General features: G+C 32.4%; 8 protein-coding genes across 18 annotated transcripts in view; 4 read left to right on the forward strand and 4 right to left on the reverse strand.

Annotated features, from left to right (window-relative positions):
- LOC18599592 (alcohol dehydrogenase-like 5) overlaps window positions 1-523 on the reverse strand; it is a 2297-nt gene extending 1774 nt beyond the window's left edge. Inside the window, exons 1-3 of the mRNA XM_007029624.2 lie at window positions 408-523; window positions 126-268; window positions 1-9 (exon numbers count right to left, since the gene is read on the reverse strand). The exon at window positions 1-9 is cut by the window's left edge and continues 29 nt beyond it. Coding sequence (XP_007029686.2) covers window positions 1-9; window positions 126-268; window positions 408-444 — 189 coding nt within the window. The 5' untranslated portion in view covers window positions 445-523. The remainder of the gene's footprint in view (window positions 10-125; window positions 269-407) is intronic.
- On the reverse strand, window positions 9077-14452 carry LOC18599591 (serine/threonine-protein kinase rio2). 2 transcript variants are annotated; one of them, XM_007029620.2, is made up of 14 exons: window positions 14201-14452; window positions 13979-14084; window positions 13785-13831; window positions 13635-13705; window positions 13142-13255; window positions 12878-13053; window positions 12702-12790; window positions 12159-12276; window positions 11873-11946; window positions 11725-11772; window positions 11032-11200; window positions 10677-10778; window positions 10154-10261; window positions 9077-9518 (listed from the first exon to the last, which is right to left on the reverse strand). In XM_007029620.2, exons 2-14 carry the CDS (start codon window positions 14060-14062, stop codon window positions 9330-9332), a joined length of 1389 nt encoding a protein of 462 aa, XP_007029682.2. In that variant the 5' UTR covers window positions 14063-14084; window positions 14201-14452; the 3' UTR covers window positions 9077-9329. The 2 variants fall into 2 exon arrangements, with proteins under 2 accessions (XP_007029682.2, XP_007029683.2); XM_007029621.2 differs by having other exon boundaries at window positions 13979-14095.
- On the forward strand, window positions 21602-26941 carry LOC18599589 (dnAJ-like protein slr0093). Of its 2 annotated transcripts, none has more exons than XM_018122307.1 (7): window positions 21602-21865; window positions 23517-23594; window positions 23748-23823; window positions 24036-24109; window positions 24230-24300; window positions 26386-26429; window positions 26518-26941. In XM_018122307.1, exons 1-6 carry the CDS (start codon window positions 21836-21838, stop codon window positions 26426-26428), a joined length of 372 nt encoding a protein of 123 aa, XP_017977796.1. In that variant the 5' UTR covers window positions 21602-21835; the 3' UTR covers window position 26429; window positions 26518-26941. The 2 variants fall into 2 exon arrangements, with proteins under 2 accessions (XP_017977796.1, XP_007029679.1); XM_007029617.2 differs by having other exon boundaries at window positions 26535-26941.
- LOC18599588 (putative gamma-glutamylcyclotransferase At3g02910) lies at window positions 30494-31455 on the reverse strand. The gene has a single exon (XM_007029616.2). It carries the CDS (start codon window positions 31241-31243, stop codon window positions 30686-30688), a length of 558 nt encoding a protein of 185 aa, XP_007029678.2. The 5' UTR covers window positions 31244-31455; the 3' UTR covers window positions 30494-30685.
- LOC18599587 lies at window positions 36298-38545 on the forward strand. The gene is made up of 4 exons (XM_007029614.2): window positions 36298-36536; window positions 36718-36927; window positions 37301-37516; window positions 37656-38545. Exons 1-4 carry the CDS (start codon window positions 36474-36476, stop codon window positions 37881-37883), a joined length of 717 nt encoding a protein of 238 aa, XP_007029676.1. The 5' UTR covers window positions 36298-36473; the 3' UTR covers window positions 37884-38545.
- Window positions 49066-56357, reverse strand: LOC18599586 (uncharacterized sugar kinase slr0537). Its single transcript, XM_018122271.1, has 5 exons — window positions 55717-56357; window positions 54405-54667; window positions 52038-52155; window positions 50594-50802; window positions 49066-49706 (listed from the first exon to the last, which is right to left on the reverse strand). The coding sequence occupies exons 1-5, from the start codon at window positions 56122-56124 to the stop codon at window positions 49253-49255; spliced, it is 1452 nt and encodes a 483-aa protein (XP_017977760.1). The 5' UTR covers window positions 56125-56357; the 3' UTR covers window positions 49066-49252.
- On the forward strand, window positions 58081-64361 carry LOC18599585 (V-type proton ATPase subunit H). Of its 2 annotated transcripts, none has more exons than XM_018122142.1 (12): window positions 58081-58206; window positions 58600-58672; window positions 59367-59492; window positions 59714-59816; window positions 59893-59965; window positions 60767-60832; window positions 60970-61087; window positions 61337-61498; window positions 61609-61734; window positions 62134-62259; window positions 62948-63127; window positions 63837-64361. In XM_018122142.1, exons 2-12 carry the CDS (start codon window positions 58643-58645, stop codon window positions 64083-64085), a joined length of 1359 nt encoding a protein of 452 aa, XP_017977631.1. In that variant the 5' UTR covers window positions 58081-58206; window positions 58600-58642; the 3' UTR covers window positions 64086-64361. The 2 variants fall into 2 exon arrangements, with proteins under 2 accessions (XP_017977631.1, XP_017977632.1); XM_018122143.1 differs by lacking the exon at window positions 58081-58206 and adding an exon at window positions 58294-58378.
- On the forward strand, window positions 64787-70745 carry LOC18599584 (putative disease resistance protein RGA1). 8 transcript variants are annotated; one of them, XM_007029604.2, is made up of 10 exons: window positions 64788-67637; window positions 67809-67851; window positions 68285-68397; window positions 68565-68738; window positions 68808-68974; window positions 69048-69113; window positions 69196-69381; window positions 69456-69504; window positions 69733-69920; window positions 70106-70745. In XM_007029604.2, exons 1-3 carry the CDS (start codon window positions 65088-65090, stop codon window positions 68335-68337), a joined length of 2646 nt encoding a protein of 881 aa, XP_007029666.2. In that variant the 5' UTR covers window positions 64788-65087; the 3' UTR covers window positions 68338-68397; window positions 68565-68738; window positions 68808-68974; window positions 69048-69113; window positions 69196-69381; window positions 69456-69504; window positions 69733-69920; window positions 70106-70745. The 8 variants fall into 8 exon arrangements, with proteins under 8 accessions (XP_007029670.2, XP_007029666.2, XP_017977832.1 ...); XM_018122343.1 differs by having other exon boundaries at window positions 68808-68890; window positions 69013-69113; XM_018122344.1 differs by having other exon boundaries at window positions 68808-68890.

The following is a 70841-nucleotide window of genomic DNA, read 5'->3' on the forward strand; positions in this document are numbered from 1 at the left end:
AAAAGAAGGCTGAAAGGATGGACAAAATACTTAAGAACAATTAGTATCTGACTAACCTAAAGTTAAAAAACTGTGAGGAATCAGTGATAGATTGAATAACAATGATGAAGAGAAAGAGTACTGACAATTGGGAATCCATTGGCGAACAATATATCAGTGTGACAAACACTGGCATATAGCATTTTAACCCGAACTTCGGATGATTTTGGTGGTTCAACTTGTATCTCTTCCACCTTCAACGGCTCATCCTTTCCCCAACTTACTATGGCTGCCACACGTTATTTCAAAGCAAAAGCATCGGAATTGAGATTGAGAGACATATCAATGAAACTGATTAAATTCCCAGACATATCAATGTATGTATGTGCGTGCTTCTGCTCTGTAGAACCAATTAAGAGAGAGTTTACCTTTGCAGGTTAGGACTTGGGAGTTGGCGTTGGGCATCGTTGGAGACCAAGACTTTGGAGGGATCAAAGCAGCTTAAGAGTTGACCTTTTGTTTGAAGAGAGATACAACGAACCATGGCTGTTAGCTATGATATTTATAACAAGTGTGGTCAGATATTATGACATAGTGCAGCGCTAGCTGTCTAACTTATCTGCAAAATAATTGCCATTGCATACGTCAACATGAAAGATATTCAAACAAATTGGTTGCCAAAATCGAATCTTTTCTATTCTTCAGAAAAGGCTAAATATTTGTTCTCAATGTGACATAGCAGGAACTTTTTAGAATTTCCCATTACTTACTATTTAGTGTGCAGTATTAGACGTGGTTACTCTCATGGTAGATTTACTTTTTTTATATATTTTAATTTTTAAATATTTAAAAATTTATTAGTTGAAGTATGATATCTTATTTAAAAATTAAAATTCGAATTCTTCTTCTCTCAATTAAAAAAAAAATTCAACTCTTTGCATTTTTTTTTAAGCTACGTATCTAAAACTAGAATCATATATATGTGTTATAAAATATAATTTTAAAAAATAATTATAAAAAAAAGTATTTAGAGAAAGTAGGAAAATCTTATTCGAGAATGTGTATTTACAAATGAATTGAAAGATCTATTGATTTGAATGGATTAACTATTAATCTTAATTTAATTTAATCTACATGTAAATCTTTTTTTTTTGAAAATTAAAATCATTTCATTGACTGAATAGGATAAACCCTTTACAAAAGGAGACAAAGTATTCTGATTTAGTCAATCTTAATATTCTGTTATCAACCTACTTTACAAAAAAATAGCTAGACGCATGAAAAAATCATTGAACAACATTCACATAAGCTGATTCATTCTCAGCAATACATCCCAATAGCTCCATACCTGAATTTCTTTTGAAAGTTTATCAATTACGTCCAAGGTTTCTTTTGGAGTTTTTGTTTTCTCTTTCTAATCATCTTGTATATTTACTCTTTAGGTTAGTAAACACATCTAGCAACTAGTTTGCTATGTTTTGTACATGAATTATCTTTTGAACTTCAAGTTCACATTGATTTGTGCAACGATCAAAACTAGATAATAGTAATGCATTTCAAAAAAAATTTTTTTCCAACTGCTTATTTTCTCTTCCTAATGTTGAAAAAACTGTTTCATCAAAATGATAATCGGCAAATCTTACTGTGAATAAATCTCTTGATAATGGTTTTAGATATTTAATTATAAATGGAGGTTCATATATAACATATATTCCTAACCTCCTTTGATGACCAATCTTTGTGCATTATGGTGGAGTAATTAAGACATATATCGCACATCCAAATATTCTTAGATGAGAAATATTTGATTCATGATCATAAACCAATTGTATAGGGGAAAGTTTATGATAACTCATTGGCATGATGCGTAAATGTGTTACTACATCTAAAATGACATGCCCTTAAGCAGAAATGGAGAGTTTAGTTTTCATAAACAATGACCTTACAATTAGTTGAAAGTGTTTAATAAACAATTTTGCTAGACCGTTTTGTGTATAAATATGAGTAATAGGCTGTTTAATGGTTATTTCAACTAATATACAATATTCATTAAAAGCTTAAGATTGTAAATTCACCAACATTGTAAAAGGTGAATAATCTTTATTGCATAATTGGAAAAAAGTGCTTGCAAACGAATTATTGCAAATGCCAGATTGCAAGTTGATAATAAACATACATGTTATCATCTAGTTGATGCATCTATTAAAACTGTAAAATATCTAAATGGTGTACAAGGTGGATATACGAATCCATATATATCACTTTGAATATGATTTAAAAAATGTAAGAGATTTAGTCTCAACTTTAGCTAGTGATTACCTTATAATTAATTTGCCTTTAAAGTGAGTAGCACATGAGAATTCATTGGATTGAAAAATCTTTTAATCTTTCAATGGATGAGTACATGTATTTTTAATAATTTTTTACATAATTATTGATTTGGGATGGCCTAACCGGTCATGTCAAACATTAAAATCATTTATAAACTTATGGTTTACTATACTATGAGTTTCAATCATTCTAATTTTTGTGCAGTACATTCCATAAGATAAAACGAGTAATTTTTCCAATACACATTTTTTTTACTTAATAATAGATATAATATAAAGGTATTTAGTATCTTTGTTATTCGTTATCTTAGTATGATATCCATTCAGACAAAAAACTTGATAATTTTTTTTAAAACTTAGTAGAAAATAATGCATCCTCTATTATGAACTTTGTTCCTCTAAGTAGTAAAAGATTGACTCTTCTATAACTTTTAATTAATCTTGTACTACTAGATATTGTATTGACATAAGTTTTTTCCATTATCAAGTGGGAAAAATATTTCTTATCTTTAAATATAATGTACATTGTAGCAATGTCCGGTAGGCATATATTTACATAATTGATCTTGGATCCAACAAAATGAATATCAATATTTTTCTTTAATACATAATAAGAAACTTATAAATTAACATAAAAGAACATTAAATATATAATTTATTAATTAAAAGGTATAATAAAAACATATCATTTAAATATAATAAGAATATATAAAAATATCTTCATGATAAAGTTATACTAAAACATACTCACAAACTATTAAAAAATTTCTATCTTAAATATTTCTATTACGAATCAAATGATCAATTCCTCTTTTAAGATGGAGAAAAAAATCTGTAACATCTTGATGTGTTATATCAACTTGATCATGGTCAAAATCATTTTGAACAAAATTTACTTCAATATTTTTTTTCTCTTTTAGCTTTCAATGATGTTTGATAAAGTTCCATATTTTTTTCTTTTAGCATTCAATGATGTTTGATAAAGTTCAACAAGAAGTTTTGATGTACTACAAATATGTGACCTATGGCCTTTCATATTCATGCCACATTGATGACAAAACATTTTCTATATTCCTTTTATTTTGTATACTTGTTTTTTTTTTTTATATCTCTTCACTATTCATCCACTTCTAGTGGATTAAAAGTATTCATTCATTTTTAGTGGATTAAAAGTATTCATCATTTTCTGGTGGGTTAAAAGTATTCATTCACTTCTGTGTGGATTAAAAGTATACATCTACTTCTTGTGGGTAAAGTTATACATTCACTTCTAGTAGGTAAAGTTATTATTGTAATTAGAATAGTGATTAATGTAGATTATTATGACGACATTTTTCATAACCATGACTATAATTGTTAAATGATGCACATTTACTTTAAAAAATAGACAAATTCATAATTTTTCATTTTTAGCTTGTTATTTTGCTCAATAATGAAAATACTACATGATAGCAAAATTCACATTAAGGTTGATATTTAAGAATGAAAACATCAAAGAGATATCAAGTCATTTAACTGATTTGCTAAAATCAGAAATCAAAGACTAACTATTGAAATCCTTTTGAAGCTTGGAGAAGATGAAAACAAAATAATACCAACATTTACCTAATTGGCTAAATTAGAAATCAAAGAATAACCATTGAAATCATTTGAACCTTGAAGAATAATCATCGAAATCTTTTGAACCTCGAAGATGATGAAAATAAAATAATATCAAAACATCATGCTGATAATGTATTATCAAATATAACTTGAAAGAACAACTATAAGATAAAGTATTTAAAGGGAGGAAGAAGATCTTATTCAAGTGTGTATTTATAAATGAAATTGAAATATCCCATACTTTGATATGGTGATAAATAAAGTTGATCGGATGCAAATTGAGGTCAATTAAAATGTTTAAAAGTGATAAAAGACGAAAGGAGTAGTTTAGGATAAAATATTTCGTAAGTGAGAAAATAATAATAAAATAATAATAATTTTATCAGAGGAGAATTTGTGAGATAAAAGGCGATTTGAAAGTCAAGTGAGGCATGATAAGGTATTTTGGGTATCAAGGAGACAAGATAAAATTTTTAGAATAAAATAATATTTTATTAATAAAATAATATTAAAATATTAATATTTAGGCTGATGTCGAAATCAGTCATGAAGAAGGATCATATGGTTGATCCAAGTGGGGGAGAAGATGACAAGCCCGACTCTATAAAAATAATTGTCATGACATACATGTGATGGATAGCATGTTTGCATGCTAAGAGAGTCTCGAAAAATTTACAAAAGTCGATATTGTACCTAGACGTACAACAAAGTTAATTTAAGCCTCGAACTAGATCAAATAGAGAATTCACGATGAAATTAAGAATTTTAAAGTCCCAGAATGGTTTAATATGGTGATTCGGAGTTCGAGGATCAATTTGGAGTCAAACCAAAATTTTCGCTATCTATGGGGTCATTTACCACTTGGGGACAAAATGAGAATTTTAGAAAAGATTTTTTTGGCCTCATTTGACTTATTAGAGTATAATTTGACTTATTGGAGTAAGATTTGAGGTTTAGAAGTGAAAAATTTTAATTTCGGTATAATTTGGAGTAAAAGGGTAAAATGGTAATTTTGCCACTCGAAGTCGAAAATTTAATTTTTGAAAGGATTTGATGAATTTCCAAATATCCTCCTGTGCAAAGTCATCAATTTGTTCAACTTCAAGTCTTCAACCTTGCTGGTTGTACATAAGAGCCCCGATTTGCATTTTTCTGTAGTGTTGATTTGCTTTTTTCTGTAAGTGTGTTGATGAATGGAATTTGAGTTATTTCACCAAAAAAGAAAAAAATATATGTACAATTCGAGTCATTTGGTCTATATGCCCTGACCATTTCCGGAGATTGGGACTCCATAGAAGCCATATTTTCCGTTTACAGGTGGCTAGGAAGCTTACAAGCAAAGAGCTTGGATTCTGAGGTTGTTTGCTGCATCTCTTGAAAGTTCTTTGAATCTCATCTGTTAAATCCAAGCAAAGAATTTTTACTAAAAAAAAATCCAAGCAAAGAACTTTTATTAAAAAAAATCCAAGTAAAAAAATTCTCATCTTTTAATACGTTTTCACAGTCTGTGAATCTTGATTTACTTATCTTCGATCTATCCACATTTCCCCCATGGACCGTATGAAGTGACAAGAAAATAAAATATCATCACTCTTTTCCTCCACGGCTGTAACACCAAAAACAAAGGTTATCACCATTTGTATTGTAAGACATACACCATGCGTTCTGATTCTTAGAAAGCATTTAGTAGAAATGCCATTAAGAATGAATAGCCATAAAAAACCTTGGATTTTCAGTGGTATATATGGGACATATTTCAAATAAAATATTCCTTAGCTAAATAAAAGTCAATTATCCGAAAAGAAACAAATATTTACTATAATATTTTTTAATAAAAGTTCTTTTTTTTTGTCTACTATAAATAAATTTTATAGGCCCAAGTTACCAAAATGCTGAAGAAAAGGAATCAACCACCAATCAAACTTGCCCATTTTCTAACCCATCAGACAACACACAGATGCTGGGTTGAAATTAAGGTGAAAAAATGGCTTTGCAAAAGATAAACAGTTAGACACAGTCAAGAACTCAAAATACAATGAAAATAAGCAACAAAAAAAATCTAAGAATTTAGGTAGAGTCATCTCCATCCTTCAAAAATCTCATTACTCACAAAAGAGGAAGAATCATCTCCATCCTTCAAAAATCTCATTACTCACAAAAGAGGAAGAAATATCATGACAATGACATGACATGATAAGAACAACTAACCATTTTATTCAATGAATTACATCAATCAGTTAAGTAACCTAGNTAAAACATCTTTATGATAAAATTATACTAAAAATACCAACAACTTATTTAAGAAATTTCATTCTTTTATATTTTAATCACCAATTACATGATTAATTCCTCCTTTAAGGTGGACAAGAAAAACAAGTGTCATATTAACTTGATCATGGTTGAAATCATTTTGAACAAAATTTGTTTCGATATTTTTTTTCTTTTAGCTTTCAATAATGTGTGATAAAATTCAACAAGATGTTTCAATGTATAATAGATACGTGATCAATGGCCTTTCATGCCACATCAATGACAAACATTTTCTATATTCCTTTTTTTTTGTCCATTTTTATCTTTTTTTTTATATTTCTTCACTACTCATCCATTTCTAGTCATTAAATGTATCCATCCACCTATGTTTTATCTTTTTCTTATATTTCTTCACTACTCATTCATTTCTAGTCATTAAATATATCCATCCACCTATGGTAAGTAAAGGTATCCATCCACCTTTTTGCTCGGTAAAAGTATTCGTCCACCTTTGGTGGGTATAAGTATCCATCCATCTTTAGTAGGTAAAGTTATCTATCTACCTCTCTGGTGGCTAAAAGTATCCATCCACTGATGGGTAAAAATATCCATCCGGTAAAAGTATTCATCCACTTTTGGTGGGTATAAGTATCCATCCATCTCTAGTAGGTAAAGTTATCTATCTACCTCTCTGGTGGGTAAAAGTATCCATCCACTGATGGGTAAAAGTATCCGTCCACTGATGGGTAAAAATATCCATTCACCTTCTGATGAGTAAAGATATCCATTCACTTCTAGTGAGTAAAGGTATCCATCCACCTTTCTGATGAGTAAAGATATCCATTCACTTCTAGTGGGTAAAGGTATCCATCCATCTTTTTGGTGGGTAAAAGTATCCATCCACTTCTTTAGTGGATAAATGTATTCATCCACCTCTCTTATGGGTAAAAGTATCTATAAAGGTATCTTTAGAACATTGATTAGTGTAACCATCATGACTGCAATTATTATGACAACCTCTTGCACATGTATAACCATAATTATTAAATTATGTTGTATTTATTTTAGGGAATGGACGAAGTTCATGACTTTTCATTAGTAGTTGGTTATTTTGGTCAATCATAAAAAAAAATATGAAATCCAAAACAAAACATATTTCAAATTATCCAAAATATAATATTTTTCACCTATTATAAAAATGGATATTATACAAAATCAATTTCATATGTTCAATTCAAAATATATTATGCAAAATCTCATAGTATTAAAGATAGATTTACATGTGTTGAGCAAAATTATACTCAGAATTCAACAAAAAAAATCATATATTAAGAAAATCATATTCCAAAACTATAGCAAAGATATCATATATAATTATATATATTTCCATGCTCAACCTGATTTAATAAATCAAGGGATAAAATTTGATAAATACTATATGATAGCAAAATTCACATTAAGACTAATATTCAGGGAATGCAAACACCAAAAAGATATCAAGTTACTTACCTGATTTGTTAAAATCAAAAATTAAAAACTAACTATTGAACTCTTTTTGAAGTCTGGAGATAATGAAAACTAAATAAAACCAAAACTTAAAAGATGATGAAAACTAAATAATACTAAAACTTAAGAGATTAGAGAATCGTACTGATAACATGTTATAAAATATAACTTAAAAGAATAACTATGAGAGAGTATTTAGAGGAAGTAGAAAGATTTTATTCGAGAGTGTGTATTTATAAATGAAGTGAAGGGTTTATTTATAAGCTAATAACCTCTTATATAGATTGAATTTACAAGATGAAGATAATTGCGAAGAGATTTGATTTGGATGGATAAAAATATTAATTTTAATCTAATCTAATCTAATCTACATGTAAATCAAGATATACATAATCAAATATAAAAATTTAAATCAAATTACACTCCTGTGTCTAACCTATTAAACTGTTTAATCTATCTAAACTATATAATCTAAACTCTTAAATTGTGACATAATAGACATAATAAATGATTCATTTATGAACAGCGGTAAAATTAACTACAAATTGGCATGTAGGTTTATGACATCTAGACCATAATTGTGGTTTTTATTGTTTAAAAAGAATAAAATTATAAACTGAATTAAAGTTGAGATCAAGGTGTTACAAAGAGATAGTCCAAGACTTAAAATTTAAAATATAAATTGTAAGACAAGCAAGATGAGTTTTATAAAATAAAAGAATATTATTTACTTATTTTCATTGTGTGATCCTATATTACATGTGTAATTAAACAAAAATGATTCTTATATGGTTAAATCTGAACGGAAGGCTGCAGGCAACCAATTTTGAATTCAAATAACGTGTAGGAACAATAAATTATTTCCCGTTGTGAAAATTGAATAAAAGGACATTTGCAACGAAAGTTGACTTCAGCTTCAAATTTTGTAAAAAAAAAGTCAAATCAAAGCAATGGCTGCACAGCTCAGGCAATAATAAGAAAAGGACAGTAAAAGCCAGCATTGAAACCTAGACTTTTGCTTATGAGATAATAGCAATAAACTATGCTGTGAAAAAGAAAGAACGAATAATAAGAACAAGCATATCATATGTAGAATATATAAATTATGGTAATGATCTGCTAACATCCACAAAGATTATTATAGATTTGTGCTCATTGCTAATAGAGTCGGTGTCATTTGTTTCCTTGTGATGGAATTCAAACTTTGACCCTGTCATAGACCAGGTCTAGAGTCTAGCGTGGGTGATCACCTGAGTGCTCCACCCAGCTGAGGCTGAGCACAAGAGCTCCTTGAAAATTGTAAGGTTTGCACCCTGGTCAGCAAACCCTTCCTCTCCCCTAACCTCTATTTCCATCTGAGCATGTATCCTTGCCATACAAAAGAAACATCCATCCAAGACCATTTCTCATGAATCTCAGTAATCAATTTCACTTCTATACAAATAAAAACTAAAAACGGCATAGTATGAAAATAATCAGTTTCATCACAAGGGGCTAAGTACTGATATTGGAAGATACAAGTTCTAGGTAATGCTCCCGGCTTTCTCTTCATTTCTTTTTGACAATACATGATACAACTATAATCTGAATTGTCTACATTGGCACAAGACTGTTTAACTTATATGTATCTGCATCGCAGATAGTGTCGATCAAATACAAAATTTACCAACTACTCAATTGTTTCTGGATTTTCGAATTATTAGAAGATTTACCCCCTTTGTCTTTGTAAGAATTTCTAGAGGCAACACTCTTCCGTCCTCTACGTGCTGCTGCCATTGCACGTCGTCTCTGCTTGGCCAAGCTCTTCATAAGTTCAGCATCGTTTTCATCAGCATTCTGATTATCTTCCTCCTGGAAGAACAAAACAAACATCAGAAATCCACTTAACAAAAAAAAAGCCAACAACAAGAATCATATTTTAATTTAATGGTGAATGAGGCAAGAAAATCATTTGAGACGTGAGAATTAACAAAATAGTTTTCAGTCCCACCCCACATTTCCCTTTTCTCCAAATAAAAAATGTAAAGAAGAAACAAAACAAAACAACAAAAGAGGCTACTCAACAAGGAAATTATTTTTCAACAGACCAATTTAGTTAGTTAAACAAGATCAAAGGAAAACAGAGTGAATAGCAGCAGCACAACTGATTGATGTGTCGGAAAAATTAAAATGATGTCCAAACTAGAAAGAACTTTCTGTTTAGTCCAAAAGAACAGAAAATATAAAGTAAAAAACAGCAAGATTTTAGCCTTTTTACCAATGATTTGAACATTCACAAAAAGCCTGAGACCTATTTATGCTGCTTTCAGGAGGATCCCTAAGTTCATTAAGCACAATCAACTAGGATATGGACTACTCTATAAACATGTAAATTAATAAAAGAAAAAAGTGACAAGTAATTCAATGCCTTTATACAGAAGTGCAGGTTATATCTTCTTTAAACTTTAAGTAAAATAGGTTGGAGGAAAGACAAAGTAATAACACACCTCATTGCTTGAATTTTGTCCTTCAGGATTACCGGTTAGACCTGCTTCAAGGCTATGCTGGTTTTCATATCCTTGCTCTTCCTCATTACAGCTTGAAGTTGGCTCTTTCTGAATGATTTTTCAACAGAACATAAGACCTTCATCATCCGCAAACACACACACAAACAGAGTAATATCTAACAGAAAACGAAAGATCCACATGCATGCACAAAACTCTTCAGTTTGCATCAAACAGAGATAAAATTAAGTGTTTTATCCAAATCCTAAACATGCATGCACACCCACAAAACCAAGAGTGAAAACCTGGAACATGTATCTAAGCCAAAACTTTTGTCTCCCCCGTAGCTCAGTTCCCTCAATTCATTCACAGTTGGACTACAACTGTTATACCTATTATTTGATATTTGTTAATGCACCAATCTTATTTCATTGATCGTTGCTTTGTTAACAGCGAACCATAAAGCAATTATGAATTAGATCACTTCAACCACAACACAAGATCAAAAGCTCTAGAAGACCACACCTGATCCAAGTGCAAAGAATCAAAACCCTTTATGTTTGTTTGACATAACCCAGATTCATGTTCATCGTCAGAAACATCATCCCCCGCATTACCTTCAATGAACTGCATAAAATATCATTAACTGCAATCATTAAGTATGATATGATATATCCATTTTTTCCTTCTTATTTGAAAGAAGACTGTCCTATTTATGCTGCAAAAGCTCAAAGTCTCCAACTAGTTTCCAAAATTGGAGATGCACATCTAAAGGAAGAAGATTCCAAATCTATGATGAATGTCTAGAATAATAATTTACAAACATATATAAATAAGAAACAGAGCAAAGCCAATTATTGAAAAGCATGCTTCACCATACTTTCTCAATGTCATCCTGATCCTTTCTTGTGAATCCACTGGCAGCAAGTTCCTTGTCGAGAAAACCAGCAGTTTTGGCTATTGAAGAAAAGGAAGGCCTGCCGCTTTCATCCTCGTCTACCTCTGAACCATCAATATCATCAGACTGTTCTTCAAAGGACATGTTGAACCTATATAAGACATTGCGAAAAGATCATGTTTTAATAGCAAGGACCACAGTAGCTAAAGAGAAAGAAGAAAAATAAAGAATAGCCCCCATCAACTGCAGTAAAACACAGGGACCATCATCCACCAAAGAAAATGAGAGTAGAAGCACTGTTGTTGATATTATATTGCTTTGGACTAGAAAGAAGCAATTTATAAACACAAACAGAATTATACAATCAGTATAAGTAGTAGGTTTCTTAGTCCTTATCAGTAAGCTGAGTGCATAAGACAGATACTTCATACTTAACACTTCAATTAAAGCATGACTGTGCTACTGACTTATATGTATCTTTTTATTTCTCTGGTATCTACAGTTCATAAAGTGAATACTATATGAATGGCACTTTCCTGCAGGGTTAGGTAAAAGTATGTAATATGCACTTTAAAACTTCAACAGTCACCTTGAGCAATTGGTTGACAAAGACATTTTGGTTAACAAGATTTTGCCTAGTACTACCAATTTCTATTAGAAAAAGCATTGACTGACCTCTTGCCAAAAAACTTAAAGATGCATTCAATATCACGATCAAAGTACCTGAAAAATAGAAAGTATTAATAAGAATCTAATGTCTGATTCAAAGAAGCAGAAAGAGAACGAAAACTAGGAATAGCTTCAGAGAAGACAGTGCACATACATCTGTGCATTACGGTGTGACACAGATACCATTTGGGGAAAATCAATCATTGTCACCTTTTCATCATCATCAATCTACAAAGAAAACGGATTCCAAGTAGAAATTAAATAATTTTAAAAGAAAACTGGAACCTTAAGCTCACACAGGTATCTTTCTATTAACAAAAAAATAATAATTGACCTACATTTAACTTCATGATCATACTAAAGTTGTAAGCTAACAAGAAAACAACTAAAACTGCAAAGATGGGTCATGGGAGACCAAATAGGGCGCCTCAAATGCATACCATAATGTTAAACTCATTGAAGTCACAGTGAATGAGGCCATGTTCTGCCAGACGAACAACAAGGCCAATGATTGTATCAAAAACTGTCTCTGGGTTTTGCAACTGCTTCACCTGTACGCTGCATTAGGCAAATGAAACTAATAATGCAAACCATCTCAGCCATACCAAACTAACTCAAATAGACAGTGCAAAGGGTACTGGACAACTAAAGAGAGAAACTAGAAAAGAAAAAGGGAGGGCCAAAATAATAGTTATCAACACATGATGAAGATAAACATAGAGTTATCAAACAATGTTAACAGCAACCAAGTAACATTAAGAGTATGTCACCAATATTATTGATTTATTGTCACAACCATGAAATCTTTTAGACTCATTCTCTGAGAAAAAAATGAAGGATTTACAGTTCAAGGAGCAAAAAAATATAAATTCCAACTATCAATTTTGTTCATTCATTAAAATGATTGAACACAAAAGCCACTTGGCCTTCATGCGGCTGAATGCAATGCAAACAAATCCAGTGAATTAAAGAGAAACTCTTACAGTGGATAACCTTGGATAAGTGACATAACTACACAATGCCTGTTACAGTCCACGGCATTTGGTACAGGAAAACCATGCTCTTCCAGTGCCTGCATAATGAAATCACAAAATATAACGCCAATCCTGACCACTACAAGAAAGAACCGAAGCAAATAAACAGAAAATATAAAGAGAACCTTCATAAATGCAAATTCCTTGAGTGCAGCTAAGCGAGACAAATAGAGCCAGTTATAACTACTGCGATGCCTCAAGTAATCACGCTTAGATTTGACAGCCCGAAAGGAAGTTCTACCGAGTCTATGCAACTTCATTGCCATGACAGTACCATCTTCGCAGGCAACCTCAAATATATCTTGAACAAGCAAAAAATGAGACAATTTTAGTAACAGTTAGGAAATAGTAGATTACATAAACTGGTAGATCTAGATAGAAAGAGTTACCGGACTCTTTGCCAACCCCAATTTGACGACCAACTGCAGTGAAAACTCCGCGGTTGACCATGGTTTTAATGGCAAGGAAATCATAGCCAAGGTACGTAAGACGAAAACCGTCATCTAAATTTAAAAGAGAAAAAAAGAAAGCTTCAGAAGTTATTGAATAGCAAAACAAATAAGCTTCTGCTTGATTGTTGCATTTGCTACCTACTTTTTGCTAATTTTGCTTTTCTCTCCTTAAAAGTTAAAATATAGAAAGAAAATCATATTGATTAAAATAAACAAATGGCAACAATGTACACCAATTCCAACATAATTGTTCTGTATAAAATTAAAATCATGCAATTTGTTTTCCAATGAGATTATAACTATAATTCATTCAAACTATTACTTACTTTTGCATTGAAATGTGTTTATTTATTTTTAATTGACGAAAGAAAAATTAGGAGCAGAGAAAATAAACAAATGTTAACTAAAAAAAATAAAAGATAAAACGAACATTTAGAAGAGTCATGGTGCAGCAGCTTATGCTTGAGTAAATTCTTCAAGACCTTGTAAGTGCCTCCATGCCTAAAATTAAAATTAATTACATTTAATCATTGAAAAAAAGGAAATAATTATAAATAAGAATAATAATACAAGTAATTACTTGAGGGAAGCAATACGATCGATGAGGTCTGAAGGCACAATTTCATGCTGAAAAAAGTAAAATAAAATGGGTCACAAATTTTAATAATGAATTTAGAATTCTAAAAATAATAGAAACTAAAATCAGATGATTATATTAAAAAAATCATAACTCAAATCAGATGATTATATTAAAAAATCATAATTCACACATACGTTTCTCATGCCCATTTCGACGGCAGTTAGAACCCTAAAATCATCTTTGGAGAGATATCTCAAAACGTCTACGTCCAGCTTCATGGTCTGTTCTTTTTCGTATTCACTACAATTTTACTTCGAAACACAAGAATTCAGTTCAGAGAAAAAAAAAGAGGCAAATGGTGAAGATGAAGCGTCGAGTAACGGGTTTTAGTAACGGTATGAACAAAAAAATTTAACCTGAACGACCGAATGAGGCGCAGATTGGGAAGGTGCAGGTGCGGCGGCAAAGATGAAAGAGCAAATGACCGAATGAGGTACGGGTTGGGCAAGTGCAGATGCGGCGGCGAAGATGAAACAGCAAAGAGAGACTGTCAGCTGAGGTTGAAAAAATTTTGGGAATTTAGTTAGGCTTCTAAACAGTTAGATTAAAACATGTTGGGAACTTTGTTAGATTTCTGAATAGACAGAATAAAATTGATTTAGGGTTTAGGATGGTAAAACATAACAAGGATTATGTATTTAGGTTTTCTTATAAAATTTATTTTAAATGAAAAATATTTTACGAATTTTTTTAATAAAAAAATTTGATAAATGTTAATATTTAATTTAAAATATAAATATTTAAATTATTTAATTTTATTAAAATTAAAAAAATTAATAAATCATTGAATGTAATTAAATTTTTTATTTGTAAATTAAATAAATCTTATTATAGTAAACTTCACATAAATCATAAATCTGCATCCGAAAATTTGATTTATTAATTAATATATGATTTCTTACTTAAAAATAAAATTTAAATCTCCTCCCTTCTAATTATAAAAAAAAAACTTCACATAAATATTTTATGATATATTATTTTCTCCAATAACACCTTCAGTTCTTTTTTTAGATGAAATTTTATATTTTAATATTATTTCTATAAATGCAAATTTTTAATTTAATTTTTAATTAAAAGACAATACAACCTTTATACTCCGTTTCTACAAACCCATGACAAAGAGTGAAGCCACGACACCTAAGAAAAATTAACCATAGGCTAAAAGCAAAGGAGGGTGGACAAGCACGCTAAGGAATACATGAGATGGAGAAGGCAACCACTGGTGAGAAACAAACTTTTTAGTTCGAGTGTTGTTGATAATGCTTGCAACAAGTTACTGTCAGTTGAAAATAACAACATGACTTGTACGTGGAAGTTGAAAACATGATGCTGTATTCAGTTATTTTTTATCATGTTTTTACTTGTAACTCCTTATAACTACCAAGTAGCTAGTAGGTTGTATATATTGTTTGAATTATGAATGAAGTGTGTGCTTTTCCTTCATTTTGCCAATACTCTGTTCGCCTCTGTTCTACTCAACCTAAAACAGAGACTTCCTAACATGAGCCATATTTTCATCCTCCATAATTTATCATGGTATCAGAGCTAAAACTAAGCTCTTAAGGGACCTGAAACATACCACCAACCAAATTCACAACTTTAACAACACTGTAAATTGATAGCAATATGTCTTATCTCCAACACAGCTTCACACCCGTCACCTCCCACCTTCAATGGTGAAAACTACACATCCAGGTCACTTAAAATGAAAGCCTACTTATAGGCTTATGACCTATGGGACATTGTTGAGACAGATTCAGAACCCCCTGCCTTGAAAGAAACGACAACATTTGCTCAAATCAAACAGCATGGGGAAGAAGTTGCTAAACGGTATTGAGCTCTGTCCTTTCTCCATGCATGTGTCACGAAATCGGTGTTTGCAAGAATTATGGCTTGTTCCACGGCAAAGGAGGCTTGGGACAGACTTAAAGATGAGTTCCAAGGTTCTGACAGGACAAGGCAACTTCAAATTCTTAATCTTATGAGAGAATTTGAAATTCTTCGGATGAAGGAGTCTAACTCAGTGAAGGAGTACATTGGAAAAGTGATGAAAATAGTCAATCAAGTAAGACTTTTGCGAGAAAATCTACCTGAAAAAGAGTTGTAGAGAAAGTGTTGATATCCTTACCCGAAAGGTTTGAACCCACAATTTCATCACTTGAAGGTTCAAAGGATCTCTTACAATTGTAACTCACAAATGTAGTCAATGCTCTCCAAGCATCAGACAGTAGGAGAGCCATGCGTCTCGACAGCTACATAAATCATGCTATGGTGGTCAACATGAAAGGAAAAGGCTCAGTTGATGTTTACATCAGTAAAGGTTCAAACGAACAGAAAGACAAAGGGAAAAAGAATTCTCAAACAATAGATCATGGGGTAAGAAGAATAACCATCAAATGTGTTCCCATTGCAAAAAGCGTAACCATGCAGAAGCCAACTGCTGGTTTAGACCTTCAACTAAGTGCCGAATCTGTAATTAGCATGGTCATATAGAAAAGGTGTGCAAGAATAAGTTTGAAAATCGAGAGAAATCTCCTCAAGCATCTAAGAGAGCTGAGATTGCTGAAGAAACACTTCTGATGGCTCAGACAGAACCAAAAGTTGTTGAAGCAAATCAGTGGTTATTAGATAGTGGAGCTTCAAGTCACATGACACCATATGTTGAGCTCTTCGCAGAACTTGGCACTCAACACCGATCGTATGTGAAGATAGGTAATGGGGTGTATCTGCAAGCAATTGGAAAAGGATCTGTGGAAACATGAACCTCTTCTGGTGACAAGTATGCATTTAAAGTACTTCTTGTACTTGAAATTACCCAAAATCTCTTAAATGTGGGACAGATGGTCGATGATGGTTATGAATTATTGTTTAAAGACCATTCATGCAAGATATATGATCCAAGAGATAAGTACCTCATGACAGTTGCAATGAAAAGGAATTGCTTTCCAATAGATTTCAATGATGTGTGTTTGCATGCTTCTAAAAATGAGATGAATTTGACCTCTTTATGCCACAGACGCCTTGGGCATTATAATTATTCCTCCTTAATTCAGGCCAGCACCTCTGGTTTAATGGAAAACTTACCCTCACTCACAAAATCCAAGCATGTTTGCAGCACTTGTCAATTTGGAAAACTCACCAGGAAACCATATCCTCATGCAAGCTCAAGTCGCTCTGTTGGAAAACTTGATTTAGTGCACATCGATGTTGGAGGCCCAATGAGTGAAGTATCTTTAAATGGCAATAAGTTTTTCTTGATCTTTGTTGATGATTTATCACGCATGTGCTGGATTTACTTTATGAAAGCAAAGTCTGAGGTGTTTAGTCACTTCTTGAAATTCAAAGCACAAGTTGAAACTGAAATAGGAAAAAAGATTAAATCAATCAGATCTGATAATGGTGGGGAATACACATCTCGAGAGTTCACTCAATTTCTAGAAAAAGAAGAAATATTTCATCAAACTCACAGCCCCTTATTGCCCACAGCAAAATGGTGTTAGTGAGAGGAAAAATCGAACAATAAATGAGATAGTGAAATGTCTCTTGCTAGAAAAAGGACTTCCCAAAAGCTTCTGGGTTGAGGCTGCCAGTACAGCTATTTATCTGTTAAATCGGTTGCCTTTTCGTGCACTTAAAAATACCCATCCTTATGAAGTATGATTTGAAAAAAAACCATCTGTATCACATCTCAGAGTCTTTGGATGCCTTTGTTACCAGCATATACCTGAAGAGCACAAAGATAAGTTGCAATCCAAAGTTGTAATGGGAGTTTTTATTGGTTATAGTCAGCACTCAAAGGCATACAGAGTGTATCATGTTGATTCTGGTAAAATCTCTATCAGCAGGAATGTATCGTTTGATGAAGGAAGCAGTTGGAATTGGGACAAACCTCAACATACCAGAGTTAGTGCCACAAACACTTTATCTGCTTTTCAAAATATTTCTGATATTGAGTTAGATGAAGATGAGCTTATTGATAAAGCACCAGTCAGAGGTACTCGCACAATTCAAGACATTTATAAGCGATGTCAAGTGGCCTTATCTGATCCTGTTTCTTTCGAAGATGCCTCACAACATGAAGAATGGATAAAAGCTATGAAAGAGGAGATTAACATGATAGAGCAAAATCATACTTGGTCATTGGTAGACAGACCAATCAATGGCCATGTAATTGATGTCAAATGGATTTTCAAACGAAAATTCAACTCTGATGGAAGCCTTAACAAAAATAAGGCGAGATTGGTCGCAAAAGGTTATTCTCAACTTGCTGGAATAGACTGCCGTGATACTTTTGCACCAGTGGCAAGACTTGATACCATCAAACTTCTCATAGATCTCTCTGCTGCGCTTGATTGGAAAATCTACCACATGGATGTTAAGTCTGCTTTTTTGAATGGTAAACCCAATGAAGAAATATTCATCGAGCAGCCAAGAGGATTTGAAGTTGGTGACAGACAAAACAAAGTATATAAGCTTCATAAGGCATTATATGGCCTGAAGCAGGCACCACGTGCTTGGTACAGTAGGATTGATGCCTACATATTAGCTAAAGGTTTTTACAAGAGCTTGAATGAAGCTACTTTGTATGTGAAGAAAATAAAAAATGAAGTGGCAGTAATTGTGTCTCTTTATGTTGATGATACCTTGATTACTGGTGCAGATCAAGCAAGCATCGGGGAATTTAAATCAACAATGAAAAAGGAGTTTCACATGTCTGATTTGGGTCAAATGAAATATTTTCTTGGTCTTGAAATTCATCAGTCCAAGGAAAGTATTACTCTTTCTCAAATCAACTACATTCAAGAAGTCCTCAAACGTTTCAAGATGGCAGAATGTAAGCCAACTTCAACTCTTTTAGTTGCACATGAAAAGTTATCTCTCAATTCTGGTGAAATACTAGAGAGTCCCAATGATTATCGAAGTCTTACAGAATGTCTCCTATATATTTGTTCTACCCATCGAGAGATAATGTTTGCTGTAAGTTATCTTTCAAGATTCATGCAGAGACCAAGTCAACTTCATTTGGTTGCTGCTAAAAGGGTTCTCAGATATTTGAGAGGTACAACCTGTCATGGGATAAATTTCATCAAAAACGAGACTATTGAGCTTGTTGGATTTTCAGATAGTGACCGGGGTGGCTGCAACGATGATGGTAGAAGCACATCAGGCTACATATTTTCTCTGGGAAATGGTCTTTTTTCATGGAACTCTCATAAGCAGAATACAGTGGCACAATCTTCATCTGAGGCAGAATATGTGGCAGCAGCTGAAGCTTCAAATCAAGCAATCTGGCTAAGGAAAATTCTACAGGATCTTGGCATGGATCAAACCAATCCTACAAAGTTGTTTATTGAGAACAAGTTTGCAATCTCCATGACCAAGAATCCTGTGTTTCATGGAAGAACCAAGCATATCAACATCAAGCAAATCAGACAAAATAGCAGAAAAGAAAGGGGAGATACTTGTGCAATATTGCAAATCAGAAGACCAGGTTGCGGACATAATGACCAAGCCTCAGTTTTAAGTCAAGGTTTGAACTTAACAAAGATAAGTTGATGATGCAGGTTGCAAGCATTAAGGAGGAGTGTTGTTGATAATGCAGGCAACAAGTTACTGTCAGTTGAAAATAGCAGCACGACTTGTACATGGAAGTTGAAAACATGACGCTGTATTAAGTTATTTTTAATCATGCTTTTACTTGTAACTCCTTATAACTACCAAGTAGCTAGTAGGCTGTATATATTGTTTGGATTATGAATGAAGTGTGTGCTTTTCCTTCATTTTGCCAATACTCTGTTCGTCCCTGTTCTACTCAACCTAAAACAGAGGCTCCCTAGCAGGAGCCATATTTTCATCCTCTATAATTTATCATCGAGCAGGGATGGAATCGTGCAAGGCAAACGAGGAGTGCGACCTTCTCCTTGCGGTTATTGAGAAGGGATTAAGCATGCCTCAAGTGTTTTTGGGAAGGAAGAATGCATGTGAATAAGAGCATAACGTCGAGTAAAATTGCTTGAACTAAGAAAGGGGTATGCACGGGTGTTATTTTTTCTAGTTAAGAACAGGGAGAGAGAAGATGCATGATGGTCTTTTTACACTCTCAAAAACGCTAGCTTCATATGACAATTTCACTAAAGACCGTCATGTATTTTCTCTCTCCTATCATAAGAAAGAGTAGAGGGATACCAATTCACATGTCGATTAATTGAAGCTTCGGATGACATAAAACTATAACTTCACATAGCGTAAAAATAAGAGAGCTTCCTTAAATGTTTTAAAAAATATTATTATTGATTTTACTCATTTTCATGTTCATTTTTTATTTTAATCTCAAATGCTTTGTAATTAATTTCTATTTATCATCAACACTCAAATAATGATGGCGAAAAATATTTTTTACACGATTATTCAAACGATAAAAAATATTTTTAACAATTTATCCAAACAACAAAAAAAACATTAAATTTTCCTCTAACAAATTATTTTTTTGCTTATCAAACCCTAAATAAAAATAATAATACTAGTAATTACTATTAATTGACGGAAACAATAGGTGAGGTCTAAATTTTAATAATAAATTTAGAATTCTTAAAATAAAAATGGATAGTAAAATTTTAAAAGTAAAGCAGATGGTTACATAAAAAATAATAATCGATACATATGTTTCTCATGTCCATTTCCATGGTGGTTAGAACCTAAAATCATCCCTTGAGATATCTCAAATTGTCGACATCCAGCTTCATGCTCTTTTCATTTCCTTATTTACTCTACTTTCAAATATATGAATGCAGTTATCAGAAAAAGGAAGTAAACGGTGAAGATGAAACGGCAGAATAGAGTGAAAGGAAGTAAACAGTCGAAATACTAAGGTTTTTGAGGAGGCTTAGGCCCAAACATGAACTTAATTCGGGGTTGGGCTCATTTGGGCACTAATGGGATTTAGTAAATGTTTGCTAAAATCTCTTCTTTATTAATGAAAAAGAAAAGTTTAAAACTTTTGTACTCTCCCCGAATAGGAATGATAGAAAGAAATGTGAGTTGAAACTTGAGAACAATGCACAGATAGAATGTTACGAATATGTTTCTGGATTTGTAAACATGTGATACAAGTCTAGCCGTAAGGTGAAAAAGCAAAAAGGAAATTGTCGACTGAAATTTAAATAATTTTGAAAAATTAAGTTAATCATCTGAATAGACAGATTAAAATTGATTTGAGTTTAAGATAGTAAATACATAATAAGTATAATATAATGTATTAATTGAATTTAACGGTAGGTCAAGTCATTCAGGCTTAGAGAGAGCCTTTCCCCTCACGCAGGTTCAATTCCTTAGTACTGCATTTTAGACTTTTTCTGGAGAATATATAATAAATAATTATATACGAGTACCACGTATCGGGTCTTTTTTAGTGTTTCTTATAATAGATAATAAATAATTATATACAAGCACCGTGTATCGAACTTGTTTTTATCTTTATTTAATGAGAATATATAATAAATAATTATATACGGGTATTACGTATTGAGCCTGTTTTACTCTTTCTTATGATAGAAGTTTTTTTTTCGTAATAAATATATCTGGATATTGCGTATCGGGCTTGTTTTTACCCTTTCTTATGATAAAAATAAAGTTTGCTGGGGTTTTTTTTTTTTTCACGAGTGTGCAGTGCACGTGCCAGATGTAATGACTTTCCATATTTTTTATTCGTACAAGTTTTAGATAAGAGCTGTCAAGTTATAAGCTATGAGATATGTCCCAAATCCATATTACAATTTACAAAGTTGTGGCATTCAAAGAACCACTCCTTTGTTTCCCCCTTCAAAAAAAAAAAAAGAAAATCTCCCAAAAAAATCCCAAATTCCATTTTTTTTCCAATTTGCAGAATTCTGTTAACACTTAAAATTGTTTTATTTAAAAAGATATTGGGAATCTCTATCAAATGAAGTATGTAAATACCAAACTTCAGCTTACCAACCTCATTAGATTCGCAGATGGAAGGCAATGATAATTCCACCCCTAAGGTATTCTTTGTTTCCTCCTACCTATCTCTTTTCTTCTTCCTTTTTTTTTTTTAAATTTTAGTTGAGAAGAAATTTCTTTGACTTCATTTTCTTTTTCTACTTATTACTTTGAATAATCTGGGTTCTCTTTATTTTTTGGAATGCATAGATGAATTCTGTTACTGGGTTTTGCTTTTTTCTGTTGACTGACTTTAGTAGAAATTTATTGGTATTTTACGAGTTAGAAGTTTTACTATGGAACTGTTATTGTTGGCACTGGAAATGTTGTTAAAAGGAAAATTTCCTTGTGATATTGAAAAACAAAGATAAATGCCCGGGGGAGTAGTGAAAAGGAAGAAGTTAAAAAAGTAAAAAAAAAAAAAAAAAAAGAATGATGATGAGTTTAGTTTAATTGCTGGAAGATTATAGCAAAGGATAGATTAGAATACAATTTATATATTGTCTTGGTTAGTTTGAAGTTGCCAGTTTTTTCTAAGCAATGAGGACTTCGAAAAGCACGAAGCCTGATTTCTTATGGTCTTTGAGTATGATGAATGAGATTCACTTTATTTAGGAATATGCTTACAAGTAATAACTTCGGCATGCTGTGCTGTGATAATTGTTGGGATGTTGGAATTCATGATTACCGTCCCCTGCTTATTTCTGGACTATTGGATATTGTTCACAGAATCATACATTGTGTTATCACTAGAGTACCTAGTAAATATATACTAAGTGAAAGGTTTTTTAGCAATGCATTTGTAGGTTACCTTTGTTAACGGAATTTATAGAGTTGTTTCAATGCCTTAAATCTAGAAAAAGTGATGGTATACAGTATGCTTCCTTTATTACTGCCTTATTGACTTGATCCATTGCTTAATAGGTAGATCTAGTATTAGCATTTAGTGGTAAACATGTCATATACTGCTCGAAATTAAAACTCATGCATTACGTTTGTGTGCCTCCTTTATTGTTTGTTGGTCTAGAGGATGTTTTTTGGCAGCAGCCATTAGATGTTGTTGGTGTATATTCATATTTGTATTCATGCCATCCACCAGTGCCTGACAACATACTCATCGTTTATGTTTGTTGTCATGTAAAGCTGCAGTAAGCTATTCCTTTCTCCAGTTCAAATACTATTGTGCTCTCCACTGGCATCTGGTTTTATTAGTTGATTTATTTATAAATGTGTTTCATATAGTACCCCTTTTAGAATAAACAAAATAAGCTTGCGTACATACTTCAAAATAAATAAATGAATGAGCTTGTCTACACACTTTCTTCCTTACTTCTGCCATTTTTGATTCATTCATGTGCAAACTATATGCACAAACAGTTATTATAACCTTCTCTATTTACATGAACAATGGCTATGTTAAATGACATCATTCCCCTCTACCCCACCTCCCTATTATTAGATATTAGTGATAATCCTATATTCCTTGGAAATCTCTGTAATGGCATAACAGTTACCAAGTTCTGTTCTATTACCTAGTTGACTCAAACAAGGCCTTGTTGTGCAACAATTTGTTTTAGTTCTAGGTCGGACATTTTAAGCAGGGTGCATACCATATACTTATCGTTTTTGTTTCCAAGATATTGTGATTATTTATTTCATTTTACTCTATAGTTACCTCAGCATGTATCTGATTAATAGTTGTTAATTATCAAGGATTACTACAAACTTTTGGAAGTTGATTATGATGCAACTGATGAGAAGATCCGGTTAAATTACCGGAAGCTTGCACTGGTCAGTGGTCGCTCTCTTTCTTTTTCCTTTTAACTCTTTTTATTTCTTGCCATCGCTTCATTGATAGGCTTTGACCTTAGTTTGTTGATCTAACAGCTCCTTTATTTAAATAGAATTGAGTTGACTGGAGAATCTTTTATGATATTTTTACAGAAGTGGCATCCAGATAAGCACAAGGGAGATAGTGCTGTTACCGCAAAGTTCCAGGAGATAAATGAAGCTTACAAAGGTGATTCTTCAGCTTGGCTGGAACCAAAAAATTCACATTCTCTTTGCCATATGATTCCTACTACAATTGAGTGCAACTTAATCAGTCACCCAATCATGGGAGTTATAGTTCTCTTACGTAGAGCATCTTCTAGAGCATATGGCATTTGACTAATATATAAAATGTAATGTTCATAGCTTATGATCTTCTCTTGTTATTATATCCTTTTGCAGTGTTAATGGATCCTGATAAACGCTTTGAGTATGATTTAACCGGAATATATGAGATTGATAAGTATACTTTACGGGTAAGAGTTATGTTAACATATATGCTATCATAGTCTAGAATCAGCAACTTATGTTTCTTTACAAATAATTGGTTGATGCCTCATTCTAATGGTCTAGGACTCTCTGCAATTTTAATGCAGGAATATCTTGCCAGATTTAAAGGAATGATTCTTACTTGCAACGGGCTTGGTATTAGTCATACATCAATATGGTAATTCTTTTGACTGTCTTAAACTTTTTTTTTTCATGGGGAGAGTGGGGGGTGGAGGATTGTTCATGTCATTTGAGTGACTATTTTGCTGTAAAAGTTTAATAGAATAGAACCATTCTCATATCTGCTTTACTTGGGTGATAAGCACTTTTTCTTGGTACATATTCCCAATACAGAGTGTTGACTTAGCCAAATTTTAGTTGACAGATGATTGTTACTATGCCTAGTTCAAAATATAAGGACTGTGCATATGACACGTAGGACCTGTTTTGAAACTTGCTTACTGATGCTTATAAATGATATGATAGAAGAAAATAGCAGATGTTGGCATGAATATATACCACATGTGGAGAAGCACATATATGAATCTAAAGCTTAGTATTGGTATTTGAAGAATTGTAAATCCTATTGAAGCCTTAGGGGCATAACAATTATAAAATACTATAATTGCACAAAATCACAATGATGATTAAGGGCATAAAATGACACATGACAAGACATCCATGCAAAAATGAAGTCCTGGGTGCTGATATAGACATCTAATGAAAGGTTTCAGCTTTAGGTCTGCAAAACAAGAAACAAACACAATTGCCTATATAGCATATAATGAAGGTATTAAAACTTTGAAATTCCAGTTTTGGTGCCTGTTTGCACTGGTCTAAGCCTTTTTGCTAGCTTTGCCTGTATCAGTCACTAGAAATGGAGTAAATCAGTTTCGTTGGAGAAATATCCAGCTAATATGAATTTAGATCCAATCTTTGATTTGTTTATTTTTATTATTATTATTTCAGTTGAGAGAGGCAAGAAAATGTAGGAAATGCTGTAGGTGTGGCATTTTTTTGTGGACATAATTAATTACAATAATACATAAGTTATATGCTGCAAAATAGCAATGAAAGCTATTAACCTTTTCGGGAGCTATAATACAAATAAAAATGCAGAGGTTGTATGATGCTGTGTGATTGAAGGTGTAACTTCTCAGCTGAGTTGCCATTAGCAAGTTATGGTTTGTCAATTCATGCTAGCTTTAAGTTTAAGGCAATGGGAGAAATGGTTTGAGTTTCAACGAGAGAATGGTGGTAATCTGGTAGTGGCAGGGATAGGACTTGGCTGTAATTTGGCAGGATAAAGATGCATTTCTCACAAGTGATGAGGATTATGGTCTTCCAAAGTTCCTTGTCTATCAAAAGTGCACCTCTTACTGATCTAGAAGCTGCCTTCTTGGTTGGTTTTACAGGGTGTGGGTGTATTATTAGAATTGTGTGTGCTTCCTGCAATTCTCTGTACCATATACGAAAGAGTCACAAAAATGTTTTATTTTCGATCATGCTCCACTAGATAACTGGTATAGTGGTCAAGTGTGTGCTTCTTCTGAGAGTGTAATATCATGATCTTATCTTGAGTGAACTTCAGGCTTGCGTAGGGAAATTGAGTTTTCATTGTTAGAAAGATTCATAATCATTGAGAAGAAAATTGTCTTTTTCTGTATTATCCATAGGGAAAATGGTCTTGGAAGTATCTACTCTCCCTACTAGGTTTAGGATGGAGGGGAAAAATTTTTATCTAATTAAACGCCATGTTAAAATGACAAGTTTCTGCTATTTATAATGTAGATTGTATTTTATTTTCCTTATTCAAATTCTTTTACTAGCATAAAATTTATAAGCTACCCATGCAGACATTATTTGATGACTAGTATGTTCTACATATTGAACTAACTTTGAAGTTCAGAAAGTTCATACTTCACTTTTACCATACAGTTCATAACTAGTGAAAGTGCTTGGTATTCCAAATTATTCCGAGTACTTTGTTCTTTCTGTTCCTTCCTTTCCAAATTTCATACCATAGTTTTCCCGCAAGGGTTCTGCTGTTTTGGTTGGTGCCTTCTGATTCAGTTGTTTCCCCTTCAATATTTTGTGTCCTATGGCGGTAACCATATCACTGCCAGAAGAAATTAGACCTGCTGAGCAGCTTATGAAATGCTTGTGCAGTGCCATATGTTAGCACTTTCTAAACAAAAGCTGATAGGAGTTTACTTTCTATTAGAATTGGGTTTGGTACTAATAACCTTGTTTGTTAATGCAGGACGCAACAACTAACAGAAACAAATGACTTTGTTGATGAATAAGGTTAGTTCTCATTATTCATTACATTTAAAATGATTGCCTTGTTTATATACTTAGTGACTTAGAAATATTGTTGAATTTAACATGCCAGTGTCATATGATTGACAGAGCCACTGAAATGAATTGAAAGGAATAATGATCTCCATCTTTTTGTACCTATCGAAGCTGAAACCGAATCTCACCTGTTTTGTACTATTATTACATCCTCAACTGCCTCTGCAATCCGTATCAAAATTAGGCATCATCATCGAGTAAAAGGGACTTTTCATCCTGCTACAAGATGTGTTTCGATGAGGCATGGTTTGGCTTGTATGAGTTTGATAGAGTAACAAAATGTATGATTGATCTATAATTTAGACATGGCGTGACTGATTCTGCCATCTTACCTATCTCAAATTATGTCAAAAAGAGTTCTTTGACCATTGCTTGTATCAGTAGTTTGATGGCTTTGTTCACACAAATATAATGCTAGTTGAGTCAGTCTCTCTAATTTCATGTCTTATTAAGCAATGATAGCCTGCAAGCAAAGCATACAATCTATATATAATACTATTGAAACAGTTGTGATGAGAAACATTGAAAGCAATTATTTTCCCATTTAAACAATGTTTAGGACAAAAGAGATTTTGATAATTTGGATTCCCAAGAAATTCCTTCATTGTCTGTCATTCTGTTTGGTTTTTATGTTTGATAGCGGAACAGGATTGGTCATTTGGTCTGATTTTGGAAGTATGTGCCGCCCACTTGTCAAGGAGCATGTTCCAAGAAAGCAATTAATATAACTTTTTCAATAATTGCGGCTCCTGCTTTATTTTGTTCGATAAAATTGCGTGGATGCATCTCAACCACCGCATCTACATGAATCTCATCGACACTGTTGAAAATTCAAACGAACATTCAATTACGGAATACAATTTTTTGCAAAGAAAATGGCAAAAAAATAAAGTTTGGACTAAGTAGATACAACGAGGTCTGGTTCAATTTTTATTAAGATTTTTATCTAAATTCCTTCTATTTTTATAATTTGAGATTTGGGTTCAGTCAATATGCCCAAATTTGTATAATTTTTTTATTTATTTTCCTATGGTGCTTTCAATTAATGAACTTGCACATGAACATTAATTAATAGAAATAATGTTGAAAAACATACATTTTTATATAAGAAGTAGCTCTTTAATCAAGGCCTATAAGAAGCTTTTAACATTTGCTTTTGATTGTTTTGTATAGAAAAAAAATGTATAATATTTTAAAAAATATCATTTTTTAGTTTATAACATTAACGTAGAAAGTAAAAATTTACTAAAAAAGATCTTATTAATATTTCATACCATCATTTATTATATTATGTCAATATTATGTGTTTAATGATTTAATTAAACACAATAAAAATAAATAAGCATTTATTTGAATTTCCAAAAGAATATAACTCAATTTTTTTTTTCAAAAAAGAAAGTGATGTAAAATGATATCTCGTGATCATAAATAAGAAAATGAAAATGTATGACAAAACTACCTCGTAGCGCAACCATTTTTTTATATTAATAATTAGTGCAACCATTTGAGAATCTCAATGGCCGAACTGCATATTGAAAGAGACAGCTTCATGAATATTTTTAATTTAGTTGATGATCTATACAACAAAAAGTATTTGGATTTCAACAAAGTTTTATGAAGGATCCAAAGATAATAAATTATCACCAGACTATAAATATTCCCAGCGAATAAAGGCTTTTAAAGATTATAATATATCTATGTATGTGGAATCTTATACTTTTAGAATCTCGAGGGAAATTTTTATATGTGGGGTTATGAAACAAAGAGCAATAACATATAAATTGATTAATAATGCATTTTGAAGAATAATTTACAATGAAAAAGATGCCCTTGTGGGGGGAACAAGAAAAGAAGCAAGAGAAAACTTTTGATATTCATATTTTGAAGAAGAAACTTATGAAGAGAGACTTTCTACAAATTGAAGCACCAATAATTACCTGGGAGATGAGAGTTCTTGGGTTCTGATCTTCTATTCAAGAATTAATTCTTTAATTTTGGCCAAATTCTTATATACTTAAATATGTTACTTCTTGTAAGTTTATATTTTTTAAAAAATATAATAACATATTTGACAAAATATGTGTTTATATGTGATTCGGTATATGTGTATACATGCGCATGTATATAGATGCATATATAAATAAATTAATTATTAAGTTAAAAGAATTTGGAAAATTAATGAAATTTTATTTTAGTGACAAATAAAAACATTTTTGGGCAAAGAACTATATGTGACTTGAATTAAGTCAAAGCAATACCATAAACTAGGAAAAGATCCCTGTCAAATTCTATATTATAAGTCTATAGTTGAATTAGCAAAAGTAATTTAAAGTGAGTTTGATGTTATTCAAGTTATGATGGCAGAGCTTCTATGAGTTCCCATAGGATCAGTACAAAGTCATTGTCTTATTGAAGAAAGGAAGAGCCAACAGCCTTTGGGAAAACGAAAAAGAATAAGAATCCTTGGCTCTTGTTTTCAATCTGTAAAGTTCAATGCTTATGCACTAATGAAAGAGCCCTTTGTTTTACACCATTCATTAACATCAATAACAGCAATATTATAGTATTTTTAGATGTAAAGTCAATGGTGTATGTACTTCTTTATCATGAATAGAGGATTTCAACCTTCTTAGCACTCCTAAAATGAAGTCATAATTAATAAACTAGGCTCAAGTTATTAACAATACTAAATGAAAAAGTATCTTTATATATTATTGGGTGAGTTTTTTTAATTTTACCAATGGAATGAGAGAAATGTCGTATGTCTATTAAGTTAGAATTAAAAAATTATTAAATAAATATATAACAACTTTTTAAAATCACTCAACGAAAAGTTCAAAAACCTTATAGTTGACATAGCACACAATGAATCATATTTAATTATCTTAGAAATGAGATGATTAAATTCATTATTTTTTTTATCGAGTACAATTTAATTCATAACAATTTAGTTCAAAAACCTTATAGTTGGCATCCCTAGGGTTGTTCATGGCTTCACTCTTTGCAATATGTTGCAGAGACAACAGATTGAAGTCGGCAAAGTTCAAAAGGAAATGAGAGCCACAAAAGCCAGCAGATAAAAACATTTTCACCAAATGGTTCATACCTTCTTGGATACAGACCCAAAGAGAGATACATACAACATGTGAATTTTGTGTCAAATGGTATGAACCCATCGTACTTTTCATTTGGAATTTCGTTTCCGTCTTGTCTTTTCTTCCAAACTTTGACGATTTTTGTTAGCAAATAGACGAAATTATATGATACCCTGGCAGGAACTGCAGACGATAAGTGATAACCCTCCCCATCTCCTTTCCTTATCCCCTAACACTAAGTTTTGTCTTTTTCTTTTTGGGTCCATAACTCCAACAGATTAATTCAATTGATCAGTTTGTTCATTTCGATAATTAGTGATTTTGAATTAATTTTCATTGGTGACTTTTCCTAGTCATTTAATGTAAAATACATCTTTCTTATAATAAATTGAAGCTCTATGCCAAATATGACAAAAAAGATACGCGAGAAGTTCTGTCATAAACCCCGAAGTTTGGAATTTTTCGTAGCTATGTTTCCTCGCTCATTCTTCCAAATTCTCTTCTCTTCTCTTCTTTCTCTAGTTTCAAAATAAGAAAAAGTAAAAAAAATAAATAAAAACTCTTCTTTCTCAATGAATATTTGACACCAAAACATATATTTATTATAGAAAAGAAAACGAATTCTTCAATGTTGGGAGGATTGAATCATTGACTAAAAGTATCAGTCCAAGGCTGGGTTCCAAGACTTTGATCAGTCACATAATTAAGTGAGCCATAATGCTTAAATCAACCCTTTTGGCATACTAATAACAGTAGTCTACCACCTTATCTTTGAAGATAAACAAAAGTGGTTGAGAATGTTCAAAACTTGAAACAACTTGTGAATTCATCACTTTAATTTACTTTTTCAGCAGCCTGCCCTGCCCTGCCCTGCCCTGCAGTAAACTATTAAAATGGTAAAGCTCAACAACCGCACAATTAATGTAAACTTTTCTTCCCAAATGCTCTTAAGTTATTTCTGGCAATCATGTTTCTCGGTTCAACATTCTACATTTACGCTAACACCAAAAAAGAAGAGAAAAAAGAAAATGAAAAACCCAATAAAGGTTGATATGGAAATACAAACATTACAACACATTTTCTTTAATTTTTTTAATTAATTTGTTCCAATTAATCAGAAGCAGAAGAAATAAAAATCCTGATATGATCCAGAAAAGTAAGATTTTGAGGCCTATCTTTTCTTTTCACATAGCCTTTAGCTTCTTTCTCCGAGTATATCCAAAACCCTTCTCTCCCATTCCTCTTCCACATCTCCTTCTCGTAACTCTTGTGCGCGTAATACGACTCCGCCGCGCACGTTAACAAATCTTCCTCATTTTCTTCGTTCCCGCTTTCGTTCCCGTTGCCAGCCGGCATCAGCTGGATAGGCAGCCGCTCGTAGTGCCCTCGACTCGTGCCTTCCAACTCGTCGACGCGGGCGAGTCCCCGAGTAGACACGGCGTACAACTCTCCCGTGACCCGGTGCCCCGCGCCGGGCATGTTGAGGAGGAAAGGGACGCGGTAGGGCCCGCAAACGAGAGGGTACTTCTCCACGGTTCGGTAGGTGCCTTTGAATACGGCGTCTCCGGTTCGCATCAAATCTTGAAGGAGCACGTGATTGGAAAAGCCCCGTTTCAAGGTACCGTACGTGAAAATGAGGTTCGTACAGTTATTGTTTTCTACACCCATTTCTCTCTTTTTTGAAAATGGAATGGGTGTTGTAATGTTTGGTCAGCGAGAACGTGAAGGAAATTTGAAGGGAGCAATAGAGGAACTGGAGTTAAAGAGGTGGAGTGGGGGAGTTCTATTTATAGGGGATTCTATTTGGTTGGTTAGGAATTTTAACTGTAAAAATTCTCCCGCAGGAATTTACGGAGGGTGAAATCAAATAGAAAAGGCATGATAAATATGGATCTTAATTAGATATTAAATACTTTTAGAATCTATTGAGAATCTTTTTAATTTAAATCTTTAGTTGGATTAATGTGGCTTATTTGGAATTTTTGGATAAAAATAGAATTGATTAAAATTAATTCAAAATTTCTTTTGTTCATTTTAAAATTAATTACCACAAATAAAAAGAGTGAGTTTTGTTATATGGTAAGCACTTTGTAGTAGTTATAAGATGCACGTGCAAACTACCAAACCTTCCCGTTAAATAATTTACACAACATTGCAGTACGAGCTGATTCCATTCACATCTTTTGGATCTTACACAACCTTTTCTTATTATGTGTAAACTTTTTTCATAAAATTAATTAAATAAATTGTTCTAATCTCGTAATAGAGCACGTTTGTTAAGAATTAACTTCCTTTCTGTATAATATTTACCGATAAAACTTAACTGTTAAACTAGCTTCCTGTTAGTCAATAATGTTTCTTTTGGTAATTCTATAATTGGCAAGTACTTGCTTAACTCCTTCCGGGCCGGACAGAGAAAAAAAAATGTAGTTATATGAATATGTCACGGGTTCATAATTTCAAGAGACATGGTGAAGAAAAACTCTTGCGTATCTAAATTCAAAACTCATCATTAAACTTGATAATTTTATTACGACACAGATTTAAACTTATTATTAAATTTGATAATTTTGTTTGTAACACGGGTTTAAACTCATCACTAAATTTGATAATTTTGTATATAACACGAGTTTAAATTCATCACTAAATTTGATAATTTTGTATACAATATGAATTTAAACTCATCACTAAACTTGACAATTTTGTATTTGATTCGGCAACATGACAGGAGTTTAAATTGATCATTAAATTTGACAATTTATAAATGATACAACAACACGAACATGAGTTTAAACTCATTACTAAATTTGATAATTTTGCATATTATATAACAACACATGTCAACATGATATGTGGGGAAAACTCGTTCTTCCAAATTCTGTTTATGTTTTTATTAATTTAATGTTTTGATCAGGCCTAAGGCCCAACATGCTAAGTAGAAGGACTTCAAGAAGCAAACCACAGCAAGCACGAACATGAGCGCTCTCAGGTCCAGTTGAGGAGACAAAATCATGACGGTGGATGCCAAGGATTGGCAAGGGTAAACCTACCTCATACGGATAAGGTTGGGTCAGAAAGGCTTGAGATAAACTATTCTCTCTGATCGTCAAAGGATTTATCTTCCGATTCCTGAGCTGTTCCTCGTTTTGCCGAGCCGAGTATTATTCGGTCCAATAGATTCACCTCCAGTTTATAATTTCTACATTTACAAGTTATCTCATTAAATTAAGTACATGTTTGGTCTAATTTTTTTTTTAACTTATTTATCTTTTAAAAATAAAAGTTAGACCAAACATAATATTTTAAAAAACTCTTAAAAAAAATAATTTTTTTTAAGAACAAAATTAAAAAAAAAAATTAAAAAGCCTCAAGGAAGAATTTTTTCTTCTCTTTTTTTTAAAAATATAAAAAAAATTTATTTTTGTTTCAAAAATATCTTCATTTGTTAAAATAATTACAATATTACCTTATAAAAAAATACTTTCTATGATAATTTTTAACAAAATTATAATTTATAAAAAAAAATTTACCAAATAACTTTAACTTAATTTTAAAAGTTATTATTTTTCATAAAAACCTTATAATAATTTTTAAATTAAAAAAAATCAAGTCAAACAGGCTCTAAATAAATAATAATGGAATAGTGTTTGATTAATTAGTTAGAACTGATTTCAAAGGAGTTAAATTGTTTGAAGGCAAAGACAGAGGTGATGGCACAGCCTGCCGTCGACTGTGGATGTTTCCCTAATGATGAGTAACAAGGCTCTTTCATTTTCAGCGCCCAAAGGGCCACTCGGCGGTGCTGTCTTTGATAACGACAAAAGAAGAAGCATAAACAGTTGATAGTTGATTAGCCATTACCACCAACTATCAAAAGAGTGATACAATTTCAAGAACGATAGTATCAGTAGCCCCCCCACAATAGTTGTTTTTTGGAGTCGGTGGATGACTGTAATTTTCACACAATTAATTGTCAAATAAGATTCATGATAAGAATTAAGACTAAGGAAAATACTAACTTGCACATAATTGCCAAGTGATGGGGTTGATGAAGACTGCAATAATGCCGTGCACAGGGTAAAGCATTCACGACCTGCAAATTGCAACAATGATAGGCCCTAATCTTCAGAAAAAGAAGTCTTGGTTCGTAGTTGTTACCGCTGAAGAATGGCATTTACAGTACTTCTTCTGCATCAAGGCCTTTTCAGTCCCTATATCCAACATTAATCAGGGTAGTCACTGGTGGACAGAGGTGACTGAAATGGTTTTGGAAAGATCATGCAGACGTCAGTGGGCAAATTGCTCAAAAATTAGAAGCCTTGTAGCAAGTATGAAACAACGGAACACGAGTTACAGATGGATTGGCTCGATCGTGTAAGGTTTCTCAATGAATTCATACTATAACATGGACAATGAGTGATTACTGATTCAACAATGCAGGAATCTTAATTAGTCAAAGAGACAGAGCAAAACTTATTTACCCCAATGCTTTTACTGAAAAAAAAAAGGGTAGAGAAAGAATGATATGATTTGATGACTTTTTGTGAGCAATGACATGACATTTCAGTCCAAAAATTCTGCAGTTTGCCGTGAAAGCTGGGCTCAGCAATATCAGTGTGTCGCAGTCGCAATAGTAGGCCCAATGTCGATTGCCAAAAACAATTTAAAGGCCAATGCTCTTTCTTCCTTTTGTTTTATTTCATCATCAATGAGTGGATAGCCTTAAACAATTTTGTTCAAAAAATACTAATAATAAATAAAAACACATTAATCATAAATTTTTAAATTGAAAATTTCGAATTTCAATTTTAAAAATTAAAAAAATAAAAATATAGAAGATAAGTCTATTTTAATAATTTTATCTTTATTTAAAAACTCTTAAGGTGATCCAACTTCTTATCCTTGTAATTTTATAAAATTTAAAATTTGATAAATCCTCCACCATACAAAATAATAATAATAACAATAAGAAAAGATATTGACATGCAAATTAAATTTTATTTACTGACAGATAACCGCCAACTGTTTAAAAAGTACATAAACAATTTATTTGGGCAAATAGAGAAATATAAAAAAGAGTTTAAAAGATAAAGAAGGCACCCATTGGCTGCGTGTAATGTATTCATCTAGCATGTAGAAAAGCGACATTTAATGGACAAATTAAGAAAAGTAGACAGGTATAGACATTACGTGTGAGTGGACTGACTAATTCTAAGGTTCTACTTTAACTTTATTATATTGTATAATGTCACTTATTGCACAAAACCCTTCAATTGAAAAATGTAGCTTGGGTGGTGATAGCGATGAATAATAGATGAAGTGTGGGATTGGAAATAACAAGTAAACAAAGCTTAAAAAACAACATTAGATATCATGTTAAGGCGACACTCAAGGCATTAATTAGATTTTCCAATTATGTGTAATTCAAAATTCTTTATATATACAATAAAAAAATTGAGGGATGAAAAGTTAGAAATTGAATTATAACAAGACAAATTCGGTGTTATCTATGTAGGTTTGAAAGAACTTTATTATATATATAAAAAATAGAAGCCCAGAAAGGGATATCTTGAAAAAATCGACATAACCTAGATTTTAAAGAGAGTATAGTAACGAAGGCTTATCCTATACACGAGTCCTGCAGTACCTACCCTGTTGGATGAGAATCATGCAACTTTTTTTAAAAAATTATTTTAGAAAATGTGCATGGTTTTGGTGATAAATTTTTTTATATTCAATTTCTAACACGCACCTTTCGTGTAAAGTTGATCATGAATAAATAATGAATAATTTCATATGAACTTAAATGTAAGAGGGATGAAGCAAATGGAATATATATATATATATATAATAGCTAGTGTGACTAATATGTTAAGAAACTCAAATTGATAGGAAAATATTTGGAGATTCACGTTGTATTTTGAGTAAAAACTATAATTCCACATGGAATCTGTAATCGAATATCTCATAATCGATATTTATTATTATTTTTATTTAATATACATATAAATTACATTTTTTGTTTTAAAAAACACCAAATAGACATTTTAACTATTTTTTACCATGATAGACATACATTCAAATTATACCATTAATAATTTGTATTTGATATTATAACCAGATTATTTTATTAGAATTACTTGCTCATACCATTTAATTCTTTTGATATTCGAATAAGATAAATTTTAATTTCAATCTTTAAATAAACATATATATAATTAAATCAAATATATATACCCATGCATATTATTATTATTATTATTTAATTTTTTATCCTCTGCATGCACCAGGTCATCATGTTCAAGAGGATTCCAAAGTGAAATGTTTGTTTCTATGTTACATGCAAATGAGGTGGCAGATTCCAAAGGCCTAACCTTTTTACCACACCATGCAAAAACAGGAGCCCTAACCTGCAAATTATGTCCAACACATGGCATTTTCACCCTCTTTGTATTCTAGCTGATTCATTGCTTTTTCCACATGTCAGAATCCATCGCCTCCAAATGTCCCCGCTGCAAACAAACAACTGTCAAACCCTTCGAATTGCCAACCTCAACCTAACTCTGGCCAAGCAAAATTAATTGAATTTTCCCTTTAAAAATTAAAACAGAAAAGTATCAATAAAAGAATAATAAAAATAAAATTAAAATTTAAGAAGGTGGTCAAGTTCCTTGAAATAAACGCATCTAATATATTTGGTTTAGGTTCGGATAGAGGTTCGGTTGAAGACTTTTAAGCCAAAGATAAGCACCTTCCATGCCCCATCCTCCACCCACCACTACAAAGTAACCCCACTTCTTTTCTTCTTCTTCTTCTTCTTCTCTCACCACTTTTTCTCAAGAAAAAAAAAGGTTTGCAAAGAAAGTTTCTCTTTTCTTTCTCCCAGAACAGCCTCTAAATGATCAATATTGATCAAGAAACAACAGTTAGAGAAATCAAACCAAAAAGCAGAAGAATCATGGTTAGGCCCCCTTGATGGATTATCTTTGTTTGCTCACATTTCTTTTCCTATTGGTTATTGATTCAAATGCTTAAATAAATAGTATATATATAGATTGGAATGATATTTATTATTGAGATGTTGATGATGATGGTGATGATGATACTTTTGTTTGATGATTAACAAAATTTGGGTTATTTAGGGAGGAGGAGGTCCAAACGATGATGATGATAAAGAGGATGTGAAGTGGCCACCATGGCTGCGTCCACTGCTTCAAACAAGCTTTTTTGTTCAATGCAAGCTCCATGCTGATGCTCACAAGAGTGAATGCAATATGTACTGCTTGGATTGCATGAATGGTGCTCTTTGTTCTCTTTGCCTTGCTTATCACAAAGAACATAGAGCTATTCAGGTAATAAGTTCAATTTCTTTCTTGTTTCTTCACCCGCCGTGTTGATGGCAAAAGAAGGAAGAAGAAAGACAAATTTTTTCCACTACCAGAAGTTATACATCTGTCTTTGATCATAGGCGCAAAATCATAGGAATTTGCATTGGTTTCAGCAATGTCATGTGCCTTTTTTTTGGAGGACTTGACAAAAAAAAGGCAACAGACAATTGGTTTTTCTGTTTTTTTTTTTATTTTTTCAATAGTCAAACCTTATCAGTTCAATACAACTATCTTCATACGGCATTAAGCCTTTGTTGAGTATTTTCATTCCATTGACCGAATTTTTTGCTGAAATTGAGATGGGATTTTGTTTTGTTCTTCTTTTCTTGTTGTGCAGATAAGGAGATCTTCATACCATGATGTGATAAGGGTTTCTGAGATTCAGAAATTCTTAGACATAACAGGGATTCAAACCTACATTATCAACAGTGCCAGGATTGTCTTCTTAAATGAAAGGCCACAGCCTAGGCCTGGCAAAGGTGTCACCAATACCTGCCAAGTCTGTGAGCGTAGCCTCCTTGATTCCTTCAGCTTCTGCTCTCTTGGTTGCAAGGTAATTATTTATCTACATTTATATATTCCTCTAATTTATTTTCTCCAGTCAAAAATGGGGTTTTCAATTTTTTTTTCTCTCCCCATATTCCATTTATCATCCTGCCTTATTTTTTTTTATGGCTGTGAATTTATTTCAGATTGTTGGGACATCCAAGAACTTCATCAGGAAAAAGAAAATGTGCAAGGAAACAGACGGGTCTGATGCTGAGTCATTGAGTGGTGTGAACAGTGGGAGTAGGAAGAGCAAAATACAAAGCTTTACGCCATCGACGCCGCCGCCAACGGCCGTGAATTACAGGACAGCCAAGAGGAGGAAGGGAGTTCCTCATCGAGCTCCAATGGGAGGACTCATTATAGAATACTAATACAAATAAAGTTTCTCTTATTCTTCTTTACTCAACTGATATACACTCTTCCCCCCCTAGCAATGTCGACATCTGAGCCCTGTGCACTTTGAGGCCGGTGTTGGAAACTAAATTATGCCAAAATGTATTGTACATAGAAATAGGTAAAAAGACCAAAAAAAAAAATGAAAAATGAAAAAAAAAAGATCAGATTAAGAAATATTGGATAGTAAGAGTAGCTTGATATGTAGGCTCTTGATACTGTTTTCTTTTGCTTATAGAACTTTTTATTGTATTGTGGGGATTAAAATGTGTATATATATCTATATATAAATATATAGCAGCTGGATGTATTATAAGAGAAAAATTGCACTGTGGAAATGGAATGAATGGAGTGAGTAGACAATTTATGAAAGATGGTTGTAATTGCTGTGACTGGGGATGACATTCCTTTTGGTGAAAGTACTGATCTTTTGTGGGTACACTGTGCCCTGAGAAAGCTTCGCTTAAAGGGAGTGAAAAAAAACAAGCAAGGAAAAAGGGTACTCAAACGCGACCAAAGGGCGCGTTAGACATCAGTTTTGTAGGGTAAATCCTGGTGCTTTTTGTTGTTCCAACTTGAAAGTACTATACATGTTGTTCTGGTTGGAATTCTTTTAAAAGAGTTTCAACACGTTTCTCTCAAGTCTTGTTGTAATGCAAATAGACTAGCTTTGTTCTTTTTTTTTTTTAATTTATTTTCCTTTTTAGATAATGGAGAAAAATTTTTGCTGACATTTAGGCGGTTGATGATAAGGGATTAAAGATTCATTTAGTCAATTGGGCATCATGGTGAAGTAGAAGTAGTCAATTTGGGATGTCAAATCATAATTTTTCTTTTTTCTTTTTATTTTAGTTGATTGGTGTAATCCCATTAAAGTTCCTTGGCATTGTGCGAATATGAGAAGATGATAATAATTGGAATTAGGTGGTACATGAAACATTAAAAAAAAAGCTTGATTTATAACAATTTAGATATAACTAATGGTAATTTTTCCTTTGAAATAATTAACTACACCAGTATTATAAATGTTAACCTCAGTCACATGACTGTAATGCATTTGGTAGCCAAATTGTGATATATATTGCCAAAACTTTGGTTTAAAGAGCATTCAAGAATGATTCTTATTGTTTATGTATAACTACCAAATATATCAAATTGAACAACTGCAATGCTCATGATTTTGATAGAATTTTTTTTAGATTAGGTGACTGTACACTCACAGAAACGCTCTTACTAGCTTCAATATATAGCTTGCAAGAAAGAAATATGGAGAAATGATTATATTTTTACTATAATTGTTGGTTGGTGAACTCCTATTCAAGTCATTACTTGTTTTTACATTCCTCGATTTTAGGAACTCAAACTTTTCTTTGAATGGAAAGGTCAATCCCATGCACTCACCCCAAGTTATGCATTTACTTGTCATGGGGGCTTTAATTTCCAAAAAGAAGGATTACCTTTTTTTATTACTTTCATTTAATAGTTATAGCATCCAACATGTGATGTTACATATATACATGGTGTTAGTTATCACTGGTAAAATTAATTGTAATTTTAACGTGTAGTCCTCCCTTGTTTCAATTTTTAAAAATCCCACATAGCAAAATAGTACTCTCTCTGGTTTTTTTTTTTATCACTTTCATGAATTTAAGAAAACAATTTTAACTTTGACGTAAATATATTAAAATTTTAATTTTTTTTTATAATTTAGATGGTCAATGTTTTTAATATGAAAAAGTAAAAAAAAATGAAAAATAAATTTATAACATAGAAAAAATAATTAGATATATAGAAAGGAAAAAAGACTTCATTTAGAGACATCTCAAAGAAGAAAGGTAGACAAAAAAAAAAGGAGTAGAAGGGGATAACAATTCAAGGAGGAGAAATTAAACAAAAAAGCCCCATTTTTTTTTATTATTACAGAGATTTTTTCTAGAAAAAAAAATCTCTTTGATGATGGGGAAATTGATTAAGTCCTTGTATACCAACAATACTAATAAGTAATTTAACAATATTTGCGATTCCCCTTCAAACTTCTATAATAATTAAAATTCTAAATTACAAAATAAACCCATCAAAATTTAAAAATTAGAGTTCCTTGCAATTTCTGGTACGGTCTTGAATTGACACATACTTTGTCTTTTTCACCGGTAATACCGGTAAAGGGCAAAATTTTCTTTGTTTTTTTCCTAACTTTTTTTTTCTGGATAACAAAAAATGAAGTAATATTTTCTGAATTTAATTGGGGTGAAAGTGATGGGGTACACGCCGCCCTTGGAAGTCGAAGCACCTGAAAATTGCCGTCGTAATCAAAGCCACTTTAATTCTCTCCAGAACGACACGTGTCCCTCAAAGTCCAATAATTGTACTTTGGTCAGTTCTGAGCCGTCCATTGCATCATAAAAAAAAAACTCATCTTATGCGTTGTACTTTAGTTAGAANAAACAAAAAAAAAAAAAGAAAGAGATGGGGTTTATTATATTATTTATTAAATAAAATAATGATTATTATAATATTAAAGTCTGATTATGGTGGGGTTAGTGATGGCTAAATCATATAGCACGATTTTAATGTTAAATTATGGGAATTTGGAATCAAATCCGTATTCTTTGACATTAACAAGAATTTCATGATTATCTAATTAAGGGGATGAAAAAAAAAATTTAAAAGTAAAAAAAAAAAGGGCCATTTGCTTGGGTTTCTATCACATTGAAAATGAACTCTCTCATACATTCAGAAGAATATATATTTTTTCTTTAAATGAGAAAATTTTATCGCCTACTTGTTATCAATAATTGAAATGTGACGATAGCTTTGATGTTTCATTTACGAGAATTATTATATCAAATGCAAATAATTAATAATATAAAATTGGTAAATCACAATCAATATATAGTCATTAAGTATGGTTAATGACCCATTAAAATAAGTAAGAAACCGAGCCTGAGTTATTGGTTATCGTAATTGTTGGGGGACTAGCCAACCAAGTCTAAATTAATTATTCATTGCTGCAGCAAATGTTGGAATATTGTTGGGAATTATTTTGTTATGTAAATGGGAATTTTGTAGTATATATATTTCATAGTCAGTCAGAAATTATCAAGATCATTACTATTAATGTTGCAAGAACGCAAAAAAAAAAAAATTAATCATTTCATGCCAAGATGATTCTGTCTTCATTTTGAAGAAATAAATAACCTTCAGAAAAAATGTTCCATGTCAAGCTTTAACTTTTTAATTTTTTTAATATTTATTATTACCTTAATAAATACCTTAATATTTAAATACCTTAATATTTATTTTTTATTTTTAAATAATAATTTTATACAAAATATGAATATTTTTAAGATGAAAACTTAATTGTTTATAAATAAAAGACAAATATAATTTAAAAATTATATAGTTTAATTATATATAAATAAAAATTTGTAATATAATATCTATAAATTATTCAATGTTATTATAATTGAGAAAATATTTTTAAAGAAAGTCTTTAAATACAATTAAAATTCTTATTTATAAATTGAATAAATTTTATTAATGTGTATAGTCAAAATATTTTTAAAAAAAATTATTCGACACAATTAAATTTTTTATATATTTACAAATAAAATATATTTTATTATTAATAATAAAAATATATAAAATGATAATTTAAAAATATAATGAATAAATATGATAATTTTTGTCAATCAAAATATTTCTAACATGCGTAATTTTACATATATTATATGAATACATATAATTACATGTATAAGTAAAATTAGAATTATACTCAAAACAATGACTAAACAAATAGAAATTGAATATAACTGAAGAAAATCTAAAATAAAGTTGGATAAAATATTGATGTGGTATTATGAGACTTAAATGGTTTCATACCTCATCCTTATCACTAAGACAAGACTCTATCAATCATGTGTATCAAAATTTTACCTCAATCATGGTATATGAAGGATAATGTTATTTCCCATGCAATTACGCACTAATTCTTTTCCCTATTTTGCAGTCACCAATTCTATAATCATAATTGACATGTGAAGAATAAAAGATCACTATGAGCAAAATAAAAAGGAAAAAAAAAAAAGAAGAGAAGGAAAGTGTGATCACTTGTCGTTTGTATTAAAGAAAGTACAAATGCTTATATGCTTTCATGTCTCCTCATTTTCTTGTCCTAAGTGGAGTGAGATGTTGAATAAAAAAACCTTCAACCCCCCACTATAGAATTAGAATCCTGTACTTTTCATGACAGATATTGAATTTTCAACACATTAATTTAGACATTTAATAATAAAGCAAATGATATAAAACAACCATCTTCATTGCTGATCCCCAGCTATAATAAAATTGTAGAAATTAAATGGTCAAAATATCTACCATATCCTTATATTCATGTATTTTATTAATTTAGTCTATATATTCAAAATCAAAACAATTTATTCATTCTTCTTAACGATATCTAATTTGACTATGAAAAGTGATGACGTTAATGTTGACCCGACGTTGATGTTGCATCAACATGTCATGTGACATCGTCGTGATTACATGGTAGTGTCATGTGATCTTAATATGATAACATGGCACTAACATGCTGACATGTTGGTGCCACGTGGTAGATTAAAAAAATTTTCAAAAAAAATTATGCCATGTCATAAAGATTAAATTGAACAAAAATCATAGTATAGGGATTAAATTAAATAAAATTGAAATGTTAAGAGATTAAATTGAAAAAATATTTAAAAAATATAAATGTTTAAGTAGATAATAGATATACTTATTAATAAGCTAAGTATTTAAATGTAAAATATTTATGGTGTTAAAAAATATTTATAAATATTTTCTTACTTGATTATTTGATTTTAAAATATGTAAATTAATTTATCTTCTTTGTAAAAATTAAGTTTGAATTCTCTTTCTATAAAAAAAAATTTGAAAAGAAATTCATAACTAAATTCAAATTTAGAAGAATAACTTGCGTTATATTAGACTAAAATGATATAAAAAGACTAAATAGATTTTTTTTCTTTTATTTATATTAGTATAAAATTTTAAAATTTATTTGACTTAGTTTTTAATTTGAGCTGAACTCAAATTTGCAAAATAAGTTTATTTAGTTACAATTTTCACAATTTACAAATACCTATTCTTTTGAAATTATTTAACTCTTACTTAATTTACCTTTTGTTTAAATTTACTCAAAATTTTTTATAAAATGATTTTATTTAAGTTGAACAAAATCAAAGAATTAAATTTCTTCGATTTTGAGTACAGAAACTAAATTGAATAAAATGTATGAGTATAAGAACTTGATGGATATTTTAACCAAATTAAACCTATTTCTATAAGGAGATGATAATTTTGGAATTCCATAACATCCGAATATAAAGAAAAATAAACTAAAAGGATATTCATTTGTTTTAGTTCTAACGGACAAGCCATCGCATTTTTCAAAAAAACTAAGAGCACATTTATTTTTGTGTACTAGGATGAAAATTATTCCGTTAACTAACACTCATTCCTAATGATGAACTGCTAAAGAATTAGGTACCACAATGTCATAATTTCATGATATCAATAAGCTTATTTCATGTATTCAAATTAGTGATAATCTGAATAGTTAGTGACGAAGTCAGGATTTAAAAATAGAAGAAGTAAAAATAAAAAATTTAATATTTTAAAAAATAAAAACAAAAATTTAAAATTTTAAAATAAAACAAAAAATATATAAATTTTTAAAATTTTGGAGGATGGGGACCCCTACAAGACCCTCTCCCTCCACCTCTGTAAATAGCCACTGGGGCTTAACTCAACTGCTAATTAACATAAAAAATGATTCCAGTGGAGTTCTTAAGTATATATTTTAATATTTGTGTTGATTTGCACCCAACTTGGAAAGTATTTTTTTATATATATAATTGAAAAAAAAATTAAATTTTATTTTTTAAAAAAAAATTATGTATCAATTAATAAGTAAAATATTTAAATATAAAATTATTATTTATTTTAATTTAAAATTTTTTATTAGTTTTATTCACAAATAATGCATTACAAGTATAAATTGAAAGTTTTATATATATATATATATATCATAACCGATCCTCTAAATTCTCTATATTAGATTGGTGTTATTATAATCTCCTCTTTTTAAGGCATTCGCATCCTTGCCAAACTCAACGCATCAAATATAGAATGAAAATGGCACTAGCGTTGGAATTCTAGAAGCGTCTCCCACCACACGTACTCAATGTAGTACTTTGCTCCTTGTAGCACTTACATCTTGTACTTTCAATCGGCGAGATTTTTAATATCAATTATGAACATTTGTATTGAATTTATGAAGTTTTGTCCATATTGACTTGGAAACTATTACTATTTCATTCATAAAAAACACTTTGTAAGTGCTAGTGTTGGTATATATCATAGCTGATATTCTCAAGTTTTCACTATAAAACTGGGGATGTTACAATGCTCGTATAAAATATAATAATTATCTCATAATCAAAAACATTAATATTTTCACTAAAATATGATGATAAAAGAAAAAGAAAAACACCTCAAGGAGGCAGCGCTTGCCCAATTATTCTGAGTTGCACTAGTTGCTTCTTATCCTCAGCACAAGACAGAACTTTATGAACCCATCAATCACTTTTTGTGGGTCCTTATAGCATTTTCCTCCTCTGAGATATGCTTCTGTTCTATATGTGCCTCTCCATGTCATGGATTCTCTTACTAACTGTATTTTTCCTATATTTATATATATTTTTTAATTTATTTTTTGTCCACTTGCTCCACCATGAAACCAAGCTTCAGGGTCGTGCAGGATAGGGTGGGATCCCACCACTGAGGAGGCCCCTGCCCAAGCCATGGTGTCAATCTCCTTCTCCTTCGTGATCGCTCTCAGTTCATTTCACGATATGCATATAATAAATGCAATTTAATATGTATTTTGTACTTATTGGCTGATAGCCCCTGTTAGGTTACCCACATTACCAATATAAAATATATATATATAAAGTTCAAAGAGGAAAATTGTGGGCATTTTTTGTTTCGAAGTGAAGCTGATTTAATGCTCTCTCCCGCGTACACACGCACACAGATAATTCTTAAAAGACGTAAGATCTTTTTTTTATCATCAAACATAAAATGTTAACACTAATTAAATTTAATTAGCACAACTTTAAGCTCTTATGACTTTGGATATAATCTTGTCACTCTCTCCTCCCCGTTTTTTCTTCATTTCATAAATATTGATTATTAGTGATAGAATTAGAATTTCACGTTTGAAGGGGTGAAGGGTTGAAGATAATGTTTATAAAATGTTCATATTAGAAGTTTAATATTTAATAAAAATATAAAACAACTTAGATAGAAAAAATTCATATAAAAATTATATAAATCAATTTTAAAAATTATTCAAAATAATCATTTTTGATAATTTACTTAAAAGAATTAACTAACATAATCATAAATAATTTAACAATGATAATAATTTTAATTTCTAAATAAACTTAAAAATAAATAAAAATTAACAAATATAATAACAAAAATATAAATGAGAAGCAATCGCCTAAAAAATATTAAAACTATCAATAAACAATTCAATGAGGAAGCAATTTTAAATAAAAAACTTAATTATTCACAAGAACCTAAGAAAAAAACACACAAAGAATTTGTAGGAAAGCACTTAAGTAATCCCTAAATAAATAAATAATAACTAACTTTAGGTGCTTGATCAAATCCCTATTTTGTTACTTTCAACAAAAAATTGACTAAAATGGTAAATTCTAAATCAAAATCACAAATAAAAATGATTAAATAAAAAATTTAAAGTTAAAAATATTAAAAATAAAATAAATAAATAAACTAAACTTATTGAGTATTATGATATGAAAATTGAGCTACTAACTAAAGGTTTTCTGCACAAAGAATGCTGGTAAATAAAAAAATATAAAAAATATATTTTTTTATTTGTAAAATATTTCGTAAAAAAAAAGAAAATAAGAAATGATGGTTGTAAAGTTGTGGAGAAGTGTGATTTGAGAATAATTTTATTACAATAGTTTTTATTTTAGTTTTATAAAAGTTAATTGTTGAAATAATTATTCTGGACATTTCATCAAATAAAAAATTATTATTAAGATAAATTATAAAATTTCAAAAAAATAAAAATATATTAAAAAAACTTTAAAAGTTTTGTAAAGGTAAAATTATAAGATTTCAAAAATATAAAACAAAATTATAAAAAATGCAAAATTGTTGGGGGGGCCCTACTAGCCCCCGCCCCCCCCCCCCTCCGCCTCTGCTGATTACTGAATCTAACTTACTCATTAATCTAAAAATTTTGTTAAATAATTATCTTCCTTATGATTGTTAGGATCATGCATATATGAATGCTAAAATTAAATGAAAAACATGCTTCATATAATTCCCTTGGCCATATAAAAATCATGACATGAATCAAACATAAATACGAATATATATATTAAATCATCGATGATGAAGGGAGATAAATTTTCTTCTCATACCATAAATCTCTTATCATTTTCAAAATTTCAATATTAAATATTTAAATTAAAATTGATATCTTTTAGTTAGAAAACTAATATGTTACAACATTCAATTCAACACTTAGAATATCGGGAGGAACAAGTATGAAGAGGGTTGCATTTATTATAAGAGATTGGTCTTTGATTCCCCTTTAATTCCAACAAATAAGCTTGAAAATTAAACAATAATATTATAAAAAATGGTTGGAAAAGAAGAAAAAGTGGTGTTGAATAGGAGAAAAATAAGTTCAGGTAGATCTGACATGGACCATTTACTTCTTTAAAGTCACTTTTTTAAAACCTTAGACCAGTCTGACCACAATAATGTCCTACTACTAGACTCTAGAAGGGTGGCCTGAGTTATTCAAAGGCAACCATTCAATACGTGGACTTTTCTATTTTTTTTCCCTTTCTTTTTTTTTTATGAAAAAAGTGTTATCATTTTCTGACCACATATTTTTCTTCTTCATTTTTATTATTTTTGTTTCATTTTTCTATTAGTGGCTCTAAGTTTGAAGGAGTTGTACAAGAATTTATAAAGGGGAGGCAAAAAGTACAAATGGAAAAAAAGACAAAAGCATAAACTAGCATTTTGTTTGTTTTTTCTTTAGGGTTAGGGTTCTTTCTTTCTAATCTCATCAAACAACAGAAGGAAATACAACAGCGACAGGCACACAAAAAATAAAAAGAAAATACAAATAATTTGCAAATAAATAAATAAATAAAAAGGAGGGGCAAAGTAAGTAATAAGCAACCATTAAGAGGTTTGGAAAAATACATTTGGGCATGTTTCCTTCATTATCATATTTGGAATTAATTTTCAATGGGATGATGAATGAGGGGTATTGATAAAAGAAAGAAAAACTCTAAAAAGGAAGAGGGTTGTTGATTTTTAGAAGAACAAAGTCCTAGAATCACATGTACATATATTGCCAAAATAAGTCAATTTTTGGCCTCAACCACTCTTTTTTTTTGGATGATGGGTTAGTTGAAAAGTTTAAACCTAGTTAACGCTGATCAAAGTCAATCCTCTCATCACTCTATGGTTAGACTTGGTCACTCCCCCTCCCCATCCCCATCCCCATCCCCATGTACACATTTAGTGGCATAAACTAGACTAGGAGGGGCTCTCTTAATTAACTTTTTTTGATGTCCTATTGAACCCAGAACAAATTTAGAATCATATATGCACAAAAAAGGGGTCTAAAATTTTGGGAAAATGTCAACAATTGTGTTCAAGACATAACATAATTATCTAACAAATGTTGTTTTACCCGATTTTTATTATCTGATGAGACATAATTTATTATCATTTTAAGAGTGGTTAATTATGTGTCTAGTCGAATATTTGTCCTAAAAATAATAAAATAAAATAGATTTTCTCATTGCTGAGCACGATTGTGCCAATCCAAGTTTGTCTCCTTTCCTTAGAAGATAAGAAAAATATGATACTTTGACTAAAATTTCAAATGTTCCTAATTTGGTTGCTCCAATCAGGCTGAAAAATGAATTAGTGGGTTAGTGCGTTGGAGATTGGCTCGGGAAAATTGTCTGCTGTGAGGTCAGCTACCATAAATGCCAAAGAATTACTTGGCAGGACAATTTAAATGAGTGCTGTATGTGTCGTGTTCACAATGAAGCAGATTAAAATCCTTTTGGGACCATTTGGAGGCCTCTACCCACTACCCACCTTAGTCTAGCACAGGCTTTTCTGTTCACCTAAGGCTGCTGGAATATAACATGTTTTTCCAGTTATTTCATCATTTTTATGTTGAATTTGTTGGGTAAGAAATTTATGTTTTGAATGTTTTTGAGAAGCAGATTGATGTAAAAATGCTTAACAAAAGTTGCATAAATCTTGCGGCAGCAGCAGCTGCTTTATGATATGGGCTATAAGTTATTGGGTGAACCTTGATCTGGACTCATTTTCCAGTTTTAATTAATCTCAAAACATTTGGCAGCTCCAATAAATTAGATGGTCGAGGGATGCAGGTGGGACAGAAGTACAAGCATATTCTAAAAATCTTGCAGAAAATGATGGGCACCAATCTCACTAGCCTCATCGTAAGTCACAACCATCTACTAGGAATGGAACTTGTTTCGAACTTTCAATCACCGAATCTCATTCATTGCATCACAATCATCTATATATCACAACACACAACTAGCTATTAGCTATGGAAAATCATTTCCATCAGCAATCTTATTCATCCCCCCATCATCAGCAATTTGCCAGATAAATTTAGAGTTATGATCATGGTCAAATGATTGTAACCTAGTGAATAGACATGGTGAGTGATCTTTACATTTCTCATACCTAGCAACTAGCAATCTCTTGAATCAAATAAGTGTGTTTCTGCACAGCGTTTCTGAGAAGGGAGGCATAGTCCACATGTTGGGGGCTTAGTTGTGTCTAAAATTAATCTCCAACAGGAATCTTGCTGGTCAGGAGAACCTGCTGTTAGATTCACATATCCAAACATTCAATTAGAGGAGTCGTTGGGGAAGGAGGCGAATCTAAAATTTTTTTCCAGAAACTGCATGACCTGAAAACTAGAATTACTTGTCGACAATATCTGCTGTCTTGATGAATATAGATAACACTGCAAGATGGTATGAGAATTAATTTTTATAACATTGATACTGGATGACATTGGAATGACTATAGAGTTTGAATCAATAACAAGGCAAATCTGTTGCCAGTATAACCAATGTTTAGATGGATAATATACAAGGTTACAAGCTATGAACAAAGAGATCCAAAAGAATGGAGAAACCAACATGGGCCTCAAGGCACCATGTCACAAGCTGGAAATATGATCTGAATCTACATCTGTCCGTACAGTAGAACTCGCCAGATTGAATGCAAATGACTCTGACAGATCAACTGCATCTTGAACCCTAAGTCGGGTCCCCAGTTGCCCAACAACTGTGGCTGCAATCCTAGCTGCTAATGTACCCATACCTTTCAAATCTGAGACACCTCGTAATATACCATACAAAATACCAGATGCATATGCATCACCAGCACCACATGTGTCCACAGGTACACATGGAGAAGGAGGAATATATACAGCTTCTCCTTTCACACCTATATAAGATCCTCTAGGTCCATCTGTAACTGAGACTAGGGGAACAAAGTGGCTAAGATACCTTGTTGCTGAAATAGGGCTTTCCTTTGAGGAAAAGTGACATAGAGCTCCTGCTTCATCACTGTTTGCAAACACAATATCCGCATAATTCCCAACAATTTCCCTGAACAAGGGCAAAAAAAATAATATTTGAGAACTAATTGGAACAAAATCACACGGAAGTTGACATGTACTGAGCTGAAGGTTATTATGAAAGCATTCCACAACAGATATAGGGAGCCACCTTAGAATAGAATTCATAGAGATGCTTAGAAGTAAAATCATGATAATAGAATCAATCACGGCTGCAAATTGTTTTAAAACAGTAAACTCTATTAATCACCCTGTAATATTGCCAACTTCCACACTTATCAGTAAGTTTCTCCTCTAACAAGCAGCTTTCAAACTTTCCAGAAGTTGCAACATTCCAAGATTATTATCAACGGATGCAAATGCAAATAGGCGTCTGACCTCTCAAGAAAATTTCAACTTCCTCATTAAGCTTCAAGCCAGGTCCATCAGTTTGGTCAGATTCTCAACTTTTTCAAGAATAATAGAATATTCATGTATGAAGATACCAACAATGAACTTTTTCATCCAGACAGATATCTTTTCCAGTAAAGACAAGTTCCAAAAATATTAAGCATCCTGAATTATACAGCTAAATTTTGATCATGTACACTACTTTCCAACCTCAGAGGGTAGATACAAGGGTTTAGCTTCCAAATAAAAACCTTCAAAAACCTAGAAAGCTCATCACCATGTGCCTAATTTCAACATTCAGGTAAATCTAGTTTTTTTAAAGCTGCAGATTTCTATTCTCTCTTAAAGGAAAATCAAACATAAATTCCAAAATCCTTACACCACTATCAAATTGTCTTCAATCAAACTATGTACAATTAAAACCAATTGCATTATTCTTTATTATAGAACATATAAATACCTTCTAGAAGACAAAATAAAAAGCCAACAAATTCTAATATGGTTGACTAAAATGGACAACAAACTTACCAGAAATCATCATAGTGTCTCTCAATGCAGGAGATATCTGATGCTGTGACTGCTACCAGGGCACCACTCTGGCGTGCTTCTTCACATGCCTTTAAAATAGTTTTGATTGTATCAGGAAGTTCAAATAAATAGCCCTCTACAACAAATATGTTTGTTTTAGAAACTGCGCCAGCCAAGCAAGAATCATAATTAATAGTTGATGATGTACCCTGAAATAACAGAAAGAAGTTATTAGGACTGCATGCAATTCACCTCCCACACCATACACATGCTCTTAAAGAAAATTAGGACATTGGAGAGTTTCTGGTGGCATGTCATTTTGAAAGAACTTTTGCACAAGAAGGGATGCAAAGAATTTGGTATACAGTTGACAAAGTGTTGCAGCATAAAAAGGAGTTGCTCAAACATAAAATTTTATATTATAATTTTATTATATTTTATGGGCTTCATTGAAATTTTTATATAGATATAGAAGTTTCAAATTATTTAGGCACTTTTATGTTTATTGCTGTTTTCCTTATTTTCTAAGGACTAGGGCATTTGGGATGTATTTGGCATTTTGCATTTCTATTAGGATTTAGGGTTTAGAGATAAGTAACTATGTTATTTCAGTTTTAAGAGGGTTTTGATTGATGGATTATTGAGACTTAAAATTATTAAGTTTGAGGTTTTTTCCTCTGTTGATTCGCTCTGGCTTCCTCCCCCTAGTCTTCCATTACTCCCCCAATTTCCTCTGGTTCTCCCTAATTGTTTCAACCTATTTCTGATTTTCCCTCTGATTTATGTTATATATCTCTTTCCCCTCCCTCTTCCACATCACAACACCATGATAAGGTCAGTACATAAATTGCACGATTTAAAGTGACTAAACTAGTCATTACCACATGGGTTGTCCTCGAGATGATGGCAAAACAACAGCAAAAAATGATAGACTACAGTAATCCAATAGGGAAGCAAAGAGTTGATCTTGGATCCATTTTTTGAGGCATCGTCCACATAATTCAGTAAAATACAACAAAAAAAATTACTCTCACAGACAACCAGTATGTGGAATGAAAAGCATCTGTGAACAAGAAGCACTGTATTCTTTGACATTAGACATGAAGGGGGGAGCATCTAGAAGCATGTAGACCCCAAATGATGAGAAAAGTTCACAAAATGATTGCTTTTCCAATTTGATACTCAATGCTTATGTAACTATGCATGTGTGTGGATCTGCAATACAGAAAATAAAATGACACTAATATATTTTCCCTCTAAGAATTCAACCCAATGCCCAAAAAGGAAAGCTGCAAAGCTCAAGTGTGTGAGTCAGAAACTTTAACAGTGACTACATTATATCAATCATAACTCAATTGAATCCCAATCGGAAATGAGACTATAAACTTCAAAATTTATGTGGCCTTCAAAGACTGTGATAAGTTATTTGTGAAAGAAGTCTAACCTGATAAGCAAGCATTGTGCGCTGAGCATCTGGAGTTGTGAGAACTATCACTGTTCCTGTTGTCCCATCCTTGATAGGTTCAGAAAGAAAATTCACATTTGCCCGATGTAATTTTGCCCTAAATACATCAAGAAATTGGATTTTTAATCAACAAGACCATTGCAAATGACAAATATCTAAATGAGTTAAACAGCCAAATTGTAATTGCCGATAATGACAATTTAAGAGTAATCTTAGATATGTGCAAATACCATACGCCTTAGATTATTATATATTAGAAGAAGCTTACAACAAATTTCTATGATGTACAAAACAAGGAGAAACAAAATTTTTATCATCCTGGTAATACTGATAGTAAGGAGATCTCTAACATTATTGCTATTCTTCTCCTCCTTCCAATCCCTATATCGACCTTAAAACAGATAAAACTACGTAGAGGGAGGACCCACAAGATGCAAGGGAGGAAACTACACTTTCTATATGTAGAAGTGTAAAAAACCTCAAATCAAAAGTTTTGAACCCTATCATTACCACAATTTACATCCACTATGATGAAAAGGACTCCAGAAACTTGCACAGATTCATGGCATAACAACAAATATTGGACAAGAAAAGAGAAAGGAGGGAAAAGAAAAAGGTTGTGGGATGGAATTCCAATGGATAAAAGGGGAAAAGAATAGTAGAGTTTAGTACAAGAAAAGAAGTAAATATAAGCTTATCAAGGGAAGTCTCAATTACCAAAGGTTCCTCCACAAATATATGTGAGACTAGAATCAGAAAAATTAGATTATCAGACAACAATTTAATTGCTCCAGTGGCAAAAATTATCATAACACCAGACTTTAGCTATCAAGTTTGGATACCACAACAAAACGAAGCCCCCTAGGAACCACATATTTCTGTTTTTCTTTTATCAAAGTGCATCAAAATGGTGGACCACTGAAGTTTATGGGAGTTATACAAGAGAAGCACCCCCAAAAAATACAACACAAATTAAGACAAGGAAAAGGGACACAGAAACTATAGCCCCAATTTTAAGCTTACAAGAAACTCAACCAAAACACTGAATTATAAAATGCAACAGAAACTGAACACTAGAAGTAAATATCCCTAAAATCTCAGCTTTAGTATGGCTATCATGATGGTCAATCACTTTAAAACCTCCACCAACTCTTTTCTTAAACAAACATCAACATACACAGAAGAAAAATTTCTCCTAGCAATGTGACTATTAATCATTCCCTGCAGTTCTTTTCCACATGCCAACACCTCCATTATAGTTCTTGGCATGACTTAATGCACACGAAATAGGGAATAAAATGAAGCCCACAAACATCAGAAAAAATGTCAACTTATTATTGCTTAATCCCAGCAGCAGTCCAGATATATATGGAAAAGTGTGCACACCCATGAGAGCAGACCTCATAGAAAACAACTCTCAACAGCTAGCAGAAACAAATAATAAGACTTAATTTTGTATTATCTTTTCTTAATGGAGCTCCGAAAGGCTTCACTAGGCAATGAATACCTAAAAAGTGCATCCACCTAGACCAAGTCCAATCTTGCAAGATTCTGACAAAATTTGGCATCCCATGCTAGTGCATGGTATCTACATTCATGTACCTAGAACATATAGCTTTTTCATCTTCTCAACCCTCTACTGACAAAATACATCTGTTTAAGTTTTGTCACAATAAAAAATGTGATCTGCTTGGATAAGGATCTGAAATCCAGAAGGGAAGAAAGTGGGTCATTGCAACAATACCAGCCACCTCCTAATTCTATCAATCCTCATACTTCAAAGTCCTGCAAAGTGTAGATTTATGACAGAGGAAGCAGCAAAAACTTAACATCCCACCTAACTTCTACTTAATATGTCCTAATCATCTTTAAAACAATCATACAACATAAAGGGCAGACATTACTGGCCAGATTAAATCAGAGCAACCAATCACCTCCTGACATCTTCTGCAGTGAAGACTTTCAAAAAAAAAAAAAAAATCTTCTGCAGTGAACCAATTATTATTACTAAATAGTATAACTTAGAAGAAAGTTTTATACAAGTTTTTTTTTCTTTCTTTCGTTCCGTTCTTTTCTTTTTTATTAAAAAGGACAGAAGAAGGGGGGGGGGGTTTCTAAAAGTTATGGCAAGAGCATATAATAGGTACTGTGAGCAATTCAATAAAGTTTGTGCTTGACATATCAGATTCGACATGTTTATTCTAAAACGAAAATAAATGTAATTCTTCCTTGGAGAACTTAAACATCCACAGTTCCACTAACCAGAAATTTCTCACTAACAGGCTCACACAATTAAACAAGTTGAGAAAGGCAAAAGGACAAAATATTCTCAAAAGAAAATCTAACCTGTAAAAGCCACCCAAGGGATCACTACCTATGCTGCCTGCCATAGCTACATTTAGCATAGGGCCTCCAATGGGCTTACTACCAAGCCTTGCCAAAGCCACCAGACTGTTGGAAAGAGATCCTCCAGCAGCTGCCTTATAGCTGCAACCATCCATAGCCCGCAAAACTCTACCCCTCTCCTCATGATTCACAACCTTCCTGGTACCCTTCTCTAATTCCAATCTCTCCAAGAATTCATCATCAACCATGCCAGAAAAGTCTACCTAAAAGTTATAGGTACAGAAGTCGGTAAAATAAATAAATATATCTTCACGACACAAACATGCAAACAAAACTATATCAAAAGCTGCCAAACAGAAAGTAAAATTAGAGTAAACAAAAAAGAATGAGATAATACCAACAGGTGTTAAGAATACAAGTAACTGGTCTTGCAATCAATTCTCTGTGTTCGCAGAGAATTTAAATAATTAAAAGTTCACAAATAAATGAAGCAGACCTACTAAAGAGTTGAGTTCTGAAAATCCAGCCCCATTGTGGTTCTATTGAAATCTTATACCATCACCCAGATTTTCTCCATACCAGTTTTTGTCCTTAAGAATTTCATTTCACAACTCAACTTCTTGTAATTCACTTTTAAATAAAGCAACAAAAGCAGAAGCCACTAAAAATAAACTGACAGACAGCAAATTAACAAACAAAATGTAGAAAGGCAAACAATTCTTCATGACCTCTAGGCAAAATTTCTACATGTTTTCAATGGCCAGAGAAATAGGGGGGAAACTCCAATTTGATCCTAACTTTTTATTAATAATACATAGTCAAGCACCTCATTTAATTAGGTTCTATTAGGTTGTCACTTTTATTATGTGTTTTTTGGCTCTGAAAATAGAGGTTGAATATGCATCTAAATTCTAAATAGAAAAGCATAACATTTTTTAATAATTAAAATTTAAATTTTGTAACGACAAAATGCATAATTTACTTTTAAATGGAACAATAATATTTCGATAAACATACTACATTTTAGTTGTTTGCTTAATTTTATCAATGCCAAATTTTATGTAAGGGAAATTGAAATATAATAACTACATTTATAGAAGTCAAAAAATTTCGTTATCCTTTGTAAGAAAGGGAACAGAAAATATACTAATTAAATGGCTTGTTTCCTTAACATCCAAGTCTCTTGTCTGTTTCCTTAACATCCAAGTCTCTTGTCTGTTTCCTATATTTTCTTATAAGAACTAAATATAAACATTTACAGAAATAACAAAACCTTCTAAAAAAAAGCAAGAAAAAAATGAAGAAACTTTACCATGGCTTGACCAAGACCAAGAACATCCCATCTGTCAGGCAAGACACAAAAAGACCCAGCATTCTCTTCGTCTTCATCCTCCTCCTCCTCCTCTTCTCCTTCACTCTCAAATTCCTCTTCTTTGCTGCTACTACAGCTACTACTCCGTCTAGAACTACAACGAGCAGAAACCCAAAAAAGCCCACTTTTTTTTTTCCCCATTGAACCAAAATTCACCCTCTCATTACCTTTCCCATCACCCAAGAACCTCGAAGCTCTCATAATCCTCCCATTCGCATAACTTTCTTTGCGGTGATATAGGGAAGAGAAAGAAGAAGAATGCAAGTGGTAAAGAGAGAAAAATGGAGAGCAAAAAAGGGAATTAGTTTGAGGAGGAGATGAAATAGAATTAACGAAAGAGAAAGACATAGTAAATTCCTTCAAAAGTTCGATTTATTTCCTCTAGTTTTTTTCTCTTTGTTTTATTAACTAAAATGGGATTTTTCTTATTTTTGGAATTCTGGGTTTTGGGTTTCCTAGTTTAGGATGGAGAAGTGAAAGCAGAGGCCAAGGAAGACATCTCCATCCACAAAGATATAGGTGAATGTTTGAGAGAGAGAGAGAGAAGGAGAGTCTTAGCTTTGCCTTTCCATTTTTCTGTGTTAAGGATAAAACGAAGGCGTTGGCTGTTTCTCAATTTTAATTTTTTGAGTTCCAAGATTTGGTTACGTGGCCTCTCTTGGACTGTTAGATTTCGTTGCTAGGAAAAGTCCTTAGATTGGATACTAAAAGGGGTTAATGCCTAAACAGGATCTTCAACTATACATAACCGCTCTTTAACCTTTTACTAATTTTAATGATTTTTTTCCGACAAGCTTTTACAATTAATGAAAATATAACTGTTGCTAGTTATAGTGACAATTGTCATTTTCATTCAAATTATTTATGACATAACATACTAACATATTTGATAATAAATAGACTTATTAGGTGATTTGTGACATATCTTGCGACAAATGAATTATTGATCACTTATTAATAAAATTATAAATAAAAATATTTTTTGATTGTTTTTTAATTAAAATAGTATTTTTAAATTTTATTTATTTTTCACCAAATCTTTAAAAAATCGAATAAGAGAAAAATGAAAAAATTTTAAAAGAATTCAATTTTTTTTTATGATTTCGATAAATGATCATAATTGGCGAATCTAAGTTTTAGACCTTTTAGTTTTATTACATGATCATATCAATTAGGTCATATGCTGTGTAGATAAAAAAAATGACATTAGATTTAATGATTATTATATTTTTATGAAATTAAATTATTTATTTGATTTAAAATAAAAATTTAAAAAATAATTTTCATGCAATAAAAAGTGAGGGATTTAATTGGATATGAGAGTATAATACAACAATTTTTTAAAACTTAAATCCATCTTAAAAATTTTAAAAAGTTTTTGCACTTACTTTGTTTTATTTTTTTTTATTTTTTACATATAATTTCGAACTTTCATAATAAACTGTTTTTTTCATTTTATAAACTTAACACTTTTTTAATTAATTGGTTTTGGGGAATGACTATCTATTCCCCAACCAACCAAATATGCAGTCAATTTATTGGTCTTGATTTTCAAATATTATTTTTTATTTATTTATTTTTAATGAGAAAAGTCATAAATTTGAACCGAAAGAGTTTATCTAAGTTCTACCAACAAATTCTAAATGCAAGTCTTAGTTATCTACATTGTATAAAAAAAGTTTTAGAACTGAGTCTTAATAATTCTTATTGTATATTTATTATGTATATATAATATATATATATATATGTACAAGAAAAAGAGAAGGTGTGAGGGATAGAACATAAAACTATAAAACGCATGAAATTTCTAGGAAATTTCCTCACCAATACAATGGCCCTCGTAAATATCCATAATCCATCCTTGTTAAGCCCTAAAGGACATGCTGAATTAAAATCCAGATCCCATGAGACTTTTTAATTGGACATGAATTACTTGAACAATTCAAATCAAGAGAGCTATACAAGTTAGAAATAAGAAAAAAAATTTAATGATAAAAACTTAGATTTTCTTAATTATTTAATTTTTGGGTATATCTTGGTTCCCTCATGTGCTTTGTAGTTTGTACTGATATTCATCATGAAGGGTTAATAATGTTATCAATTGCCTACCTGTCAATCCACGCGTCGACTATGTATTGGAACAGAAGCCAAAATTACGGAAGTCATGGCAGCACTAGATCAAAACTCTTCAAATCGAAATCCGTTTGAAGTTCTTCACGATCACTCTCTCTCTCTGTCGCCAGAGCAGAGCCACACCAGAGAAACAAAAAAAAAAATAAAGAACAAAATTTCAGGTGAGTGATCCGGCATCGTTTCATTTTTTCCTCCCTAAATTTTCTGTCAAATCTCTTCCACTTTTTCTCGAATTTCCTCCGAATTTGCTTTTAATCCAAACAACACTCCGTTTTTGCCGTCGCTTTTCGATTCTCTGTATGGACACTTTATTTTTTTAGTACTTTTAAAATTTTTGTTAATGAATTAAAAGGTGATTTGACCTAATTATTTTTGTTATTAATTCTTTCTTTGAAATTTTGCTGCATTTTCACGTAATCTGGTTGGATTCAACCTGCATTTTCTCGGATTAAATTCCTTCACTCTACAGGTAACTGGTTTTTTTTTTTTAATTTTATGAATTTTTAACTGAGAAATGAATTAAAGTTTAAGTTAGAGTAAATCAGATTTGATCCGTTAATTTTAATTTCTCAGATTTGATAAAATTACAAAGCTTATAAATTGCTCTTGTGTATTTGTAGTTAGAATGGAAGGGAGTTTGATTTTACATTTATTAATTATTTGATTTTTATTTTTGGTGAAATTTTTTAGGGGTTGGAATTCGTGTGGAATTTGAACTAGTTTTTGAGTATCAATGGACCATGCTGAACTAAACACTGAACAGGTTGGTGATCCGATCACTTCATTTGCTTTGTTAGTTGTGACTTTATAGACAAAGTAAGTAGTTTATTAACTTTCAAGTTTTGATTTTTTGTGGTGTCTAAATTTGAAAACTTTAGATTTAATTTGGTTGTTGTTATTTGCCCTTTGCTTCTGGAGGCAAAAATGCAAGAGCAAATAAGCTTTTTGAAGAATTAGACATTAAAATTGTAGAAAGTTTTTCTGGAAGAATTAGACATTGAAATGTAAACTGTTATGGTTGATTCAGTTACTTCCTTGGGTGTTTATTTTTATTTTCTGTTGTTGAATGTCAATCTTTTTTACTTGAAGCTGTATTTTAGTTTTATAAAAATCCAAATAGCATTGAGCTTCTTGATAATAGGTTACATGTTCTCCTCGCAAACTGCTTTCATGGGCTATACGAGTTTTAGGATTCTTTTAGACTTTTCGGATTGTTTGTTTGTTCACCTCATCATGGACAGGGGGAGTGCATAATGATTTGCTTTTGTATTTAAATTTTCCTTGATCTTCATTTGTTGGACATTTTATCCCTTATATATGTCGTCCCAGTGATTTCTTGCTTCAGAGAATCTAAGTTATTTTTTTTAAATGTTTTTATAAGATACAGTTACTTATGAATGGCTTCTGGGTAGTTAATGGGGATTCCATTTTGATTAGTGTCTTATTCTCTTTTCAAGGTTCTGAAGAGGGACATCCCATGGGAAACTTACATGACGACTAAGCTGATTTCAGGAACAGGCCTTCAGCTGTTAAGGCGTTATGATAATAGAGCTGAAAGTTACAGGGCACAATTGTTGGATGATGTAATGCTTTATAGCTCTCCTTAATTTATGAGCTGGGTATTATTTATGTATATGTTCTTTTTTCCTTTCCAATTAATTCAATAATTTTATTAATTTCTCTTTCTTCTTAAAACTAAATCAGGTTTTGAAAGCCTTACTATAATTCTATGGAAAATCTAATAGAAGGAAGTGTCATTCATGGAGTCTTTACAATAATTTTGTTTGTGAAATTGCTGTGACAGGATGGTCCAGCCTATGTTCGAGTGTTTGTTAGTATATTGCGTGATATATTTAAGGAAGAAACAGTGGAGTATGTTCTGGCTTTAATTGATGAAATGCTCACAGGTAGTTGAAGAATATTGATCTTGTGACAACACATTCGTCATAAATAAATTTGCTTATCATTTATTTTCTATTGCAGCCAATCCTAAACGAGCCAGATTATTTCATGACAAGTCTCTTGCAAATGAAGATACTTATGAACCTTTCTTAAGTTAAGTTTTTACTCAAAATCTTTTTCACCATTAATTTATTGCTGATACTCTTTAATTTGTCAATCTCCAATTAACAAGTAGTACTCTACTAGACCAGATGTCTTCTTGGTGTATTCCTTTACCGTTAGCATTACCTTTCCAAATATAATACATATTTGTTTCACTTCACCTCTACTGCATTTGATATTTTGACTCTAGATTGAGTTGGTTCCTTGGTGCTGAATCTGCTTTTGACTCAAGCTAATTCGTTCATACTTAAGCCTCTTAATCTCCCTGGAATATATAGTTAGTGATGCTATGATTTTTAGGATACTTTTTTCATTTCATAAGTAGGCGTTGCACAGTTGAAAGCACTACACTCTTTTCCTCTTTTGCTTGATGTAGGGTTTACCTCTTATCTGTGTAATGACTTTGTAAGAGCATCAGGATTCTTCAATGTCTTGCACATAACTGATTTTTATATGATTGTGTACTATAAGTTCTCTATCTAAATGGAAACAAACATTAAGCATGGTTTTTTATGTGTATATGATATCACGTAATCGAAAATACACATGTATGCAGCTGGCTTCCAATTTAAATGTTTGGTAATTGTCAGGGACACTGTGTCTGAGTGGATTATGATAGATTAATAGTGGGAAATGTGGTATTTTTCCTAAGAAAGTTGAGTAATTTTGAACTTTGTTTTACCTTACAGAATCGGAAGAATACAAGCATGTGTTAGTTTATTGTGAAGATATTTGTTCTTGTACTAAATGATCTGAACGAAAACTAACAATCTACAATTTGGTCTACTTTCAGATTGCTCTGGAAAGGTAACTGGTTCATACAAGAAAAGAGCTGCAAGATACTTGCCCTGATAGTAAGGTACAAAATGTGTGATCCATCTAAGTAATTAAGTATAGGTTTACAGAAACATAACCCAATGGCATAGTCTCTTACATGATTTAATTAATGAGTCTTTTCATCTTTCTAAATTTTCTTCTGTTTCTATTAATTTATAGTGCCCGCCCAAAAACCCAGGATGGTGTTGTTGCAAATGGTGAAGCCTCAAATTCAAAGAAAAAGTTCACTACCATTGATGATGTGCTTAAAGGTTTGGTTGAATGGCTTTGCACACAGGTCAGTGTACCGCTTTGATTATATTTTTCATGGTATGCAAAGTATCAGTCATTTCTTATAGCTGGAGAAGTTGACTAGATGCTCCCTATGATTTTTTATGCCTTTTGGAAGATTCCTTATAAACAGTCTCTAGTTCCCTCGTTCACATGCATTACTGGAATGATTCTTCTGAAAAGGATTCTAATTTTCTGCCAATTTAGATGGTAGTTGTCCTTACTTTAGCATCCTGATTTCCAATATCTTTTGTAGCTGAGAAAGCCTTCCCATCCCAGTCGTGGTATTCCGACTGCCATCAATTGCCTTGCATCATTGCTGAAGGAACCTGTTGTCAGATCTTCCTTTGTTCAAGCAGATGGGGTGAAGTTACTGATTCCTTTAATTTCTCCAGCATCAACTCAGCAGTCTATCCAGGTAATTTTTTTCCCATATTTTCAGGTGGTGGGTTTTAGAACTGAGACACTTTTCTTTGTAAGCCGTTTGCATGGTATAATTCCGATATTGACAAGTAAGTTTTTTAACAGCTTCTTTATGAGACATGTCTCTGTCTATGGCTTTTATCTTACTATGAACCTGCACTTGAGTATTTGGCAACGTCTAGAACTCTACCACGACTGGTTGATGTTGTTAAGAGTTCCACAAAGGAGAAGGTGAGGTCTTGTTTCATAGTTGGTCAAGTCCATTTTCATTTTGTCCAGGTTCTGCCTTGTAATATATTTGTTGTTGGAATAAGAATTATGCATGAGCAGGTATCCTATAACATTTTATATGAGGATACTTCAGAAATTTTCTTAGCTTTCCTGTTGTGCCCTTTGCCATAATTTTCTATCATTTCCAAACTTTATTTGTTACTTGGTACAAAATTCATGCTTTCAACTGCAGGCTCATTTATATGTTACTATGTTATCTATTTTTTTTCTTGTTCAAACTATGTTATTGATTAGTCATGCTAGTTAATCATTTTAAATGGATATGTTTTGCTTTTAAAAAAAAAATGGATATGTTTGATTTGGTAAATTTATTTATTTGCACATCATGATGGCTGCCAGGTTGTCAGGGTTATTATCTTGACCTTTAGGAACTTGTTGTCCAAAGGCACATTTGGTGCTCAGATGGTAGACCTTGGACTGCCACAAATTGTTCAGAGTTTGAAAGCACAAGCATGGAGTGACGAGGTAAGAAAATGGTAGTTTTAACACATATATTGCTATGTCATTGTCTACAGATTTTATTATTATTTAGTCACTGCATTGAGTAAACAATAAGATCTTGATAAGTGAAACTGAGCATGTTTTTTAAATGTGGGCATATATGTCACTTCAGCCACTAGAAAGACCATATTTTACAATCTTTTGTCTGATAAAAATAACATCACCATCACAATCAGTATTTGTGGTGGTCAGTGCTACATACTGTAACCCAAGCTCTCGGATATCTCTTTGGCCATAAATGTGCAGTATGTTTCTTTCCTCCTCTCAATCAATTTTTTCCTGAACATTCCTTGCACTTGTTGTTTAACCTCCATCAGTTAACTCATTCCTGAACTTCTTGGTGTTTGAGCTGCTTTTTTTATGTTATAGTTGCAGTTGTTTAGGTGAATGTTTGCGCAGATATGATGAAATGAGCCTTGTTATGTGCCATAAATTTCCATCATCATAATTGCGTATCTGATTCATTGTTGAGCCACTAAACCTATTCTTACTTTGCAATTGCAATCAGACTTAATTGTTGGAGTGGTTTTTTTTATTTGGCATGAAAAGTTAATTGTTAGATTCACTGCACCTATGCTGAATCTTATGAACTCTCTAGCATACTGATTTTTACTTGCTTATTTGTGTCTTGAATTCTTGTGGTATCTCATAGGATTTGTTGGAGGCACTCAATCAACTTGAAGATGGGCTGAAGGATAACATTAAGAAATTGAGTTCCTTTGACAAATATAAACAGGAAGTTCTCCTTGGTCATCTTGATTGGTCTCCCATGCATAAAGATCCATTATTTTGGCGTGATAATATAACATGCTTTGAAGAGAATGATTTCCAGGTATATTTTGTCTTCCTATCAATTTTCTTTCTCTTTGCTTTCAAGTTCTTGCATTTTTTACTTGCTCATGGGCTTATTTTTTGAAGAGGGAATCAAATACAACAATGCTAATTTGTCCTATTGATCTTTATAAAATATACTGACAACCCTGATCTTTTTATTTCATGTGAAGAATACCAATCCCCATTTCCACACATTCCCATGCAGTTTGACTGCTAGTATGTATAGGAATTTTGGTCTGTTATGGTATTCTTGGCATCTTGTTAGATGTCTTGTTACGCTTAAGACAGTACTGCCATAGGACGATAGTGAAGTTGATCAGTCATTATGTGACTTTCAGGTTCTTTTGCAATTTGGCAACAATAATATGTATATAGTATAGATCTGTATATTTAGTAAGAAATGTGGTAAAGGAAAAGAATGTCAATATCGTAATAATGCATTCTGATGTAGTGTCTCTGGCAAAAGTCAGGACAGTCCTTTGATTCTTGATGAGTTTATCCTTGCAACAAATAACTGTAGCAATATATAGACATCTGCTATTGTGATGTTTTACGATGGTGGTTTTTATTATTATTTTCTTTTTGTAATATGCATCTTAACATTGTTGGGAAAGAATAGGATCAGTTAAAATAGGCATACTTGCAATGATTTTGAATATCCAAATGGAAAACTTTGTGTGATAATTAGTTGTTATCTACTTTCCCAGATTCTAAGGGTCCTCATTACAATCATGGACTCATCGAATGATTCAAGAGCTCTGGCTGTTGCTTGCTTTGATCTCTCACAATTTATTCAGCACCATCCTGCTGGGAGGGTGATAGTGACTGACCTAAAGGCCAAAGAGCGGGTGATGAAGTTGATGAACCATGAGAGTGCCGAGGTTACCAAGAATGCTTTACTCTGCATTCAAAGGCTTTTCCTAGGTGCCAAGTATGCTAGCTTTTTGCAGGTGTAGTTTGCCTTAACAATGGTGCATGGTCATCTTGTGTCATCTACACTGTGGAAGTAATACGGCGAGTGGATAGTAAATTCGGCTCCTTAGGTGTTCTATTGTGATTTTTGAGTAAATTATGAGTTGGGGGGCTGGTCTTCCATCAGACATTTGATTGTCTAAATGTCAAGGAAGAATTAATTTTCGTTTTATTAAACTTGAGAATATCATTATTACTATTGATAATTTTTTTAGATTTTGAGCTGAATTTAATAAAGTGTTTGTATCCTTTATTTATCTTGTTCCTTTGAACGTTTTGGTGAATTGTCATTCAATAAGTGAGAAATAATACTATGTTTATGCAAAACTTGCTATTTAAGATGATAGTTTAGATTATTGTTGTGAGTGAGGAAAACTTTCCCTGGTTAAAATTCAAGCTATCATGAAACTGAAATCAGACATACCTTGCTTTTCTCTACTTTGGGTATAACACATGTTTTGCTGTACCTTAGGATTAGTTGTAAGATTTTAGGGTTTAGGGTAGCATGCCACATGAGCTCCGCCATGGCAGATTTCCGCTTAGCTTGGTAGGTATTCTATCAAACTGTTTGTGTGTGCACGAAGAATGACTAAGGAACCTGGAATCTTGAGTTTCCCACCAAATAGTATGTGAAGCCATAAGCCATCCCAGGGTTGGAATAATCACCTTTTCCATAAGATGAAGTTATACTATAGTTTGATTAGATACTTTGATTGATTTGTCTTTCGCTTTAGTTTTCTCCAACCTTCTCTTTGGTTTTGCTTACTCAATCTCCAAAGAATAAATGCGTTGCCTTACTAACACTCAAAAGCTTTAGTTTGTACCTTTTCATCAGTGGAATTGGAAGCGGATGCAAGCAAAGCAAATTCCTATAATGAAGCTATAAACACGTTCATTGCTAATTTGTTCAAACCGCATCACCCAAAAAAAACTTGGTTCGTAGTGACATAACCCACAACACATTCCCTGCTTCACCCTCAAAAGTCATGGCTGAACCCTTCGCATTTAACATTGCAGAAAATGTCCTCGAGACACTAACCGCTCTTGTTGTTCAAGAAATTTCACTTGCTTGTGGTGTCCAAAGTGGCTTTCGAAAGCTTCGTGAAATGTTAGCCACTGTCAAACCTTGGATCTTAGATGCTGAAGAAAAACAGGCTCGTAACAATCAGCTTCAAGATTGGGTACAAAAGCTGAAGGATGCCTGCTATGATGCAGAAGATGTATTAGATGAATTTGAAGTTGAATCATTGCGGGGGCAAGTCTTGGAACAGAAGTGCATTGGAAACAAGGTATGCAATTTCTTTTCAAGCTCAAACCCACTTGTTTTTCGGCTTAAAATGGCACATAAGATTAAGAAAATTACAGAGAGGTTTAGTGAGATTGCTGATTTGCGAGATCGTTTTCATCTCGTAGAAAAACATGATGACACTATGCATGTTGTGCTCTCGGACAGGGAGACCCACTCCTTTGTACAGGCATCGGATGTTATTGGTAGGGATATAGACAAAAAAAATATCGTAGAAAGTTTATTGCAAGCTCCAACTGGTGGGGAAGAGGAAAACATTTCCGTCCTTACTATAGTTGGAATTGGAGGTCTCGGGAAGACCGCCCTTGCAAAGTTGGTGTTCAATGATGTAAATGTAGCTGAGTTTTTTCAGTTGAAAATGTGGGTATGCGTTTCAAATGAAACTGATTTGAAACGATTGCTTGAAAAAGTCATTAAAGTTGCAAATGGGGGTGATAGGGACTATGGTAATATGAGCTTAGAGAAATTACAGAAGGGCTTACGAGGTTGTTTGAATGGCAAAACGTATTTACTCATTTTAGATGATGTTTGTTGGGTCGATGATAAACCATGGAGTAAATTGAAACCTTTGTTAATGGGGGGAGCCAAAGGGAGTAAAATCCTAGTCACTGCTCGTAGTAACCTAGTTGCTAGTAACATGGGTACAATACACAACTTAAAAGCTCTTCCTGAGGAAGAATCTTTCTCTTTGTTCCTCAAAGTGGCCTTTAGAAAAGGGGGAAAGGAACAACATCCGCACCTAGTACAAATTGGGAGGGAAATTGTGAAAAAATGCGGAGGGAATCCTTTGGCTGTGAAGACGCTTGCGAGTCTGCTTTATTCTACGACTTCAAAGCATGAGTGGGAAAAGGTGAGAGATAATGAGATGTGGAAATTAATGCAAGACAAAAATGACCTTTTGCCTGTTCTGAAACTAAGTTATGATCAGTTGCCTCATTATTTAAAGCCATGTTTTGTTTATTGTTCTGTCTATCCGAAGGATTATAGGTTTGCAAGTTTTGAATTAGTTCAATTTTGGATGGCTCATGGTCTTCTTAAAACCTCTAACCCAGATGAGGACCCTGAAGAAACTGGTAGGCGGTACCTGAATGAGTTGTCTTCGAGATATTTTTTCCAAGATTTTGAGACACTTGGTTTCATTCAGCACTTCAAAATGCATGATCTGCTACATGATCTTGCCCTGTTAATAGCAAAAAATGAGTGCTCCGTAGTGAAATCCCAAGGCCAAGATGTTGGCGAAGGGGTTCGACATTTGTATTTTTTGGACCTTGATATTCCTGCAGAAAGCTTTTCTAGGTACCTAGATAACTGTTGTCATGTGCGTACATTTCGCTTCTTGTATATAAAAGAGGGATCCAGAAATGATTTCTTTATCCAAACATTCCTCTCAAGGTTCCAAAGATTGCGGGTGCTGGATTTGAGTGAGTCTACTTTTGAGGTATTGCCAAGAGGGATTGGTAATTTGAAGCATTTGAGATTTCTTGACCTAAGGGGTAATCGTAATATTAAGAAACTTCCGAATTCCATTTGCAAGTTGCAAAATTTACAGACTTTGATTCTTGCTAGTTGCAATGGAATTGAAGAGTTTCCTAAAGATATGAGTCAACTGATTATGCTGAGAGCCTTGTCAATAACCACAAATTTGACGGTTTTACCAGAGAATGTGGTGAACCGGTTGAAGTCGCTTAGGCATTTGGCAATTGGTCATTGTGAGAATTTAGAGCATTTGCCTGAAGGGGTTCGAAATCTCACACAACTTCGAACATTGGTGATTGGTATGTGCAAAAACTTGATCTCACTTCCTCATGGTTTGAATTGCCTGACAAATTTGGAAAATCTAGCAATTTTGCATTGCGAAAGGCTGGAATTAGAAGGGAAAGAAGATAATAGTCAAGAGCAGCACATTGCACAAGGGCTAAGGCTTAGAAGATTGCTACTTGGAGGATTGCCAAAGCTGAAGACACTGCCCAAATGGCTTTTAATTCAAGGAAGTGGCTCTCACACTCTATCACTTGAAATGCTAGAGATTTTTGGATGCCTGGAATTGGCATCTCTGCCAGAAGTGATGCAATGCCTCACTGCCCTCGTGGAATTGAAGATTGAATATTGTCCTCTTTTGAGTGAAAGATGCAGAAGGAAAACAGGTGAGGATTGGCCAAAGATTGCTCATGTCCCTTATATATATCTTGATGGCCATGAGATTGGATCTAACAGATATCACAAGACTGAAGTAAGAGCTCTTCTTTTTCTCTATATCTTTTCTTTACTCATTTCTATTGCACACGTTGATGACAGTTATAATTTATTTCAGTTTCTTAAAAACCATAGCTGAGGAATTTGATTAAGTGTTTTTAAACCTCTACTTGCTTTAGTATTAACAATCTCGACTTTGTAATTGCAGGGAGATCATAGAGGGAATCAGAGCAGGTCATCTACCACCACAGGTAAATTTTATTGGTATCTGGTTTATAAATTTGAGAAATTTATAATATCAAATATGGCCTGCTTGATCTGATTAACATAGATAGGAGCCATATTTGGTCTCTGTGCTGTGAACTACATAAACTTAACCAAGGCTGTCATTTGGCTTTCTCCACGTAACTTGGGTGAAATGTACCAAAATCCTATACCATTTTATCTATCTACATCAAACTACCTCAAAAAGTAAAGGATGTCTAATGATCCTTACCAATTTTAGGGTTGCTTAATTACATGGTTGGACGCCTAGAACAACACCTATGAATGAGAGTCATATATACATAGAGTGATCGAGTTTAGTCTGGACTGTTAACCAAAAAAATTCACCCATTTGTCCCGTGTTTAAATATGGATTCGTTCACTTTTGTTTGTTTTACATTTGCTTTCACTACTTCTCAGTCATTTCTACCAACATCTCACTCGAAAATGACTGGAAAAAGGAGGAAAGATAAGCATCATCCCCTAAGCAAGAAACAAAGGCCACTGCACATGCAACACCACCTGCCTCCAAGGTAAACATGTTTTACCTTCTCAAATACTTTTTAAATTTCAATGTATTGTCTCTGCTCCAAAAGACGTCTCTATGGATCAGTCAATTGGCACCTCCCCAACTCTAAGCTTTCGCTTTTTATGTCTTCAAGCATTATTATTCCATTGACCAAAACATTTTCTTTATTAGGTCCCTATGGAAGAAGATACCCTTCTGACTCAAGACCTCAATTCTATATCTTAGGCTCAAACACCGCAGTCCAGTTCCATTTCTTCTGTCCCAAGTCCTTCAACTGAAGCTCCTCGAGCAGCTAGTACGAGATCCAGCCCTCTAACTACTCAACCAAGATCATTTGATTTTCAGGTGAGTGTTTGCCTTTTTTTTTTTTCCCACTACTATTGCTTGATAGTAACTGTAGTTTTCAATTTTCAGCAGGAACAGCATCCCATCAGAATACGCACCCAAATATTAGGCAAATTGGCTGATGCACATGATTTCTCTGCTTTTTAAGCAAAGTTCGAATCCCCCTTTCCTAAGTCTAAAAAAAAAAAGCACCTCCCATCAGAGTTCCTCTTCAGCCTTCTCCGCCTACTAATTCAGTAAATTCTTATTTATGGACTTTATATCTTGATTTCAGGACTTTGTCTTTCACTTACCAATGCTCATTCACAGGCTAACAGTGCCGCCTTCGCTCCCACTGATGTATATGGGGGTCTATCAATTGGCACCTCCCCCACGGTAAGCTTTTGGTAATTTTTACTTTTCTAAATTTTCTATTTCAAGCATTTGTAATTCCATTGACTACTATTTGCATTTTTAGGTTTCTACTCAAGATGATACCCTTCACACTCAAAGTGATACTACAACTCAAAATCACTATACTGAATCTGAAGATGAACTATCACAATGAACTTCTTTTTTTTCGGATCCTTCCTTCCTTTGACTTGGTGTGATTGGTACAACTTCCAGCCCCCAAACAATTTCAGCAACAACTTCTTTTCCTCTGGTAGGTAAATGGTTCTTTGTTTCCTCATTCTTATGCATTAATACTAAACCATAGTTTTCATCTTCCAAATCCAGGATGCTACTCCCAGCAAAGTTCCTCTAGCCTTCTTCAGTTACACATTTGGTATATTTCTAATTTGTATCTTGATTTCAGCCTGTTGCCTTAAACTTGCAATCATGCCAATTCACAAGCTAAAAGTATTGCTGTTGCCTCCAACGATGTCTATAACAGTCAATCAGTTTCAGCACCTCCAGCTTTCTTTTTTTGCATTTCCAAATTGTATAGTATTTCAATTTCAAGCATTGTAATTCCATTGACTAAAATATTTTCATTTTTCGGTTTCTATTCAAGGTTATACTCTTCCCACACAAAGTGATACTCCAACTCAAAGCCCCAATTCTGAAGCTCAATTAGGCCAAATTCCCACAATCAAGCTCTTCTAATTCGATCATTGGGTTGACCTTCCTGGACTTAGCATTCAACTGTTGCAACATCCGGCCCTCCAACTACTTTAGAAACGACATTTGTTTTTTCCTATGGTAAGTATTTCTTTATCCTTCCTTCACTCATGTGCCTTAATGCTAACCACAGTTTCCAATTTGCAGATTCAGGATGTTACTCTTTACAAAATTCCTGTTTAGCCTTCTTTACTCATTGGGTTAATTTCTTGTTCAATGATTTTTTTTTTTATCTTTGACTTTCTAATTACGTATTACTTTCTCAGGCTCAATTGTCAATTACCTCTTTCTAAAGAGGATGCTTTTGCAGCCATGATGAATAGCTTTGGAGCTAATTTGGTTCAAACTTCTAATAAGGACATTGCTTGGCTCTGCAGTCGGGCCACCTTGGAATTACCTTGTGAATTGATACATGAAGCACCTGTAGGGAATCATAATACTCTCTGCGGTCTAAATAGTTTATTAGTCTAAAAAATTTTCTGAAACATTAAAATTGTATTTTAGGCAGAGTAAAATTCAATTTTAATTTAGCAGTACCTAACTTGTTTAAGCAGAGTAATTCATGCTCTGTCCCGCCTTCTTCAATACTTCGTATTGTCAATTAATTCGGGGCTTTCTGTTTATATTGGGAAATAGGGCTTTTGCACATTTTCGTTAGTCAAAGAAAAGTTGAGCTATCTTCGTGCTCCTGGCCTTGAATTTTGAGATTGTGACACTGACATTCAAGGGTGACATGCCATTCCTAAAGAATTGAATGTTGTGCATTGTCCCATTTTGATCCCAAGATGCAAACGCCAGATCGGAGAGGATTGGACCAACATTGTTCTTGTCCCCCCTATATATCATAACAGTAACGCAATTTAATATAGCGAAATTGAACAAGTTCTTGTTTTTTGTTTGGTTTTTTCAATTGTCTCCATTTTTCATGATTTATTTTCAATTCTTTATAACAAGAAGGTACTGTTTTTAGTTCAGAATTTGTAATTATATGCTACCCTTATT

This window comes from Theobroma cacao, chromosome 5, assembly GCF_000208745.1.
Source record: "Theobroma cacao cultivar B97-61/B2 chromosome 5, Criollo_cocoa_genome_V2, whole genome shotgun sequence".
Lineage (NCBI taxonomy): Eukaryota > Viridiplantae > Streptophyta > Magnoliopsida > Malvales > Malvaceae > Theobroma > Theobroma cacao.

Bases quoted from the DNA above. Each gene is read 5' to 3' on its own strand.
- LOC18599591 (XM_007029620.2), bottom strand. From the start codon at position 14,062: ATGAAGCTGGACGTAGACGTTTTGAGATATCTCTCCAAAGATGATTTT. The intron at 10,779-11,031 runs GTATGGTGAAGC...TATTTTATGCAG, and splicing joins ATCAGGATGACATTGAGAAA to TTCATTGAAGGTAATGCGGG. The intron at 9,519-10,153 runs GTGTGTTATTAC...TTGTTCTTCCAG, and splicing joins GACAAAATTCAAGCAATGAG to GAGGAAGATAATCAGAATGC.
- LOC18599588 (XM_007029616.2), bottom strand. From the start codon at position 31,243: ATGGGTGTAGAAAACAATAACTGTACGAACCTCATTTTCACGTACGGT.
- LOC18599585 (XM_018122142.1), top strand. From the start codon at position 58,643: ATGGACCATGCTGAACTAAACACTGAACAG. The intron at 59,817-59,892 runs GTAGTTGAAGAA...TTTCTATTGCAG, and splicing joins AATTGATGAAATGCTCACAG to CCAATCCTAAACGAGCCAGA. The intron at 63,128-63,836 runs GTATATTTTGTC...CTACTTTCCCAG, and splicing joins TTGAAGAGAATGATTTCCAG to ATTCTAAGGGTCCTCATTAC.
- LOC18599587 (XM_007029614.2), top strand. From the start codon at position 36,474: ATGATCAATATTGATCAAGAAACAACAGTTAGAGAAATCAAACCAAAA. The intron at 36,537-36,717 runs GTTAGGCCCCCT...TGGGTTATTTAG, and splicing joins CAAAAAGCAGAAGAATCATG to GGAGGAGGAGGTCCAAACGA. The intron at 36,928-37,300 runs GTAATAAGTTCA...CTTGTTGTGCAG, and splicing joins AAGAACATAGAGCTATTCAG to ATAAGGAGATCTTCATACCA.
- LOC18599589 (XM_018122307.1), top strand. From the start codon at position 21,836: ATGGAAGGCAATGATAATTCCACCCCTAAG. The intron at 24,110-24,229 runs GTAAGAGTTATG...ATTTTAATGCAG, and splicing joins TTGATAAGTATACTTTACGG to GAATATCTTGCCAGATTTAA. The intron at 24,301-26,385 runs GTAATTCTTTTG...TTGTTAATGCAG, and splicing joins ATTAGTCATACATCAATATG to GACGCAACAACTAACAGAAA.
- LOC18599584 (XM_007029608.2), top strand. From the start codon at position 65,088: ATGGCTGAACCCTTCGCATTTAACATTGCAGAAAATGTCCTCGAGACA. The intron at 67,638-67,808 runs GTAAGAGCTCTT...TTGTAATTGCAG, and splicing joins ACAGATATCACAAGACTGAA to GGAGATCATAGAGGGAATCA. The intron at 67,852-68,284 runs GTAAATTTTATT...ACTACTTCTCAG, and splicing joins CAGGTCATCTACCACCACAG to TCATTTCTACCAACATCTCA.
- LOC18599586 (XM_018122271.1), bottom strand. From the start codon at position 56,124: ATGTCTTTCTCTTTCGTTAATTCTATTTCATCTCCTCCTCAAACTAAT. The intron at 52,156-54,404 runs GTTAGATTTTCT...TGATGTATTTAG, and splicing joins CCCTTGGGTGGCTTTTACAG to GGCAAAATTACATCGGGCAA. The intron at 50,803-52,037 runs GTTAGACTTCTT...CTGTTATTTCAG, and splicing joins GCACAATGCTTGCTTATCAG to GGTACATCATCAACTATTAA.